General features: G+C 39.9%; 1 protein-coding gene across 2 annotated transcripts; it reads left to right on the top strand.

Moving 5' to 3' along the window:
- The first annotated feature begins 11,248 nt into the window (after positions 1-11,248).
- On the top strand, positions 11,249-50,481 carry ccdc186 (coiled-coil domain-containing protein 186). 2 transcript variants are annotated; one of them, XM_074662904.1, is made up of 16 exons: positions 11,249-11,386; positions 12,711-13,689; positions 14,051-14,177; positions 16,809-16,937; positions 20,728-20,940; positions 21,762-21,881; positions 23,860-23,964; positions 26,351-26,449; positions 28,537-28,623; positions 29,051-29,193; positions 32,645-32,900; positions 33,245-33,434; positions 35,832-35,912; positions 36,113-36,341; positions 44,611-44,830; positions 48,052-50,481. In XM_074662904.1, the coding sequence occupies exons 2-16, from the start codon at positions 12,764-12,766 to the stop codon at positions 48,130-48,132; spliced, it is 3,006 nt and encodes a 1,001-aa protein (XP_074519005.1). In that variant the 5' UTR covers positions 11,249-11,386; positions 12,711-12,763; the 3' UTR covers positions 48,133-50,481. The 2 variants fall into 2 exon arrangements, with proteins under 2 accessions (XP_074519005.1, XP_074519004.1); XM_074662903.1 differs by having other exon boundaries at positions 35,832-35,930.
- Positions 50,482-51,353: the final 872 nt, after the last annotated feature.

Genomic DNA, 51,353 nt, shown 5'->3' with positions numbered 1-51,353 from the left:
TCCACAATGCCAAGGTTTTCAGTGAGGTGTGGTAATGCAAGCATGCATTCTTTGTTCTCACCACTCATCCCATCTTCCATCATCCTTTTTTTTTTGAGTCTTTCCAGTCAATGTTCCATGCCATTAGATCCAGAATAGATGTGCTCATTAATCCAGATCCAGAAGCTCATAAAATGATCACCTTCCTCATGGATGCAGCCATGTCTGTTTTAAGTCAAAATGTTTTACTTTTTCAGCTGCTCCTGCTGTTTCCTCAAGTGCATTAATGACTGGCAATTAGTGAAGCCATTTCAGTCACAGCTTTAACTTTTGCAGACATTGTTGTTGAGTATTCCATTACCATGAAGCCTTAATACCTGTATCACAATCAGCTCAAGTAATACCCGTTGTGAAAAGATTGTAAAACTTCATCATCCCACCTGAAAGAAAACCCTGTTTCACTTAAGAACCTGATAAAAACATGTCTCAAGCTTTTTAGCACCTACCTTGTATTGTGATTTGTCTCCATAGAGATGCATCCACAGTCCCCAGGTATTAATGAGGTGTGTTAATGCAAACATGCATTGTCTGTGCTCACCGTCCATCTCATGTTCCATCATCCTTCTCTCAGTGTTTCCAGTCAGTACTGCATGCCATTAGATCCAGAGAAGATGTGCTCATTCATCCAGATCTAGAAGCTCTTGAATGGTCTTCTCCACCATAAATGCAGCCATGTCTGCTTCAAGTCAAACTCTTCTTTTCTTTATCATAGCTGCTCATCCTGTTTCTCAGGTGAGAAATCATGAGCAATCAGTGAAGCGATTTGAGCCACAGCTTTAAATTCTGTAGACAATGTTCCATTAGTACTTGGTTTTGATGAAGCCTTAATGAAGCCTCAATTGAACATCCTCCATGAGTCCTGCTGTGATTTGTCACCCAAGAAACGCATCCACAGTGCCCAGGTTTTTAGAGCGGTGTTAATGCAAGCAAGCATTGTCTGTGCTCAGCACTCATGTTCCATCATCCTTCTCTCAGAGTGCTTCCTTATGCCATCGGATCCAGAGAAGTTCTGCTCATTAATCCGGATCTTGAAGATCCATAATGGTCACCTTCCCATGAATGCAGCCATATCTGCTACAAGTCAAACTGTTCTTTCGTTGTTTTTATAGCTGCTCCTCTAGTTCCTGAAGGTCATAATTGATGAGCAAACTGTGGAGCAATTTTGGCCACAGCTTTTACTCATGCAGACAATATGAAGAAGTATCTGATTATGACAAAGCCTTAATGAAGCCTCCATTGAACATCCTCCATGAGTCCTATTTTGATTTGTCTTCCAAGAGACACGTCCACAGTCCCCAGGTTTTTAGGGAAGTGAATTTATGCAAACATGCATTATCTGATCTCATCACTCATATCATGTTCCTTCATCCTTCTCTCAGAGTCTTTCCAGTCAGTACACCATGTAATCAGATCAAAGAGAAGATGTGCTCATAAATCCAGAACCAGAAGCTCATAAAATGATCACCTTCCTCATGGATGCAGCCATGTCTGTTTTAAGTCAAAACGGTTCTTTACTTTTTCAGCTGCTCCTGCTGTTTCCTCAAGTGCATTAATGACTGGCTATCAGTGAAGCCATTTCAGCCACAGATTTAACTTGTGCAGACATTGTGTAAGTATTCCATTATGATGAAGCCCTGATACCTGTATCACAATCAGCTCCAGTAATATCCATTGTGAAGGGATTGTAAAACTTTATCATCCCACCTGAAAGAAAACCCTGTTTCACTTAAGAACCTGATAAAAACATGTCTCAAGCTTTTAAGCACCTACCTTGTATTGTGATTTGTCTCCATAGAGATGCATCCACAGTCCCCAGGTATTGATGAGGTGTGTTAATGCAAACATGCATTGTCTGTGCTCACCATCCATCTCATGTTCCATCATCCTTCTCTCAGTGTTTCCAGTCAGTACTGCATGCCATTAGATCCAGAGAAGATGTGCTCATTCATCCAGATCCAGAAGCTCTTGAATGGTCTTCTCCACCATAAATGCAGCCATGTCTGCTTCAAGTCAAACTCTTCTTTTCTTTATCATAGCTGCTCCTCCTGTTTCTCAGGTGCAAAATGACGAGCAATCAGTGAAGCCATTTCAGCAAAAGCTTTAAATTGTGTAGACAATGTTCCATTAGTACTTGGTTTTGATGAAGCCTTAATGAAGCCTCAATTGAACATCCTCCATGAGTCCTGCTGTGATTTGTCAGCCAAGAAACCCATCCTCAGTGCCCAGGTTTTAAGAGCCTTGTCAATGCAAGCAAGCATTGTCCTTGCTCAGCACTCATGTTCCATCATCCTTCTCTCAGAGTGCTTCCTATAGCCATCAGATCCAGAGAAGTTCTTCTCATTAATCCAGATCTTGAAGATCCTTAATGGTCACCTTTCCCATGAATGCAGCCATATCTGCTACAAGTCAAACTGTTCTTTCGTTGTTTTTATAGCTGCTCCTCTAGTTCCTGAAGTTCATAATTGATGAGCAAACAGTGAAGCAATTTCAGCCACAGCTTTAATTCATGCAGACAATATGAAGAAGTATTTGATTATGACAAAGCCTTAATGAAGCCTCCATTGAACATTCTCCATGAGTCCTATTCTGATTTGTCTTTCAAGAGACACGTCCACAGTCCCCAGGTTTTTAGGGAAGTGAATTTATGCAAACATGCATTGTCTGATCTCATCACTCATATCCTGTTCCATCCTCCTTCTCTCAGAGTCTTTCCAGTCAGTACTCAATGCCATCAGATCAAAGAGAAGATGTGCTCATTAATCCAGATCCAGAAGCTCCTAAGTGGTAACCTTTGCCATGAACACACACTTTTGAAAAAGTGTATTTAAAATCAGCTCCAGCACCCCCAGGTTATAACCATTGTGAGGAGATTGCAAAACTTCATCATCCCCCCCTGAAAGGAAACACCCTTTCACTTAAGAACCTTATGACAACAACAACAACATGTCTCCCGCACCTACCTTGTATTGTGATTTGTCTCCATAGAGATGCATCCACAGTCCCCAGGTATTGATGAGGTGTGTTAATGCAAACATGCATTGTCTGTGCTCACCATCCATCTCATGTTCCATCATCCTCCTTTCAGTGTTTCCAGTCAGCACTGCATGCCATTAGATCCAGAGAAGATGTGCTCATTAATCCAGATCCAGAAGCTCTTGAATGGTCTTCTCCACCATAAATGCAGCCATGTCTGCTTCAAGTCAAACTCTTCTTTTCTTTATCATAGCTGCTCATCCTGTTTCTCAGGTGCAAAATGACAAGAAATCAGTAAAGCCATTTCAGCCACAGCTTTAACTAATGCAGACAACATTGCTGAAATTAGATATTGATCCATTTTTATTGCTGCCTTGGTTTGACATGTTGTCACAGGGCAGTGTTGCATCCTGATCTTCTTGGTGTAGAGATCAGGTTCAGCTGATGCTTCTACAAGCTGTAAGCCATAATTAAACATCCTCCATGAATCTGCTTTGATTCCTCTCCCAAGAAACACATCCACAGTGCCAAGGTTTTCAGTGAGGTGTGGTAATGCAAGCATGCATTCTTTGTTCTCACCACTCATCCCATCTTCCATCATCCTTGTTTCTGAGTCTTTCCAGTCCATGTTCCATGCCATTAGATACAGAGAAGATTTGCTCATTAATCCAGATCCAGAAGCTCATAAAATGATCACCTTCCTCATGGATGCAGCCATGTCTGCTTTAAGTCAAAATGGTTCTTTACTTTTTCAGCTGCTCCTGCTGTTTCCTCAAGTGCACTAATGACTGGCAATCAGTGAAGCCATTTCAGCCACAGCTTTTACTTGTGCAGACATTGTTGTGTGAGTATTCCATTACGATGAGGCCTTTATACCTGTATCACAATCAGCTCCAGTTATACCCGTTGTGAAAAGATTGTTAAACTTCATCATCACACCTGAAAGAAAACCCTGTTTCACTTAAGAACCTGATAAAAACATGTCTCAAGCTTTTGAGCACCTACCTTGTATTGTGATTTGTCTCCATAGAGATGCATCCACAGTCCCCAGGTATTGATGAGATGTGTTAATGCAAACATGCATTGTCTGTGCACACCATCCATCTCATGTTCCATCATCCTTCTTTCAGTGTTTCCAGTCAGCACTGCATGCCATTAGATTCAGAGAAGATGTGCTCATTAATCCAGATCCAGAAGCTCTTGAATGGTCTTCTCCACCATAAATGCAGCCATGTCTGCTTCAAGTCAAACTCTTCTTTTCTTTATCATAGCTGCTCCTCCTGTTTCTCAGGTGCAAAATGACAAGCAATCAGTGAAGCCATTTCAGCAACAGCTTTAAATTGTGTAGACAATGTTACATTAGTACTTGGTTTTGATGAAGCCTTAATGAAGCCTCAATCGAACATCCTCCATGAGTCCTGCTGTCATTTGTCACCCAAGAAACGCATCCTCATTGCCCAGGTTTTTAGAACAGTGTATTAATGCAAACATGCATTGTCTGATTTCATCACTCATCTCATGTTTCATCATCCTTCTCTCAGTGGTTCAGTTAGTACTCCATGCCATCAAATCACAGAGAAATGTGCTCATTAATCCAGATCCAGAGGCTCCAAAGTGGTATCCTTTCCCATGAATGCAGACTTGTCTGCTTTAAGTGAAAATGGTTCTTTCCTTTTTCATAGCTGCTCCTCCAGTTCCTCAAGTGTATGAGTGACGAGCAATCAGTGAAGCAATTTCAGCTACAGCTTTAACTCATGCAGACAATGTTGCATAAGTATTTACGTTTTGATGAAGCCTTAGTGAGGCTTCTCTCATCCATCATCCTTCTCTCAGTCTTTCCAGTCAGTACTTCATGCCATCAAATCACAGAGAAGATGTGCTCATTAATCCAGATCCAGAAGCTCCTAAGTGGTAACCTTTCCCATTAACACACACTGTTGAAAAAGTTTATTTAACATCAGCTCCAGCATCCCCAGGTTATAACCATTGTGAGGAGATTGCAAAACTTCATCATCCCCCCCTGAAAGGAAACACCCTTTCACTTAAGAACCTTATGACAACAACAACATGTCTCTGGTACCTACCTTGTATTTTGATTTGTCTCCTAAGAGATGCATCCACATTGCCAAGGTTTCAGTGAGGTGTGTTAGTGACAGCATTCAATGTCTGTTCTCACCAGTCATCTCATGTTCCATCATCCTTTTTTCCATTCAGTACTGCATGCCATAAGATCACAGAGAAGATGTGCTCATCAATCCAGATCCAGAAGCTTTTTAAATGGTCTCCTTCTCCATCAATGCAGCCATGTCTGCTTCAAGTCAATCCGTTCTTTCCTTTTTCATAGTTGCTTCTCCTGTTCTTCAAGGACATGATTGACTAACAATCAGTGAAGCCATTTCAGCCACAGCTTTAACTTGTGCAGGTCCAGCTGATGCTTTTATAAGCTGTAAGCCATAATCAAACATCCTCCATGAATCTGCTTTGATTCCTCTCCCAAGAAACACATCCACAGTGCCAAGGTTTTCAGTGAGGTGTGTTAATGCAAGCATGCATTCTTTGTTCTCACCACTCATCCCATGTTCCATCATCATTTTTTCTGAGTCTTTCCAGTCCGTGTTCCATGCCATTAGATCCAGAGAAGATGTGCTCATTAATCCAGATCCAGAAGCTCATACAATGATCACCTTCCTCATGGATGCAGCCATGTCTGCTTTAAGTCAAAATGGTTCTTTACTTTTTCAGCTGCTCCTGCTGTTTCCTCAAGTGCATTAATGACTGGCAATCAGTGAAGCAATTTCAGCCATAGCTTTTACTTTTGCAGACATTGTTGTTGAGTATTCCTTTACGATGAAGCCTTAATACCTGTATCACAATCAGCTCCAGTAATACCCGTTGTGAAAAAGATTGTAAAACTTCATCATCCCACCTGAAAGAAAACCCTGTTTCACTTAAGAACCTGATAAAAACATGTCTCAAGCTTTTGAGCACCTACCTTGTATTGTGATTTGTCTCCATAGAGATGCATCCACAGTCCCCAGGTATTAATGAGGTGTGTTAATGCAAACATGCATTGTCTGTGCTCACCATCCATCTCATGTTCCATCATCCTTCTCTCAGTGTTTCCAGTCAGCACTGCATGCCATTAGATCCAGAGAAGATGTGTTCATTAATCCAGATCCAGAAGCTCTTGAATGGTCTTCTCCACCATAAATGCAGCCATGTCTGCTTCAAGTCAAACTCTTCTTTTCTTTATCATAGCTGCTCCTCCTGTTTCTCAGGTGCAGAATGACGAGTGATATCAGTGAAGCCATTTCAGCAACAGCTTTAACCTGTGCTGACAGTGTTGCTGAAATATAAGATTTTGATCCATTCTTATTACTGCTGTGGTTTTCTAAGCTGTCACAAGGCAGTAATAAATCCAAGTCTTCATGGTGTTGAGCTTAAGACTTGCTGGTGGCTTTATCAAGCTGTGTTAGCCATAAGTGAATGTCCTCCATGAATCCTATTTTGATTTGTCTCCACAGAGATGCATCCACAGTGCCCAGTTTGTCAGTTTAGTGTATTAATGCAGGCATGCATTGTCTGTATTCACCACTCATCTCATGTTTAATCATCCTTCTTTGAGTCTTTCCAGTCACAATATCCAGTAATAAATGTGTTGTTGCATGTAGAAAATATTTTCCAGGCAAAGTGAAACACTGATCCAGTCCAGTGGTAACATTTTTTCATTGTGAAGGTGCCTGTTCAGTGCCTCATTAGTAGAGGAACACGTCTTGCCAGCCTCTTTCATCCTCCAGGATGCTGGCTATATGACTTGCACCTGTCATATCCAGTGAGCTTGAAGGCTGCATATGCAGCTCTAAACAACGCAGCGCAGCAGCCAACAACAAGCATCAAGCAGGAAAACACATAAAATCCACATTCAAAGCAAAATCAAAAGCAATCCCAGCAAAGTCAGCATCCACAGCAATGAATGAATGAATGAAAACGTGCATTAAACACGCATTGTTTCTAATAAGCAGAGCGCGCATCAACCTACAAGGCCGCAAATGCAGCTCCAAACAACGCAGCGCAGCAGCCAGCAACAAGCAAGAAAACACACAAAATTCACATTCAGAACAAAATCAAAAGTAATCCCAGCAAAATCAACATCCACAGCAATGAATGAATGAAAACGTACATTAAACACGCATTATTTCAAATAAGCAGAAAGGGCGCATCAGCCTCCAAGTACGCAAATGCAGCTCTAAAAAACGCAGCGCAGCAGCCAGCAACAAGCAGGAAAACACACAAAATCCACATTCAAAGCAAAATCAAAAGCAATCCCAACAAAGTCAACATCCACAGCAACGAATGAATGAAAACGTACATAAAAAAACACGCATTGTTTCAAATAAGCAGAGCGCGCGTCAGCCTTAAGGCTGCAAATGCAGCTCCAAACAAGGCAGCGCAGCAGCCAGCAAAAAGCAGGAAAACACACAAAATCCACATTTAAAGCAAAATCAAAAGTAATACCAGCAAATTTAACATCCACAGCGATGAACAAATGAAAAGGTACATTAAACAGACATTGTTTCAAATAAGCAGAGCGCGCGTCAGCCTTAAGGCCGCAAATTCAGCTCCAAACAACGCAGCGCAGAAGCCAACAACAAGCAACAAGCAGGAAAACACATAAAATCCACATTTAAAGCAAAATCAAAAGCAATCCCAGCAAAGTCAACATCTACAGCAATGAATGAATGAAAACGTTCATAAAAAACACGTATTGTTTCAAATAAGCAGAGCGCGCGCATCAACCTACAAGGATGCATATGCAGCTCCAAACAAAGCAGCGCAGCAGCCAGCAACAACCAGGAAAACACACAAAATCCACATTCAAAGCAAAATCAAAAGTAATACCATCAAAATCAACATCCACAGCAACGAATGAATGAAAACGTACATAAAAAAAACACGCATTGTTTCAAATAAGCAGAGCGCGCCTCAGCCTTAAGGCCGCAAATTCAGCTCCAAACAACGCAGCGCAGCAGCCAGCAACAGGAAACAAGCAGGAAAACACACAAAATCCACATTCAAAGCAAAATCCAAAGCAATCCCAGGGAAGTCAACATCCACAGCAATGAATGAATGAAAACTTACATTAAACACGCAATGTTTCAAATAAGCAGAGCGCGCATCAACCTACAAGGCCGCAAATGCAACTCCAAACAACGCAGCGCAGCAGCCAGTAACAAGCAAGAAAACACACAAAATTCACATTCACAACAAAATCAAAAGTAATCCCAGCAAAATCAACATCCACAGCAATGAATGAATGAAAACGTACATTAAACACGCATTGTTTCAAATAAGCAGAAAGGGCGCATCAGCCTTAAGGCCGCAAATGTAGCTCCAAACAAGCAGCGCAGCAGCCAGCAACAGCCAGGAAAACACACAAAATCCACATTCAAACAAAATCCAAAGCAATCCCAGTAAAGTCAACATCCACAGCAATGAATGAATGAAAACGCACATTAAACCCACATTGCATCAAATAAGAAGGGCGCCCTTTGCGCCCTCTCAGGCGGCCACGGAGCAACCAGCAACACGCGGGAAAACACAGGGCTCAGCCGGCTTCACAAACACTGCGTTTCCAACAAACTTAAACAAAGTAAACATTACCTACCATTAGATGCGTTGGTTGCTCAGTCGCCGTCGTTGCGCTATCAGGTTTAGTCCGGATGGGTTCCCGCAGCTCCGCTCTTGATCTCCGTTTCTGCCGACAAATGCAAGGTGACACTCCAAACCAAAACAGTCACCAAGAGGAGTGAAGCTTTCCAGATGGAGAATGAGGAAGATCCACTTTACCTCTTGTTGCCACATGAATCCAAACGCTGCACGGTGTCAGAGGCCGACTTGAAGTGAATTGGACCTCCGCCTGTCAGATAATTCAAACCTTCTTTATCTGTTTTGAGCTTCATTTCTCGGTCAGCAACCAATTAAATGCCGCATTTCCGCCACCTACTGGTGAGGAGGGTGAACCACAATATCTGAAACTAAGAAAGCGTGACTAACACTGAAACTAAAAAATATTTTTCACATAAAATTATGTATTTGTCTTTGTTTGTTTGTTGTTCCGTTTGTTTGAGGTACCGAAAAAAATTCTTGTAACATTTCTTGTTCGACACTTTAAACTAGTTCCAGTAAATTACTTGGGAGACCGTTTACCACGTCACGTGAGACACTCACCGGAAGTGACGAAACGAACATAAACGCGTTCGTGAAATATTTGTCGCCTACCTTCAAAAAATATATAGTAAAGTTTTGCACAATTTTTACATATTCTTCTAGACCAAGGTACGTTTTATCAGTCTGTTTCCTGGGTATAAAAGACACGAACAGAAACAAGAAATCAAACTGTTTTTCTGTTATTCTGTTTTGTACAAAAAACAGGAAATGGCTTGTTTTTTCGTTTTTGTATTTTGCGCAAAAGACAAAAAACAAAAAACGGCCCGTTTTTGTTTTTACCGTTTTCACACAAAAAATGATGATTCCACTCAATATTTCATTTTGTTAGTGGGCGGGGCTTTGAAGCCCGACAGTGCTGTGCCCTTCACAATAAAACTCCTCTGGCAGGCTTGGAGAACCGGACTTTCAGTGAACTGCCTGCATTTATCCAAATCAACGCAAGTAGTGTACACAGTACAGGATTTACACAGATGTAATCTATCTATTGATTGAGAGAGAGAGGCCTTTTTGTCGGCGATAATACGCACAAGAAAAGATCGAGGAGGCATGAGGAAAGTAGGCATTTATCATTTAAATGATCCAGAGGTGTTTAGTGCCATAACGATGCCTTCAATCATCCCCAAATGTCCAAGTGATCCATACATGGATGATGATACTCAGATGATACTTCATTTTTTAAATCTTGAATCATGAAAAACACACAAACAGTTTCAAATTTATTATTTACATGTATATTTTTTCTCCATTTAAATGAATTATGATTAACCCCGGTTGGCCTATAAAGCTCATCTAAAACTAAAAATAAACTATAAATATTGTACTACACTGATTGGGGTAGAATTTTTGCTGAATTGATGTCACTATGCTGATGTAAGTATCTGGTGTACCACGGATGTTAATCTTGCTTATTTCACAAAGGTCATCTCTGAAAGAAGTATTAACGTTGAATCTGACACTGTAGTGTTAATGTCATGCTCATGAATCGCAGTAGTTTCGGATACATTTTTGTTACATAGTTTATTTTCCACGAATAGAAAATAAACATATAATGGCTATTATCTGTAAGTTACATACAGTAAGTGGGGGACTTTCGTTGACATGTGCAGTATCTATGCTCTTCCAGCAGAGGTCGTACTTCACCACTACCTTTCTCGGATGTTCAAATGGTGTCTCCGTGTTTAGGTTGAAGGACTAAGCTGTTTTCTGCGTTCACGTCAGTTGCGATCAAGCAATGCTGTACGTTTGTCGAATAGGAGCTGCAATGTTTATCTCTGTATTGTTTAATTGAAAATATGACGTTTGAGTTGGTTGTGTTATTGTAGTATTGTTAAAATAGGCTAGATTGTTAGCTATACATCCAATCACCTCGGTCAATTTATTAATGTAGCCTATATGTCTGTATGTTTGGTTTACAGTTTTTAACACACGCATTTCAGTTTAAATACACCATCAGATGAAAAGCCACTCTACCACTCAATAGTGGAACAAATCAGAGCAGGGGCGGGGCAAATGACCGGGCCCTACAAACACAATAAAGCTCATGATAACATAATTTTACAACATCCACATTTACAACATGCCCATGCTCATTTTCACTACTACGAGTTTTTTATCCTTATTTTTGACAAAATGTGATTTATTCGGTATGAAAGGGGGTATTTGATGATCGCAAAACTGATTAAAACATCATAAGAGACTTTAAGAACTTCATTTTACGGATATGAAACTTACCCATGAGAATCATTAGATTTACAGTGAAGCAAATTGATTTGTTATTGCATTCAAATTTTGAAATAATATATTTGGGTCTGATTGTTATGTATTGTTTAGTCTTATTATAAACAAATTTATCCAGGTCCCCCCCTCCCAAAACACAGATGATGATGGGCAAATACTAAACAAATGCACACTGTATGGCGACATGTACCCATGTACCTGTCTTGCTTTGACGTCAGACGTACGTCATTTCTCTCAGGCCTGTCATTGGTTCATATCGCTTCATCGCTTCTCCTGCAGTGGCCATATTTGTTGATGTGTCATATCAAAGTGACTTGTTGGGGCTATCAGCTGGAAAGGCAGAGAGCTCAAAGTTCAGTATTATCCGAATGACTCTGTATTGAGCTTCATCATGATGTTTTCGTGTTCGGTGAGTGAAAGCTAAACTACCTTTATCCGTATTTCGTATCAGATGCTAGCGTTAGCTTAGTTAGCTTAACGTGAGCGGCTTGTGCTTGCTTGTAACCTAGCGAGCTAACGTCTCTTATCAATGTTAGCCATGCTAGCCTCAGCCACCAGTGGCTCCATACAATATGTCAGTCTATACCAGAGCGTCAAATCCATTTGAAACACCCGTTGTTAGTTTTCTGCGTTTTAGCGTGGAGGCTTTAACATGTGTTGTCAGTACTCTGAGGCTAAATAACCAACGAATGAGCTAAGGTCTGTCTTAGCGGGGCTAACGTTCATCAAAGCCTCAAATTAGTGATAAATCACTCGTAAATACTAACGTCACATTGGCCTGCTACATGCTAACTACACAATAACCAACCAAGGGTGTGTTTCAAATGGACTGGCTACTCACTTTACGTCAACTGCTTTCACCAGTGATATGGCATGACACCTGTCACTAGCACATCAACATCATTGTGTGTGCTTTTGCTGCTGTGCTTTCACTACTTAACGTGTCAAGCTAGGGAGTGTGACTGATTGTTGCTTTGTTAAATGTACCACATGTGAATCCTGGTGAATACAAGGCTTTTGGGTTCTGTACTTCACATTTCAGATTGTCATTCGTCTTTAAGGGCTGAAGAGGGGCAGCTAAAATAAGTGAAGATATGTTATTTGCAGGAGGATGCTGAAAGGATCCAGGATGAAGAAGGATGTAACAGAGAAAAGGGCCTCCACAGTTGTGGAGAATTTTAATTACAGTAATTACTGAACCTCTGTTAAAATAATATGCATGAAGATCGTATAACCAAGCATCATAATGTAGCGTGTGATACCAAAATGCCACTGTGTAGTATGTTTTTATCCTTTGTTGACATATTGTGTAGTTAAAAGATAACTATAACTCATTGAGGCCATATAATTATCTTAACTGCATCTCAGTTGACTGATGTACTTTGCTGCATACCTTCTATGAGTCACTACGTCACAAGCGTTGGCAGGTACACATCTTAGGTGGGTTCTAAAATGAGTGATGTGCATATTTCAGGCATGTCGGGTATGCATTTCACCAGGTGACAAATAAACTTATAAACCATTCGAGAACAATCATGAGGAAATTTGAGGCTTATAGTCGGGATTATCTGGATTTTTCCTGTCTTGACTGAGAACCTCAAGCCACCTGGAATTTTTGGCTGTTCACAGGAAAACTTCTGCCACATGATTTCTGAAAACCAAAACAGTTTATTAGTCTTTCCTTTTTGGATTTTTTGACCCTTTGTGTCTGCCCTTTCCCTTGTCTCTGGCAGGTTTGAACCGGAGAGGGACCAAGGAAAAGCCTGGTCCTGCTTCAGAAACACACATGATGGAAGGATCAGAGGCTGAATCTGTGCCAGAGGGTTTGCAACCAGCAAATCAGAAGCACAGCAGCACGTCTAGCATAGAAGATGAGGAGAAAAACCCTCCTAGCAGTGCAGACAGAGCAGGAGACGACGCGCAGCTTGACAGTGAATTAATCAGGACTACGACAGATGTTGATGTGGACACAAAGAGAAAGGCGGAAGCTCAAATTTGCAGACAGGACAATGAAGACGGGAGCAGGCTGGGTGCTAATACCAGCTCTGACAGCGGTTCTGTTGAAGCTGGGGTACTTTCACTCTCTAATGAGGTTGGCGGAGCGTCGGCTGGCTCAGTTCCCATGATAAATAACGTGGTGGAAAGCTCTCCGTCTGTTCTTGAAGGCACCATAGAAACCTTATTGACTTTTAATGAAGAGCAGGATTCTCATGCCACCTCCCCAGACAGCATGGAGCAGCCATCAGTCTTACCCACAAATGGCTCCACAGAGCCGTCGCCTGCTCCAGCAGAGAGTCCATCATCTTCTTCCTTCCAGAGCACTTCCAAAAGCTCTCCCACCGACTCCACATCCACCTCTGGGATCTCCAATGGGCCGTCTACTCCTGGTTCAGACACTGTCAGCTCCTCACTTGCGTCCAGCCCGCAAACCGGCACCAACACCACAGTCCCCCATGCCCTGTCGAGTCCGTACGACACTGATTGCAGCCGAAAGCTTCTAGCACAGATCCAGCGCTCGCTGTCGCAGGAGTCCCTGTTGGATGAGCTGGAATCTGAGCTGTTGTCTTGTCAACTGCCTAAAGAGGAGAGTGCAGGGGAGAGGAAAGGAAGCCCGCCTGTCAATGGTCTCCCTTCAGATCAGGAGGGCTGCATGATGGTCTTTGAGAAGTGTGTGCAGTACAAGTATGCACAGCAGGAGAAGGCTATTCAGAGGTAAACTGTCTTTCCGCTTTGTACAATATCACCTCCAACTCATGAGTTTGCTGCTTTTGGTTTTTCCTTTTTTTCTGAACTCTAAGTGGAATGTATTAGCCTTGTTAAGGGGGTTTGCCAACATAAAAAGCATAGGGTTTAACTCACTGGCATTTCATCTGTCTTCATAAAACAAATGCAGAAGAATTTCTGTGTTTTGCTGACCTGAAACCAAACTTTGTGGCCAAATGATTCAAAATAACCTACATTTGCTTTGTCCTGCTCTGTCCTTTGGCATGAAAAAAATCTGCACATCAGCACTTGCACCAACTTGACCTCTGTTAATATTTCCCATTTGTGCCTGGCTCATGTATGTTTGCAGGTTGCTTGAGGAGAACAAAAGGCACCAGGAGCTGATCTTGGGGATCTGTTCAGAGAAGGACACGATGAGAGATGAGCTGAAAAAGAAGGCGGAGACAGAAAAGCTGCAGAATTCCACTATTAAAAAGGCAAGTGTCATTTTCTATAGCCCGTCTACAATCATGATAGGACACTGAGTGTTTAAAAGCACAAACATAGCTGATATGGGCTTCATCATTCCTTGCTTTGAACAACAGTATATCCTATGTTGGAGGTTACAAAGAGGGTCTTTCTGGGATATATTTGATCCTGTTTGAAAACAATGGCAACCTTTTTATCTTGGGTTTTTTTTAACAACAGGGAAACTCTCCACTGTGATGTATTGTCTGACTTCCTGGCTGTGGCCCAGAAACGACCCCTGTTTGTTATGATTGTATATCACCTGCATTTTTACATTTATATTAGTTTTAGCTGTAAAATATTAAAGAGGGGGTATTATCCTTTTTAAAAGGAGGTTATACAGTTTCTCTGATAGTAGCTCAATTACATCCATAATTTACTGGAAAAAAACTGATTGTCACCCTTAATTTCAGCCTCGGTCTGAAACACTTGATTGTTGCTGCTGTCTCTTTAAGGATCACTGCTCCTCAACCTCCTTCCATCAAGAGGCCTTTAAGGAGCAGAATTTTGAGCAGACCTTGGTGTTTGAGGCCCACCTGTCCGATGTATCATGAGCCAATTAGGAGATCCATACACTTTGACATCATCATCTCAGCAAGTCTGGGGAAAATCTCACAATTTGTATAAGAACGTCTCATTTTGAGCAGTTTACACGCGGCATCGGGATTTTTTTAAACACTTGTGCTTGAATTGTTACCAAGGTTGTAATAGTTAACTAAAACGAAACTAAAAACAAAAACTAAAATTTAAAATACATTGCAGTTAACTCATACTAATAAAAACTAGAAAAGAAAACAAAAACTATAAGTAAACTAAAACTGTATCTTGTGTTCACAAAACTAACTGAAACTAACCAAAATTAAAGACAAAATGTCCTTAGTTATAGTTTTTGACAATATTAATAGCCTTTAGGATTTAAATTAATCCGACACATTTTCTCAAACAATTTTACGACAGTTTTTGGCAGTTGTCATCACAGTGACGTACTGGGACGAGCTTGTTTACTGCACTGACTAGCTTTGCGCTGTGCTGCAACGAAACGTGGTGGAGCAATGAATTAGAGCATCTATAATAGTTTAATGTGAGTCTGACTTTCATGTTACAGAGTTCAAGTTTCTAATTATTAAAGCTCATATTATATTGTTTTATATAATTTATGTTTTTATTATTTTTGTTTAATTTATGTTAACATTAGTTTATATAATTTATGTTTATATTTTTTATACTAAGTTTATATTATTTTCTTGTGTTTAAGTCAGCAGCCAACAGTTCAGTATCAGCATTGACTGAGCAGTGAGCACTACGTTGGACTTGAAAATAAACTGTATGACAAAATATTTACTCTGACCTTTTTGAACCCTGCACCTGGTTAATAAGGTATGGAAAAACTAAAACTAAACTAAAACTAAACTTAAACTAAGCCTTGTTGCAAAAATTAAAACTAAATAAAAACTAGAATGCCCGCTCTAAAACTAATTAAAACTAAACTGTAATGGAAAAAAAAATGTCAAAACTAACTAAAACTAAACTATAATGACAAATCCCAAACTATTTTAACCTTGATTGTTTCTTAATATGTTTGAAAAATATGAAAGCCTTATACCCCTTCTTTAAGTTTTAGGGCTTGTAAAAACCTTAATTGAACAGCAGGCTTGAAATAAATACAAACATGACTCTTTGATTGTCTGGGGATATTTTCCTACAAGTTAGCTCAATATGATGTCATTCGAAAGCCAGAAACCATGCAACATTTTAATGTATTTTCATCGGATAGAGAGCTAGATATGTAAAATTTCTCTGTAGGTTTAAATAAAGATGACATTTCTATCCAAAAATACACCGTGAACAATATTATAAAGTTTCAGTGCTGCTGTACATCAGATTTGTTTGTTTTCTTAAAATAAACAACAAAATAAAGAGGTCTGCAGTATGTGGAAAGCTCAAGGACTGTTTCCCTCTTGTCTGCAGGCTTAGCTTCTTTTTGAGGGCGAAGCAGAGGACAAATGGTGTCACAATGATCCTCCAATTTAATCTGGATTCTAGCCCTGTGCAGCTGGTAATTAGGGAAGTCAAACAAAGCCGCCTCGAGGAGAGAGGAAAGAGGAACGAGGAGCTCTGATTACGAGCTTTCAATATGCATCATGCGCATGAAAGGATGCATTCATTTGTTTGAGTTCTGTGTGTTTTGGAGCATCTTCTTGTTTGTGTGACATAAACAAAGTTCTACAAAGCAGTTCAAAACGTGAACATCGGAGAATGGATCCTCTGTATGCAATTAGTACTTACATTGCTGTTGCTATGGAAACAGTCACGCTTTATAGGTAACGGCATTTGTTTAGGCGTGATGTAAGCTAAAGTAGGAAGGATTTATATGAGATGCCTCAGGTTATGTCAGTTTTTGGTGCATTTCAGTCACATTTCACTGTAGAGATATTCAATCTTGCAACAGAATGTGTCAAAGTGTATTCCACGCTTTTGACTCCCCAGATTTATTTCGCATTAGTTGCCTTCCTGTGTTGCAGGTTATCCCGGGTGTGTCCCCTGCTTACATATTGCCCAACAGCATGCTCACCCTGTCTGTGTACTCCCTGTCTCTGCAGTTGGAGGGTAGGGTGGAGGAGCTGCTGAGAGAGCTGAAGGAGTCGCGGGACAGACTGACCCATCAGGATCATGTCGCCAAGGCAGCCCTCCAACAGATGCAGAAGGAGATGACGCTCAGGCTTGAACAGGTAAAACTGGAACCCTCGTACTGTGCGAGTCTTTGATAAGCAGGTCACAGCAGCTTAGTTTCACCCTGGTCTGATCCTTATTTGCATGTCTGGGCCTGTTGTGTTTTTGGCTACTGCAACACCCTTGTGTTGCTGGGCTGGATACTTCCTTTATGATGTTTGTACTCTGTCTGTGTCCCCATTTTTCTTTCAACATTTGTTCACACTCTTAGAATACCCAGATCAAATTAAAAAACAATTGCAGTCTTTACCAAAGCTCCCTCATATGTCCTTGAAAAGTATTTTTTGGGGACTGCTGAGATCATAAAGAGCTATATATAGTTGATTAAAGCTGAAGCTAAGATTATGAAGAAAATGAAAGATGACTTAACAAAAACGTTGGTATTGACAGAACATAATATGGGATGCCCGCTACTGCCTTTCTGGTCACAGATAGGCACCTGTCCAAAAAGAGCAAGAGCTGACTCAGACACTCAGTGACGATATTTCAAACCCACGAAACAGCACTCTGCTGCACTGAGTTCCACAACACGCTCCGAAACATTGATACTGCATGTAAAGTGGGAAATAACGACGCAACAATTACATGTCTGACTAATAGAGCTGTGACAGTTTTATATGTACATTTTGATGAAGATTAATCACAAGTTTCCATCTTTCCATCATCTTAACTGCTGTTCTCTTTAAGAGGCTCTCACTGAGTGAGATGTGGGGTAAACTCCCAGAAAGGTCACCAGCCAATTACAGAGCTAACATGTTTAGACAGACAAGCTCACAACACACTCACAACAATGGGCAGCATAGTGATCAATCAATCTGATGAGGTGGTTTTCCAACTGTGGAAGGGAGCCTGAGCAGAGAACCCACGCATGCAGACTCCCCATGGAAAAGCATGCCCATTGATATTACAAATCTTCACTGTGCAAATTTGCATTTATCAAAATATTGAAACAAAATAAAAAACAGCAACCTTTTGAAAGAGAAAGACCTGTACCAAAACGTTGCTTATTCTATTTGTCTGCATTTTGGACAGTGTGCAGGATTTCAATTAACTATGAAAGAAAAAGACCAAACATATCTACAATTGTCAATGACAACCAAAAGTTAACACAAAGTTGCACTAGTTTAAGAAATGAAATTTCAAGTATCCCCCTCCACTGTTGGAATGCTTTCAATATAAACTGACATGCTGCAACATTTTTGGCGTGAACAAATACCAAATTCAGTATTAATCAGACAGAAAAAAACTGATATTTGGGGGAATTCCTTCTTTCTTTTTAGTCTGGTTAGCGAGAAACTTTAAACAAAGGCAGGAGAGAGTAGGAATGGCATTCTGGGAAAGGTCGAGGTCAGATCAAACCTGCTACCCCTGATAGTCGCCCTGTATGCTCTGTTAAACCAAAGCAAACATAACTGAAAGATTCTGGGTATTCTGACATTTTAAACCTTAAAGCTGACACTTTAAGAATTGTTTGCATGGGATTAGTGTCACCAGGGGACCTGCTTTTGGAACAATGGACGAAAGAACAAAATGTTCTCATTTTCCAACACTTCCAGATCAGGCAGAGGAAGCTTTTTGTCCTAAGAAATGACGTAAAAATGACTCATGTCCAGAGCTTAGGATACTTTGCCTTAGCTCTGTGCCTGCAGGCCTCTGTGTTCTGGTTAGGTCAGGGTTGAGAAGGTGCTCTGAATTAGTTAACACCTGACTCATTGAAAAAAAGAAGATGAAAACACCCCTTAAGCTGAAATAAACAAAGGTTAAAAACAACCAGTGGAGAGATGGTTTGTTTCCAAATCACTTTATCAATCAGTTAATGAATCTATCTTTGTCGAGTGGTACTATAATTAGGGGTACATTTCATGTCTGTGGGATATACTTATCAATTTTACTAAGTAGTAATTTCAAGCAATGACTAATGTCACTAATTTGGCGGATATTTCACTTTGATTTGCTACAGAAAGTTAACAGCCTAAAATACATGTTTTTGTTTATTATTTTCAGTATTTTTGTTTAAAATATTAATTAAAACATGACAAATGTGTTTTAAAAATTCTTTTAATAATTTACATGAAAAAAAAACATTTTTTTCTCTGTCTGAGAAATCAGTGTCAACTGTGTTACCCATTGAAAAAAACCCTATTAATCAGCAATGGTTTGCTCCAAAGTCACATGACTTAAATCAATTGAAGCCACATTATTTTTGGTGGGGACCATGAAGAAAGTGTGGCATATTTTAACTCCTCCTCATCAATATTTCATCAGAATGATTGTCTGTACACTGGGCGCATTAACTGCTCGTCAACTGTGTTGCCAACATTTTCTGGTGTTCTCACTATAAATGTTAAAAAGACCAAACTGTGAAGAAAGTACACAGAAATATGAGGTGGTGCCATGTTCAAGGTCTGCAGTTAGCATAAGGTCAAAAAATGTGAAAAACTGTTACCATGTGTTGTTAAGTGTGTTACATGTGGTTTTTTTATGCCATAATTCTTTTAGATTTTGTCTGAACTGTGATATAAATGATAAGGGACATTTCCAGGGAGCGTAGTCTGACATAGAAATGTTGAATAACTCTGAATTCAGTATTATATGGATTTATGTTGAAAAGTTGTAGTCACAACTTTTGTCCATAACACGTTTGACAAAATCATGCTTCAAATTATTTTTGTAACTTAAATATAAAAAAAAAATTGGAGCTTAAACTTGCCTACTAATGAATAAAATACATTCCAGGTGTATCATTTGCAATCAAATAGAATGTGAAACAAAAAAACACATATTTTCTCACTTTTTTGTATAACTGAAATGTTCCCCTAATTATAGAATCACTCCTTTACTCATATAGCACCGATTACCCCAACCTCTGAATGGCCGAGGTATCCAGACAGAACCCATGTTGTTGCAGGTGTAATCACTTGTTAAGGGAACAGTGCAGAAAAGCCCATTTTTCATCCACGAGCTGTGCACACCTGCCTGATGTCATGTGAGGCTCCTTTCTCTTGACAGTTTTGTCACACTCCACTATTTTTTAATTTCACCGTTGAGTGAACAATACAAGGTACATTTGGCACTCAGCTGCTCCTTTAAGCTCCTTTCCCAGTATCAGACCTGCCCTGTATTATGAAGGCAGCTCTGCCTGGATCTACCTTTGCCCCCAAGGTTTATCTTTCTTTTTTTAACCTATGTTTCCTGACACCCAGGGGAAAAAAACCCCAACTATTTTTAGTGTCATACTTTACAACACACAAATGCACAGCAGCTCTTACAACTCTATTCAGCTTCTGTGTCCTCCTGCGCTCCTCAATGTTCGATTGTTGACACTGCAGCAAGGATTTGCCACAGGAACATGAAACTTTTCCCCTCCAGCTAAGACATGGCACACAGGAGTGTTTCATTGGCATGAGGAATCAACACAGCAGTGTGAGACCTACACAGAAAGCTGTGAGGGAAATGCCTGTATAGTAAAGGAGTTACATCAGTCTTTGCCTCGACTGGTCAGTTACTGTAGATCAAGAGTTTTTTTTTTTTTTTTCTATATTATATTTTTTATGTATTGTCAAGATCATTTAGCATTTTTAATTGTCAAAAAACCCATGTAACATTTGTTTTGCAGAACTAGTTAAAACTTGTAAAATCCAAACAGCTTTGGGATTAAACCATAAGAGGATCAACCAAAAAATAACAGCAGCTATTTTGCCAACAGGTTAACTCTTTCTTCACTTTCATGCCGTTATCGTGTGAAATAAAGATACAATCCTAACATAATGTTTAAAACTTTGATTTAAGGTGAACAAGAAGTCAGATGAAGCTCGCCAAGAGAAGGAGGCCATGGTGATGAAGTACGTCCGGGGAGAGAAGGAGGCCCTGGACCTAAGGCGGGACAAGGAGAGCTTAGAGAAGAGGCTGAGAGAAGCAACAAAGGAGGTGGACCGTCAGGCACTGCGGGGGAATCAGCTGGCTCAGGAGAAAGGTCGACTGCAGCAGCTCTGTGATGGAAGGGTAACTACTCTGTCACTTTTTCTGTCTCTGGTGGAAGCACTTACTCTGAAAAAGTTTCATATAGAGACACAGAACGTCAACACATGGTGTGCTTGATTGAAAGTCGACTACAAATGGAAGTAAAACCCTCTTATTGTGATGCATGTGGCTAGAGAAACTCATCGCAGTCCTTGCACAGCAAAAATGAAATCTACACAAGTGTTTGTCTTTTTGATAGGGAAAATTGTCTTATCAGACTTCACATCAGCTGCATTCAGCTGACGAGTCCAAAAAAAAAAATCATATTTCAAGATACAACAAACAGAAATGACGTCTGATTTGCTTTAAAAGAAAAAAAGCCAATGGGGCAAAGAAGCTTTGTCAGGTTTTGTGAAACAAGAGTTATAAATTATTACAAGAAACTAAAAAAGAGTACTTTTTAACTTGTGCAGATTTTTTTTTCTTTTTACAAGTAATTCAGTAATTCTCTTTCATATCTTGAAATAAGAGATTTTTCTGGATATTTCAGGTAAATGTGGCTCATTAAGTCTAAGACCATAAACTTCAGTTTTTGCAGTGTAAAGTGACAGAGTTACTGAATTATGTGCTACAGTGTTGTATTTTACACCCCCACACATATTCAAATCTTGTTGCTATCCTTCTCAATCATGTGTTTCTAAGATGTCTATCTGTTTATATATTTTACTATGGCTCCTAAGGGTTGAAGGGATCACTGTTTGATGTAGCACTGGGTTAAGTCTCACAAAAGTATATCAGAGGGGAAAAAATGGAAAAAGTTTGCTCTCCTGTGATATTATCTTGTCTTGTTTTTGTGTTTTCAGGAGGGGGAGGTTAGCAGGCTGAACAGAGAGGTGGAGAAGCTAAAGGAAGAGGTCAACTCACACCTCATCAAGGTGAAATGGGCCCAGAACAAACTGAAGAGTGAGGCAGACGCACACAAGGTAAGACACCTGTGCTTATTTTTTATTCATTTGCTATCAAACGCTGTGGCAACACATCAGTGAACTCACTGCAGACACATGTAACCATTTACCTTTGACCAGTGTTACCACAATTACTTTGGAAAAGTAATGCAATTACTGATTACTCCTTTAAAAAGTAACTTAGTTACTTTACTGAGTACTTGGTTTTGAAAGTAATTGAGTTAGATTGCAAGTTACTTTATGAGTTACTTTCAGCAGCAGCATAATTTGGCAAAATTGTGCAATGCAATTAAAATGAATAATATGAGTCTTGTTTTAAAGTAACATGCAGACATTGGTAGTTGTAAAACATTTACTGTATTCATTTTATACAGTTTGAATTTCAAAATACAACCAAAGAAAGCTTTTACAGTAATATTTTGGCACATTACAGCACTGGTCAGTAAAATTTTAGATTTAAATTGTATTCTTTTTATTTGCTTTGCTTTAGTCTAGTTTCATTTTCTGTTATAATTATAATAATAATAATGATAATAATATCCTTTATTTAACCAGATAAAAATTGATTAAGATTTAAAACCTCTTTTTCAAGAGTGACCTGGCCAAGATGGCAGCACAAAACAGAAAATAAAACAAATTGCAGTTGCAGCAGTAGTCTGTTGATTCTGTATTTGTAATACAATAAGCAAAAATAAATGTTGCTGTAGTGTGGGCTCACATAATCCTCAGTACCCTGCTCGGGGCACCCCAGTCTAAAAAGTCTGGGCACGCCCCTGCTTGTCACCAGGTGCCTCGGATGGATTGATGGATTTATGCTAAACAGAGGGTTCAGCTCATGGAATAGAGGGAGTTACAGTGAAAGATAGGACTCACCTTCCCCCAGGTAGAAATCAAACAACTTCTCAAGCGTTTATGTCCGCAGAGCGCTGATCTCTCTCTGATTGATTCCTAAATGTTTCAGTCAAAGTTTTTAAGCAAACTGCCCGCACAGAGTGAACAACGAACCTTAATACTCTCATCTTTAGCTGACACAAACTCAAAACAGTGACTGTTTCCAGCTAGAAAACGTACATCTCTCCTCTCCTCCTCTGTTTACCTTTCTGTGCTGGCTGCTATTACACCTGAGTTGTTCACATACTGAAAACGTGATAGATACGTGACTCCTGTCACTTCCCGAGACGCAAGAAAAAAGCAGATCGATTTTTTTTACGGGAAATATGAAAAGAAAAGTAACGCACAGTGATTTGGATAAGTAACTTACTGATATTAGTAACGAGTAATCAAATCAGAGTAAAGCATTACCGGCATCACTGCCTTTGACACACTTGTCATAAAAGGCTCAATGTATGCACTACTGTGCTGGATATGCTAAGCAGCACCATGCCATGCACAGATTGCTGCAATCAGTCTGAATGAACAAGCTTCAATTTTCTGGTTGATTTTCTTCATTTAGTCCCAAAACCTTGGCTGTTGTTTGTCAAAGCTGTGCGACTTCCTCTGAGCACCTCCAGCTCCGGGATATAAATGACATCTCCTTCGGTCGTTTCATCTTCAGAGGTTCCACAAAAAAACATGATTAGTCGTGTTTCTTCAATTTCAGAGGCGAAATGAAATGGACTGAAAACGTCGCAGTAATGATCCTGCAAGGAAATCATCATTAAAGATGTTTCTATTTTGGAACATGTCTATTACAAAATATTCTCTTTATTCCCCTCTGCCTCCAAACAAACACACAGCTATAAACAAAACAGAGAAGTCAGTGAGTGGGAGAAGCCACAGGAGCTTCGTTTGCATGGTCTGCACGAGTGTGTGTAAATCACTTGGTGTGTTTGTATGAAAGCATCAGACAGAAAGAGTGGTCATAAATTGGGAAGCTTTTCACAAATCATTGTTATAGCTTCCTTCAGCACAGGGCTCTCTTTGAAGTGAAAGGTCTGTTTTTCATTTCAGAGTCATGTAACTATGTTTATATAATTATGTGTAATTCTGTTTGCAGGAAACAAAAGATAAACTGCGAGAGACGACATCCAAACTGGCCCAGGCGAAGGAGGAGACGGAGCAGATCCGCAAGAACTGCCAGGACATGATCCGAACATACCAGGTCTATGAGATTTATCACATAGATAAATAACATCCGTGCTCAGGCAAACATACTGTTCCATGTCTGAGACACTGAGTGTATTTGCATGGAACTGGTGCTTAAAGAGAGCATGTTATTTTTTAGTAAAATCTGCTCTCAACACTTCAAGGAGGAGATCAGATCTGAGGAGAAAAAGCTGTTACAAAAAACTTCACAGTGCAGGGTTGAGTGTTGCTCTTCAGGATGGCAGTTTTCATTTAAACCTTATGATGGTGGTAAAGAGCTGTGCTAGAAAGATTGATTTGGGCTCCTGTATTCATTCATCAGTAGTTTACTATCAGAGCAGACCCAGACAGCAGGAGAAAAAGCAGATACAAAGTTAAAACACTCTTTTTATTTTGTTTTTCTCATTGCTGTCATATTTAAAAGAAAGGAAAATTAAACTGTTTATTTCATCATCTAGCAACAAAGAAGTCATTTATTTAAAAAGCAATTTCCAGACAGAGAGGCGTGCAACCCAAAGTGTTTCACAACCAAAGGAGGGAAAAAAGCAACTTTGAAAAGCAACAGATAATGGGAAAAAAAATAAAAATATTTGCAATAAGAGAATAAAGATAAATTAATAAAATCCACTGCGCTAACCAGTTCAAAAGATGGAAGTTGTTTAAATTGATTCAAAAATTTAAATGAAACAAGTAAATACCTAATTTTTAATAAGGAATTGTATTAAAAGACTTAATATTCACCTGAATAGTCCGGAAAAGTGTATTATTCAAGATATTTAAAGGCAAAAAATGACACCCAAATTGCTTGTTAAATAGTAAAAAAACAAACCTGCCAATGGGGTAAGAATAATTTGCTTGTTTCGTTTCCTGTGTAAATAATTCTTATATTCTTATCTTAAGAAACTTTACAAGCTTTTTTCCCCCTTACCCCTGGCCTTCGGAGGGCTAGCCAATCCGAAAGAACGGAGTTTGTGAAGCAGGAAGCCTTAAAGAGACAGCGGCTGAAAAAAGGGTTTTCTGAAACGCTAGTGAGAAAAATAACACAAGTGTTTTTTTTCAGCTGTGAACCACATTAAGGGGCTGTTAACACGACAACGGTTTTAGGGTGAAACGCAAACGTTTTGTTGCGTTTTGGCTAAGGGTGCACCGATCACCATTTTCTGGCCAATCACCGATCTTTAAAAAGCCTGACCTGCCTATACAGATTTGGGCCGATACTGATTTTTATTTTTTATTTTTTATAACTGATAGCATATACTTTCAATTTTCCAATCTTGTTTTGTTAAAAATCATTGAACAATACCTGTGAAACAATAAAATCTTAATGTTATAACTTAAACAACCAATAAAGTGTCCTGAGTTTTAGGTCTCAGAGCAAAAAGCAACAAAGTCTGGCTGTCAGACTTTCCCAGAGGACTATAAGATCAGTTTCTTATGTAAGGATGGGCCGTTCACCGACCCCCCAAAATTAAGGAAATCAGCACCGATCGATTGGTGCATGTCTAGTTTCGGCCTCACGTTTACTCGGAAACAGCGTTTCAGCCAACCTAAAATGTAAACTTTTGAAAACGGCCTCTCAAGTGGAATTTTTCTGATATGCCACCAACACCGATGCTGTGTAAACATTAAGTCAGCGTTTTCAGTGGAAACACTGACGTCATGCTCCGCTTTGTGCGAGCGCATACAACAGTCCAACTGTAGGGTTGTTACAATCATTGCGAACTACCGTGTTGTGCTTGTGCTGCTCAATCTGCTGAATCTGCTGACTGTTGCTCAACTTCTGCTCTTAGCATTCACCAATACACCAGATGATCGGCTCAACTCTACTTTGGTAGAGAGCTACCGAAAGCGGCTTCTGGACAAGACAGTTATAGCATCACCCACAGGCCTGGCATGCTTACTACAGCTTTTTTAGTCCCTCAGTGTTTCTGTGTAAACGCAGATGTTTTTCTCTGCGCTATAGCGTTTTCAGATGAAACGCTGTCGTGTAAATGGGGTCAAAGTTTGTACCCAGCACCACAGTGACAGTTCAAAGCCAATACCTCTCTTTAAACTGTATCTGAGATGTCATTCACTTGATGGAGTCACACTGTGAGGACTACAGGGTGTTCAGAATCAGCTTGAAGTCAATTAGCTGAGAGTTTCTTGGTGAAAACAAGCAGCACTTTGCCAAAATTACCCAGATCTCTTTGTTGAAAACATATTAATCATGCTTTGTTTTCTCCTCAGCATTACAAGTCGCTTCATTTCCCCCGCTGTGTATAACACACGACTCCCTCTCTCTTCTGGGCTAGCCTCTTCTGAACGCCAGCCCATCTGTTACCGCCGTTTCAACCGTCTAATTCTCTCTTTCATCTCCACTCTTGTCTTGTTTTTCAATCTTGTTCTCCTCTTCCCCGCAGGAGTCGGAGGAACTCAAGTCCAACGAGCTGGATGCTAAACTGAGGGAGACGAAAGGAGAGCTGGAGAAACACAAGCAGGAGCAAACGGACCAATTAGAGGTGCAGACACAAACACTCTTTCAGGACTCTTTAAACATGAGCCCTCAAATGGGATTTCAAGTGAAAATGTGAAAATAAGCAGTGTTACTGTTTAATTTCTTTGTTTACACGCTTGCTGTGAATTTGTCCCTGTTTCCATCTATTTGACAATCCACCAGAGACAAAACAAAACACCAGTGCACCTTTACCACTTACTCAAATCTGCTTACATCCATCCAGCCAGGACATTAATCAGCTGTTATTGGTTGTATCCATGCCAGCCCCACTGGTAAAAATGTTTATTCTCAGCTGTTTTCATCGCTTGGAGAGGTGTAATTGCCTTAAGTAGGAGCGAGTAACACTCTCATTGGCTCTACAGGCAGACGAGCATGCACAGAGTGACAGACGTGGACTCAGTCCAAACACAGTGGCCTGTTTTTCTCCCTGCTTCATTCTGGAGGGAATTACACTTAAAATAAATGGCCTAGAAATGATCAATACAAAAGCTGTGGCTCTCAACAACACCCCAGAATAAATAACAGCCATTTCTTTTCATCATCGCACAGCTTGATTTGTTTATTTGGGGAGTTCGCGTAACCGGATGTGGGAAAACTGATGAAATATTTGACCCAAGAAATCATATTCAGTTCAATATTTGAGGCATTGTTTGCTATATGTGATAAATTTCATGAGGAAAACATTGAAAACTCTTCTGCATTATTTACTTAACACAAGCAAAAAATCATTCTATAGTATGACCAACATGACAAAAGCTACTGTAACATATAAACTATCCTTTCCTGTAGGCCAGGCCCACATGTTCTGACGAAATGAGATGAATTGATACATGAATTGATATGGATAATGTATCTTTATTTAACTGTTGCCGTCAAATTAGAATACTGACTGTTTGATTTAAAGGATAAGTTCGGTCAATACAGCTTTTACATTGTTTATAGAATGAAACAAAACAAAAACTAAAGCTCTGAAATATAAATAACAACAATGTTTTGGCTCAACTACTGAAATATGTAAACATGTGTTGATTTCACTTTTTAAATGCACTTTAGAACTTTTTTTTTTGTTTGCACCCTTTGTGATTTAAAAATTGCGATGTAGGTGTAAATTTTCTATTAATTGTTCAGCCCTACCTGGTACTCATTTAACAACAGTTTAAACACAAATGGTCTCCTTTCCTTACACATCTCTGTCCGACTGTCATAAAAACTGACCAAAAACTTTTGTCTGGTTTTGAAGTGTCACTCACAAAATGTGGCACAGCTCAGCCATGAATAGAGACGAGTACCAAATCAGGTACTTTTATAGGTACAGACCAAATTCTGTCAAAAGTACCAGGTACCGATTGACGTAAAACCAAAAGGTACCATGTTAAGGTACCTAAATGCATCTTTGTGACTGTGAGGGAGAAGAAGAGAAGGTGATTTTCCATGCTGGATATGAACAAACATTGCAAGGTTATATATTGAAGAAGAAATATGTTAAATTGAAAAAATGTAATATTTTATCATTAAAAAAATGAAATTTTTTAGCACATAAACACAAAAAGTACCTTAGATTGGTACCGTTGAGTACCGGTACCGATTGCCAGGTACCAGGCATCGGAACCGTATTGTTTCAAATGTGAAAGGTACCCATCCCTAGCCATGAATAATGCAAGTAAAACCACTGATTCTCTATCATTGAGTTGGTTGAATGGAAGGCATAGGAGGTTAAATTCTCGACATCTATTTATTGCTCGTACTTTGTCTTGAATACTAATAACTCCTCGAAACAATTGACTTGCAGTGGTGGTGTTAATGGCTTTGTTGAAAAGCTGAGACAAATCATTAAAACGTTTTGCTATCACATTTGTAATGAGGGCAAAGGCGAAATTACGATAATGAATCCCAAGAGTTACTAATGATCACGATGATGGATAAAACTGTGACACTGAAATGAAAGGAGTAGAGAAGCTTCAGTCAGAAATTGCGAGGAAACATCCTTTTTAAAAGTGCAGATTGCTTCATAACAATTTTTGTTTTCAAGTTTTGAAGTAAAGCAAAAATCAGTCCTGCTAATAATTAACATTTATCTGATGCATCTGACAGGTGCACAGAGTAAAGGCCAAGGAGCTGGATGACCTGAAAAGAAGCTACAAGGAAGGCATGGATGAGCTCATCACCCTACGCACAAAGGTTTGATATCTTAATTAAAATCTAGTGTTTGACAATATCAAAATCAGGATTCTTTGTCAGAAAATCTTTTTCTTTTTTTTTTAATTCTTCATTTCAGTTTTTTTTATAAACTGGATTGGAAAAAAGTTACCACTTTTCTCCAGCAGAGGGTGAAACGTTCTCTCTGACTCGCATGATGTGCATTTTATGGAAAAATATGGCTCCTGATACAGTCTGTAGACATTATCATCATCATTTAGCTTTTTCACATGGTCAATGGTAAATACCGAAGAATCGTAATTTGAACTGAATCTGCACCCCAAAAATCGTAATAGAGTTGAATCACAAGAGTAACATAACATCCCAGCCCTAATATTAATTCTGGAAGATCTGCATCGAGCATCAGGATGTCCTAAAATCTCAACAAGTGTTTGTTTTTCTCCTGTAGTTAAAGTGTCTGGAAGACGAGCGACCACGCTGGGAGGACGAGCTCAGCAAGTACAGAGAGATCATCAACCGACAGAAAGCTGAGATCGGCCGGCAGAGGGAGAAGCTGGAGGAGATTACTGCGCTGGAGGAGCAGCACGAACGGTACTAAAGAACACACAAACACTGATCAACCATGCACTGAAGAAAGTCAGCAACATACCGTCCTGAGTATCAACATTCACAAAGTCTGCTTAGATACATTTTTGCTGTGGGTAAACAAGCAATCGACAAAATGAAGATTCTGACAGAAACAAACCTCACTTCCTCTCCTCTGTCACTCTGTGTCACTCGCTAAGCCCCTCCCACCGAATGACGCACCAAACTGCCTGGCAACTGTTGCCTTGCAAACTGCCTGAGCCACCCAGTGAGTTATGTCAGATTCAGAGAGCAGGAGCACTGACAGCTTATCAAAAACCATCCACAAAGGTTTAAAAGTAGCAACTGGTGTGTGCCAGAGGAGAGATAGTGAGTGAAAGCCAACACAAGTCACAGAGGAGCCACATGATACAAGTTTGTTTGTTTGAGCCACACTGGATGAGGTTTTAATAAACATTTTGAAATGTCCACAGATGAAGATAAAATGCTCATTTTCAAAGGAACATACCAGTTCGATACTATCAGTGACGCATAACAAAAAGTGTTATTTTCTCCTGGGTGTTCGGCTTCGCCTTTAATAAGGATGGAGATGGAAACCTGGTTCCATTAGGAACTGTTTCATATCAAATCAATAATATTTGAGCTTCAGTAGTGCTAATGAAACAACATTATATCTTCAGTGGAGCTGTATCACCAAATGAATCACGGACCTCACTTTGTGCTAAAGGAAATCCAAGATGGATTTTTTTCTCTCCAGTAAAGCCAAGCATATTCAAATCAAACAATGTTGTCCAAAGCGCTTAACTGGGTAAAAGTACATAAAAAACAACAACAAATATATTGCATACTTATAATGAAATACTAACATCTGGTCAAATCTGTGGGGTTGATATCATTCTGCAAACAAGAAACCTAAAGAGAAGTGATTGATGTCTCCTCTTTGTTATTCCTTGCTAAAAAGCTGTAGTTTTAAAGCACAGCTCAAAGACACAGACCATTGAGCTGCAGTGACATTTTAATGAAGTGGTTTGAACTTGTGTTTTTTTGCATAGACTGTATAATTAATGAACATCGTCTCTATGTCGTCACCCGTCTGTTTCTGAAACAGATTTTTGAAGCATATCAGCTATTGCAGCCATATTAAAAGTGACAGGGGCTTAGAGTACAGTTATGGGGTGCTGGTCAGTCACATGAGCTGAGCTGGGCCTTTGATTGGGCAAGCTCCCAATCTTAATATCCTCTGAACTGCTGAGTTAGAAAAAAAACACCCCCTGTACAGTGTGTGCTGAAAGTGAAAGTAGCGATTCAGAAAGGAGAGGTTTTTTGAACCAGGCTATAGTAGGTTAATTTCTGCTGTGAGCCAGTCTCAAGTGGACACTCCAAAAACAGCAGATTTTAGCACTTCCGCATTGTCTTTTATTCCTCGACTGGAGGTTGCTGCTTGGTTTTTTGTTGTTTATGCTACCTCAACGCTTAAGCATGCACTATTATATTCTGTAAACCAGGGGTTCCCAAACTTTACCATACCCCCCAAACAGCATTTGCTTCTGGCCGGGGACCCTAACTAGAAACCAACAGATAATTAGGGATGGGTACCGGATTAGGTACTTTTACAGGTACCAACCAAATTCTGTCAAAAGTACCGGGTACAGATTCACATAAAACCAAGGTACCATGTTTAGGTACCTGAATGCATCCTTGCGACTGTGAGGGAGAAGAAGAGTAGGAGATTGTTCATGCTGGATATGAACACAGCATTGTAAGGTTATATACTGAAGAATAAATATGTTACATTGAAAAAAATGTGCTTAATTATTACAATTTTATATTTTTCACCACATAAACACAAAAAAGTATCGAAAATTGATGCTATTGAGTACTGGTACCAATTGCCAGGTACCGGGCATTGGTACCATATCGTTTCAAATGTGAAAGGTACCCATCTCTACAGACAATGTTTCAAAATATATATTTATAAAAAATATATAAATAAATAAATAAACTGTCAAATTTAAGAATATATTTTCTAACTTTTATTCACTTTTGAATGTTTTTTACATTTGTTTAGAGCATGAAATTATTAACAAACAAAAGTCAGACTCACACAAGTAGGTCATTGCAATTTTTCAGGGTATTTCAGGGTTCTGTGAGCCAAGGTGGGATACTCCTCTTTTACATGTAGTCAGTAGTTGGATAGGGTAAGAGCCTCAAAGTTCAATTTAGTTTTTTAATTAGCTTTATAACATGCGCAAACCACCCAGTCAACACAGGTCATGACACTGCTGAAGTTGCAGCTGTCACACAAAGCAGTTTGGTACAATTGGAAACTTAAGATTCCGATGATACGGCACTTTACGTGTTCTGGGTATAAAAATAATAAAATGAAATGAAATAAAATAAAAAAATGAAATAAAATAAAAATTAGATCTTATTTTTCCCTTCACTCCAATTTTCTGAGGACCCCCCTGGTGCCCCCACTCTGAAAAACCACTGCTGTAAAAACTGTACATTCATATGAGTCAACCAGTGAAGTCAGTTTATTCTGTGAAAGGCCATTTAAGTTCAAAGTACTCCTATCATAGCCTGTCTTAAATGACCTCTTGAGTGAGCAGAAAATGAGGGATTGCTTTCCCAAATGCGGAAAAACATCCAGCAGTTGTTTTTGGGATGTTTTTCACAACGGTAGGATCTTGTGACGGAAATGTAAGTGAAACCTCTAAAAGAACGGACAGTGATACTTCTGAAGGTGCTTTAGACTCTGCTGAGGAATCCAGAATAAAAAGAACAGCCGTCTGTGGGTTACTAGATTAGTATCATTACATAAAATAAGCTCTTTTTGAAGCTTAAAGGTTTCAACAGCCTCTCATCTCAGCAGAAAGTGTGTCATTTGCATGGGTCCTCTTAAAGCCTGCTCTTTACCATTCAAACATAAACGGCTCTGATAAAACTGAACAGGCTGTAATAAAGTTCTTGTCCTTTCACATTTAATTCCTCAAGCACCTTTCTCACAGGATTCAAAGCTAGGCCACGGACAGATATAGCACACAGGGCAGAGAGTGACTCAGGTCCTTCAGTGGGTGTGTGGCTCTGCCAGCCATGTGCACACAACTTGATGGAAAGGAGAGGGAAACTTTTCCAATTATTCAAATGTTGCTTTCTGTGCCTGCCAGAGCTCCATAAGTAGGTGGCGCCAAACCAAATTGATTGGTACAAAAGTTTTTTTTGGCTGTCAGTTAAGCAGCAGGAAGTTTTTTGAAGAAACGTTTTTAGTTATTGGCAGAAGTGAAAAGATTTGATGCTTGTTCTCATTTAGTTCACAAGCAACTTCAGTAACAGAGAGGTTGGGATTATGAGGTGTAGCTGCACATCATCAGTAATTTAGTAAATAAAAGCATGTTTTTTTAAGTTTCAGCTTCAAACGTGATTTAATTCGTCTTTTTTTCCTTGTGTCTCGCAGTGATCAGCAAGAGGTCACGTCTCTACGGGACGAAGTGGAGGGCCTGACAAACCAGATGGCTGACCTGCAGCGAGACGTTCAGGGCAGCAGGGAGCGGGAGGCCGAGTTACTGGGCTTCACCGAGAAGCTGAGCAGCAAGAACGCTCAGCTGCAGTCAGAGAGCAACGCCCTCCAGAATCAGCTGGATGTCCTGACTGGCACCTTCACAGAGCTGCAGGCGAGGCTGGAGGAGACAAACAGGCTGCTGGATGACAAGGTTTGGCAACTTGGTTGAACATCTCTCTGAAATCCTTCCCCAAACTTAGAAGGGACTCATTACTGATGGCGTTTAATCTTTTTTATGTTGTCAGTATTCATTTCTAGGGTATCTTTGTTCTTTTAAATATTCAAAAAGTAGAACAAATGTGATGTCGACCATTTTTTGCCCTTGACACATTTGTTACAGCTCTGTCTGAATAATCAGTATCCTTGAGCTGCCATATTTTTCTGCATCACACATTTTTTTCTGTGCCAGCAGCCACTGTCACAATATCCTCTTACTCTATTATGGCTGTAAACACGTATCAATCAATTTACCCCTCGTCTACATGAATCCTGCAGTCGCGGCAGCTGAAACAGGAGGAGGTGCTGAGGCAGCAGGAGGTGGAGAGCCTGCAGGAGGAGCGGACAGCGCTGCAGACCGAGGTGTCCCAGCTGAAAACCCGAGTGGAAGAGCTGAGGGATGAACTGGTGACCCAGAAGAGGAAACAAGCAGCCAACATCAAGGATCTGACGAAGCAGCTGACACAAGGTCAGGAAAACATCCAACTTTAAAGAAATTCAAGCAAACGCAGAAAAAATCAGTGACAAATTTAGTGGATCGTGCCATCAAACTGATGTAACTGCTCATGAGCATGGCAGCAAACGTAAAGAGAAATTGTACCCAGAGCCTAATGAAGAATTATAAAAGAAGATCAATATTCTCTTGTTTCTTAGTTGCTGAACAACAGAACACACACCAAAGTGGCTAAGCTGTCTCTGTGTGTGTGTGTTCCCCCACAGTTTTAAAACAAGGACAGATCTAGAAGTCATCTAGGCCTGTATTCACAAAGCACCCTTAGGCTAAAAGTAGCTCTCAGTGCCGTCATTCTTAAGAAAATCTTAGAATTCCTTCTATTCTAAGATTTTTCTTTGAATTTTCCCTTGGTAAGATAAAAGTTATTCACAAAGCGTTTTAAGCCTTAAGAGAGCTCCTAAGGTGAAAAACTGTTAGGAAGTAGAAGGAGGACTTTTAAAAAAGTCTAAGAGTAAACACTAGCCACGGTGACATGAGGAGTATTTTTGTCTTTCCGAATGGAATCTTTTTGAATTACTTTTCCAAAAACAACAGTATACATGGAAAGGAATATTCCAATCTCCGATCTACATGCACCGCTATAATCAAACAGAATAGTCAATGGAGCAAAACAAACAGAAACAAATTGAGGAACATCTCTAGTTGCGTCTTACGTCATATCTGAGCGTGCGCTGAAAGAACCCACCCTGACAACTTTCCATTTGAATGGGTACATGATACCTCAATCGGTTCGGGGAAAGGAATATTCCACCCCTGTGAAACCGATTAAATGTCCATTCGAATTGGCACTTTTCTTTCAAAATGAGGTGTATACAAAGGTTAAATTCTTTCCGTTTGAACAAATAAATTGAATGCAAGCGGATATTTGGGTCCATGTAAACGTGGCTACTGATACTGATGTTGGACTTTCCCAACATGCTAAACGCAGTTTCTGCTGACCTGCTGATTCACCCCCTAAACAGTCTGGTTAGTGAGTAGATGAAATTGAAACCAATGTTATACCCTAAGTAGTAGCCCACAAAACTGTTTAGGCACAACTTCACTTCGGGCTGTTATCTTCGCTCTAGCTTGGGATTGCAGCACTTACCAGCGCTTCTCACACTCAGGTGCAATGTGCACGCGAGGAGTGGGAGCAATGCATTGATGTGTTGGGCAATGTGCTTCCAAGTCTGCCTCTTCCCTTGTGCCATGATCTCGAGACCCAAAATCCCTCTTAACTCTTTTATTCTTCTCCATGTGCTGAGCCAACAGCAGGCTCCTCTGTCTAGGTCTTTTTTTACCCATGTCGTTTGTTTTTTTTGGTCGTTCTGAAAAACCAAACCACTTTTTATATGGACGCCAGTAATCACAGGAAGAGCTGACAGATGAGTCTGCTTCCACCATTAAAATCAAACACATTGAGTTGTAACATAAGCAGCATGGACAGTAAATGGATTGATAAGCAAATCAAAATAATCAGTGAGTTATGCGATTCATTGGTTTTACTGTCCATTCAGCATTAGGAGCATGGAGCATTTTTCCACCTCATCTTTTCCTTTTTTGTATCAACTGCATCATACCCAGCAACGGGGTCAACCACACCTCCTCACTAAGATTAAAGTTTCTGTCTCCTGCTTGCTCGGAGTTGCTCTCAGAAGCTTCCTGAATCACTTACATTAAGCTAAGACTCCTTGCGAGAAATTTTTAGGCTGAGTTAGGAGCTCTCTGAGAGGACTCTGGGAAGCTTTGTGAATACTGGCCCTGGTGTGTAGATTGTCTAAAACACTCAACCCTCTCAGGATTCACCCTCAGCTGAAACAGAAGTGTAACACACACTGATCAGTAACAAAAGAGATGAGAGTGTGTGCACAGGTAGCGACCCAGCCTCTTCTTGCTTTGCTTTCCAGACACACACATGCAGCAACCTAAAGGCACAAAGTTCAGCTTTTCACTCTGAGTTTTCCCTTTGAGAACATTTATATCTGAAGAGAGCTCCTGATTATTCGTCATCAGTGTTGCGGTACAGTGAAATTAATCTATGTGGATGCATGGAAGGTTTGCTGGGCTTGCACTCTTCTTCAAAGGCAAACCTGTGTTACATTAATCCAGGTGAACTCCTTCACAGAAGAAGAGTAATGAAAACAGAGTTCAGTCATGCGATAATGCTTAGGTTTGACTTTCTTCTATCAATCTATTTCAAGTTGTTAATGAAGAGAAATATGGAATATTTTCTTATTATGGACATCAGTTGCTGTTTCTTTGATGGACAGCCTTCTTTTTACTCAGAAAACAGAACATTGATTCAGAAAATGCCGCTCACACTGTCTTGTGATAATCTCAGCTGACGTTTTCTTCTTTACGCTTCTCCATCAGCTCGAAAAAGACTGGAGCAGGTGGAGAATGGAGGCTGTGACCGGGATGCCAGCAGTATGGGCAGCCGCTCAAGCTCCTCAGGTACTACTCCAGGATTTGGTTAGTATTTAACCCACAAAGAAGTTACAAATGCAGAACTTTTTCTTCCTTTCTTCCTTTTGGTGGGGTATCCTTCATAAAGTTGGTGTTCATTTTTAAAACTCAAATTGATACAAAAAAAAAGATGATTTATATATAATAAATTAATATAAATTTGAATCTTCTTTGTCTGTTTTCAAAAGGCTCTTTGAATGCTCGCCACGGTGGGAGCAGTGGCGTAGAAGAACGCTCGCTAGATAACCAGTCGGCTCCTTCAGTGGTGGTTGTTGACAGCTTTCCAGAGGTGGACAAGGCCGTGCTCGTGGATCGCATCGTCCGTCTGCAGAAGGCGCTGGCTCGCAAGCAGGAAAAGATCGAGTTCATGGAGGATCACATCAAGCAGCTGGTGGAGGAGATCAGGAAAAAGACAAAGTGAGTGGGATGGTGTGAAGTGCAGTGGGAGAGAAAGAAAGGTGGTGGGGACACTTTCATACTTCCATTCCTGAACTGCTGTGTGCACTGTGTGGTCCCCCTGCTTTGAAGATGGGAATTTGACAGGGGCTGGCTCAGTGGATGTTTTTTTTTTTTTTTTTTTTTTTACTAAACTGAAGAAATGGAACTAAAAAAACAGAAAATCTTACTTTTGCTCGTCATACACTACCTTTCAAAAAAACATGCAGCCAAAAGTGAAAACAAAGGAGAAATTGAAACAAAAAGTAAAAAAGGAAAAGTTTTGCTTGAGTAAAAATTCCAAACAACATGTGAAAATATTGTTACGTTGAACCAGTTAAATATGCAAATAAACCAAAAACAATGAGTAAAAATCAAGTAAAATAAGAAGGGAGTGAAAAAGTGAAAACGTTACAGAGAATTTTCTATATCTCCAAATTAGGAGCCCCCGCATTAAAGAGGGGTATGGTGCTTTTTTAGCGGGACTTCAAACTGCACCCCTGGTATCTCCAAAGCACCTTTAAGTGATTAACAGCCAAATTTTTTTTTTGTCACACTGGTGTTTTAGAAAACCTTTATTCCAGGCTCTGTCTCCTTAAGGCACCACACTCCACAAACCCCCTTCTCTCTGATTGGCCAGCCAACTGGAGGCCTATCTGGGGCAGAGCTATGAGCAGACCTTCGTGTTATGAAACAGTTAGGAGATCCTTGCGTGATGATCTCATCATTTGACCAAAACTTTTGAAGATCTCGTGAAGATCTCGTTGAGATCTCGTGAAGATCTCGTTGAGATCTCGCGCTATACTTTAAGGATGAACCATTTTGAACAGTTTAAAGAGAGATTCAGGGATTTCTACTAGTTAAGAATTCAAATTTTGCACACATTTTATATGAACATACACTTCATATCCATGTTTAAAATGTGGGAAAATAAAGCAGAATACCCCCTCTTTAAGTTCCCCTGACAATGTCTGAGCAGTTTTTCAGACCTGTCAGCATTCCTTATTAATGAACCAGTTGTGCAGTAGTGTTGCTACTGCTCCTTTTCTAAAGGATCCTGTAACTTTCTGTGAATACTTGCGGAAATACAATTTGCCTTTCAGCAATGAAGCATCATAAAATATGTAGCATCAAAGGCAGAGCAGTGTCTCGCAGCTAGTTGAAGTTTCAAAGGAATAAAAACACATTTTAATTCAGAAGGGTTTTCTTCTAAGATACATTTCTTTAATAATTTATCACACTGTACCTCTCACCCATGTACTTCAGTGCTTCGTCTGACCTTGAAGGGCTCACAGATGCAGTTTATAGCCCCCACATCCTTTCGTGTCCCTGCTTAAGTTTGTACTTCATGCAAACTCCACATCTCTGATTCATGACAAACTTCAACCCATGCTATTTATAGTCCAGCCGATCCTGATCCATCGGTGTGGCTCGTCCATAATGCTGCATTTATATTCATGGAAAGATCCTAAACTAAAGAGACCGTGTGAAGGAGGCCAAAGCTATCTTAATCCCATCATATCTTCCTGTAACAGCTGAAGTGAATTGCAGGCCAATGTCTCAATGAAATTGAGTTTGCGTATTAGATTCTTTCATAAAATAATCTCCTAAAACATTTCCATAGCGGTTAAAAACGTGTGAAATCTTTATTGATCTGCATGAATCACTCCATTTAAGCTCTACATCACCTCTGCTCTGGGTTCCAGATATGTCAGACCACTTAATTCTTCTCCACTCATCCCACTTCTCATTTGTTTCTGAAGCCGTATGCTCAGATTGAATCCATTAGCCTCAACCTACATTCAAGAGTTGAGGACGAATCCCACGGTTGCTGGGCTAAAATTAGCTTCTGTAAAAGATCTCTGCTAAGCTAAGGGGGTTACTTTAACTAGAATGTGGATGTGAAATTGTCCTTTCTTCCTTTGTGTCTCTTTCTCTCCAGGACAGGCTGGTGATGAGCTCACTGTAAGCCTGAAGCAGGAGATAAATGACAGAGACACAGATATGAGACAGAAGCTGAGAGGGTCACTGACATGAGGGGCAGTTATAGGAAGAAGATTAGGATCAAATTTCTTTTTCTCACTAGAAGAGCTTTTACTTTTCTCTCAAAGACCATTCCACTAGACATGCACCCATCGATCGTTGCCGATTTTCTTAATTTTGGGGGATTGGTGATCGGCCCATCCTTACATATAAAACTGGTCTTGTATACCTCCAGGAAGGTCTGACAGCCAGCCATTGTTGCTTTTTGCTCTGAGACCTAAAACTTAGGACACTTTATTTGTTGTTTAAGTTGAAACATAACGATTTTTATTGTTTCACAGGTGTTGTTCAATGATTTTCAATTAAATAAGATTGAAACATTAAAGGTATATGCCATGGGTGGCCAACCGGTCAGAGACCAAGAGCCACAAAAATAACCCTGATACTATGAAGAGCCACATCACACACGTGGTCTTACAAACACACTTCCTCTCACACATAAACGAAATGACATAAAATAAAAATCAATACATTTTCAATTTTCAAAGCGAGATTTACTGTGTTTGTGTGTTTCAATTCGTACTAGAGAAGAGAAACTGAAACTTCAGTATCAATCCCAACTGATTCCAACGTTGGCATCCAAATATATCTATATATAGTTTAGATTGATCGACACACCACTACTCATAACTATATATTTTTTTTATGAATGGATTGAAGAGCCACACATGGAAAGGCAAAGAGCCACATGTGGCTCGCGAGCCACAGGTTGGCCACCCCTGGTATATGCTGTCAGATACAAGAAATAACGAATAGAAATTGGTATCGGCCCAAATCGGTACTGGCAGAAAATTGTCATCCGTGTACCCCTACATTCCACTGCTTATATTAGCTGTTTTTTTTAATCAAAGAGATAGACTTTAAAAGTAGGTGGCATTACTTCAGGCAAGGGATGGGTACCGAATTAGGTACTTCTACAGGTACCAACCGAATTCTGTCAAAAGTACCAGGTACTGGGTACCGTTTCATGTAAAATCAAAATGTTTAGGTACCTAAATGCATCCCTGTGACTGTGAGGGAGTGGAAGAGTAGAAGATTTTCCATGCTGGATATGAACACAGCATTACAAGGTTATATAGTGAAGAATAAATATGTTACATTTAAAAAAATATATCTTTTATTGTTAAAAAAAATGATATTTTTTACCACATTAACACAAAAAAGGTACAGAAAATTGGTACCGTTGAGAACCGGGACCGTATCATTTCAAATGTGAAAGGTACCCATCCCTACTTCAGCCACACTGGTTTTGTAGGCAAATCCTCCAAAATACAATCTACATCCAGTGCAAACTGCACATAAAAACTATGCTTTACTCATTGAGGAAGCCTGGTCATAGAGTCTACAGTTCAATCAATCTACACTTTGAATTATGGGTCATTAATTCATAAAACTGTGCGTTCACATGCTGCTAAAAAAGACATCACTAGGTCACTGACTTTAACATCCATACATTACATGCTACTTGAAGTAAATGAGCTGAAACTTGCAGAAACAGAATCACCACCCTTCAAGGGCAATGACGTCTCCTTCAGTCCCCACACCTGGTTATTATGACCATTAAGCCCTTATGGTCCCTTTGTGTGACTTGAATTAAAATATTAATGCAGATGAGGATAAAGCTGCAGGAGGATTAGGTGTGGATTGTTTATCTGCAGTGCATCTTTGTTTTTACCCTGTTAGCTTTATAATCAATAGAAGCCGTGAATGGGAGCAGTATAGGCTCTAATGTGGCTTATCATGGACCCACATCTGCTAAATGCAGTTAAGATATATTGTAATGGATCCTTTCAAGGGTAATTGGCCTATCTGGCCTCACTGGCAGATGGTTTTTAGAAATACTTGCAATTGCAGTAGGGCCTGCGATGCTCCCAGTAGAGAGGGTATGTTGCAAAACATTACATCCAAGAGCTATGATGTATCCAGAAATTCCACTTTCATTTCATGCATGCTTAAAACACAACATCCACCACTTTGCAGTCTCTTGGCTGAGAAAAACTGTATTATTATGCAAAAATTCAAAAGTAATATGCAGAAAAAATTTAATTTATTTAAAGCTAATAAAAGCACACCACCTATCATAGGCTATAAATAAATATGGACTTTGTGTCCTTATCTGCTCCTGCTTTATGCAGCAAAATAAAGCAGAAATACCACCGCAGTGGGTTGTGACATAATGTGCTCCCAGATTTTAGAGTCAGGACATACTCTTAAGTAATGTGATCCATGTATCTGCAGAATAGGCACTGCTCCCCTTCTGTTAACTAACACAAATATTAACTGACTAATAAACCCTGCAAATCTCCCTCAGGTTGGAAGATAAACAAACACAAAGAGCCATTGAAGTCATAAGCTGACTATCCAGGCGTGTTCTGTCAAGAAGCAACAGAGAACAAGTAAAAGAATTTAGTCAGAGGAAGTTGAGTCAGGAATTTTAAATATTTAATATGTTGAAGATTTAGGATTACAGAGCAGGGAGGCTCTGACACACACATTTGAGGATTATTGGGATGAATAAATGCTGATCAGGCCCAACATCTAGCTTAAAATTGTCTACGAGGGGCACATGCCAATCATGACTTGACATTAAAAAAAAAAAAAACTAAAAATTGAATCTGAACTTTTCAAGAAAATTAAATCTAAAAATCATCCATCTATTGACGTGTAATTGAGTCCAGTTACGCAGGAGCTCTAACTGATTTAGCTTCACTTTTGGGTAGCTGGTCTCCTATAATCAATAGATCTCCTCATAGGAAAATAACAAAAACAATAAAAGCAGAAAATAGCATTAAAAAAAACATAATACCAAATACTTCCACTCGATGTTGTGCTGACCCTGATGTAACGTCAGTCATCGTCCTGCTTGATCCCCACATGTTGCACACACCCTCCCCCTTCCTCCCTCCTGACACTCGCCGGCCCATGCATGCCACTCAGCCCCTCATGTGGCCACATCTTTAATTTCTGTCACTGTTTTGTTTTTACTAAACACTTTCGTGATGGGACTGGGGTCCAAATATGGACCCTTGCAAGTCTAGTCAGAGGTAAGTCTCATTTTTTTGTCCGTGCAAGCCCAGGTGTTGTGTCCGTATGTGTGTGTGTGTGTGTGTGTGTGGGTGAAGGGGGACTTAGTTTGCTTACATAGCTGCTGTGTCATTTCATTTCTTTTTTGCTCCATAGCTTTTTTCCCCTCTTTGATTAATGGTGCTTACATTGCAACATACAGTTTTAGTTTTATGTAGTGCTTAGATATTCTGTGAACTTTGTGAAAGGTTTGCTGTACTAGCACAATAACCACAACCACAATCAAACCACAGCAAAAGTTAAAAGTGAGGAGTTAAATTGCATGCATTACTTGTGGTTTTATCCCCACTTCTTTTCTTCTCCTATAGTTGGCCTGTTTTATATCTGCACAGGTAGAATTGCTTATAGAAAAGCTTTCAGTTGCACTTAATGAAGGTTTAAAATTCAACAGTTCTAGGTGGCTGCATGTCCAGTAGCATGTTTCAAAAACCTCATTCACAATCCACCACAAATGCATGGTAGATATTCTGTCTTTTAGAGAAACACTTGCATGTTTCAGCTCTCACAAGACTTCTTTTCACCAATAATCAAAAGCCTTCTGATGCAGGAATAGTTGGTCAGAAGACCCTGCTCAGTGGATAGAGCCCTTTTCACACATGGACTTTGGATGTTGTCTTGATATTTTGACACTCAGGCCCTGATATTTACAGGAACCGTTCACACATGCCCCTCACAGCAGGAGATTGTCACATCTTGATGTACGCCATTTGGTCCGAGCAAGGAAAGTGATTGGGAGAACATGTAGGTGGATAAGCAGGAGTGGTGGTCCACAATGGTGGCTGCTCAATGGGCATAAATTGTACTGTAGAGGCTTTCAGGAAAAAATCTAGAAGAATTTCAGGGATAACAAATTCAGCTGTTTTGATCTGCACACTAAGCTCAGCTGGAAGATGTTGGGAAAGTTTTTGGGTTGCTAAGCAAGTCCATTCCCTTTTGTTATATTGAGCATTAACACCCGTCCTGTACAGACTTAAAACACAATATCAAGTATGTGTGAAAAGGAGCTTTAGTCTGTTATAAATATCCCATTCCCATAAAAAAATAAATAACTAGGATTTTGATATTGACTGTCAGCCATGAGAATTTTTTTCCAGCACACATTAAAAAAAGGTCAGTGACATCAAAGATTTAACCTGGAAAAATAATCATTGAGATTAAAAATCTCTTTTCCAAGAGTGTCCTGACCAAGACAGCAGCAGCACAGTTACATTTTTACCACAAACACATATACAGACCAATCCATCGATATTGTTAGCCTTTGTGCTTAACGATTCTCTTATCAATTCTTTACACTATGCCAGAGCTGCGGGCCTTATGTGACTAGTCTGCCGCAGCTTTCTTAGCTTGGCAGTGAGTTAACATTGACCAAGAAAACCCTGTTTAGGGATTTCTAGCTTGAAATTTTACTGACGAACTGAACTCTCAAAGAAATCGACATTACTCTCTCACAGAAGATTCCTATTCATTACATTTAAAATAAACAAAATAGCGCTAGTTTCATACTAATGTATACGGGGCATTGCATCGATGCGCTAGGGGTTAGCATACATCGGTATAACTTTGGCTTCAGAGTAGAATTTCAACTTTCATCACAGAGGCATATCACAGTTGCTCTTATTAAACAATACTGAGAACCCCAAATGTCAAAATACTTTCAAGCAAATGAAAGAAAAGTTAGGCTCATGGTTGGCTTCATAACTACGACAAGGTTCCAAACAACTTAGAATAATGCTATAACCACTTCAAGACACTAGATGGCTTACTTGAGTCAATAACATATTACAAAACTGTACATCAATGTCACATCACGTGCAACTTTTACGTACGTCTTTTTATTTTCGCTGGGAAATATCCAGATCCAGTGACCAATTACATATTTATTCACTTTAAAAAAGGAGGAATTGATAAGGGAATGGATAAAAAATTGAATCATTAAGCTGAATCGATAAGGGCATTGATATCGATAAAATCCTATCAATGTCCATCCCTATATTCGAGTTCTGACTTCTGTCTCAGTTTTCACAATTCAGTCTAAGAATTTAAAATTTGGTCTTTGGAGTCACAATTCTTACTTTTTTTCTGAAAATTCTCCAACGTTCGTTAGATTTAGTCAATCTGAATTTCTATTTTTTTGTTTTGTTGTGTTTAGCTTTCTTACGTTCCTGGTCTTACTATCAAAGAGACATTAAGTGGTCTTTGTTTTTTATTAGTACAGTTCAGTGGTAGTAGTGGTTGTAGTAGTAGTTGTAGTTATAGCAGCAGTTGTAGACTTTGTCGTCGCTGTTGTGTTTGCAGATTTTGGGTATCCACCTCTCAAAGCCCAGCAGTTGCCCGACTGTGAAGAAAACAGTCGATCCCTCCCTGTGGAAATCTTCCCACAGAATCTCACTCGCGGTCAGGAGCATCCCTTTGCACAGAGCTCATCTGGCAGATACCCACCTTCTTCTTTGCAAACCCCCCCAGACACACGCTGAATGAGAACTAAACAATGGCAGTGTGGGCCTGCATATCCTTAGTGCTTCAGGTTAGATCTTCAGGTGTTCAGCTGGAAAAAGAACAGGTTAGAAATATTGATTACTGACCATGTCTCTGGGGACGTTCAGGGAGTCTGACCTTCACTGTAGGACTGTGGACCCCTGTAGACCCTCTTAAATGAAAAGGTAGTAACAGAGGGGGTGTTTTAATGAATTTGGCTCAGTCAGACTTAAAAATACAAGGGTTTTCTTTTGACTTTTTGTTGAGATGAAAGTGTTTGAAAAGGGGTGGTTGATTTTCAGAGCCCCCAAAAGTGATCAGCTATTCTGATCATTCTGATTTCCATTTACTTTCCCCTCTAACTGGTTTAAAAACATCTTTTTAATGACTAAAAGTACTCTGTGCACCAAGAATTCAGTAAGCCACCCAGTCTGATTTGTTATTCCGGAAACGTCCGCCTCTTTTTCCACTGGAATCATTCTCCTGTTCTGTTGGAGCCTCCCTTGCTCCCACGTATAAATCCTACTTTCTCAATTTTCTTCGCTCAGCACTTCCCTGATTGTGCCGTGAATTCACTCGATTTCCTCCTCCTCATTCCGCGCACGCTTTTTGACTCGTCTCCCCCTCTCTCCGTCCTCCCTCCCTGCAGAATTATCCAGAGCTATGTGCTGAGAGAGGAGTCAGGGGCCCTCTCGTCGGAGGCGTCGGACATCAACAAAGCCCACCTGAGCAGGCGGGGGGGCATCATGGCATCGCTTTACACCTCGCATCCGGCGGACAGCGGACTGACCCTGGATCTGTCGCTGGAGATCAACAGGAAGCTGCAGGCGGTGTTGGAGGACACACTGCTGAAGAACATCACACTGAAGGCAAGTTCCCCCTCTGGAGGCTTCAAACTCCCAAAGTTTCAAGCTAACAAAGCCAAAACCTGATTAGCATGCTTTGTTAATATTGATGATGAGAGCAGTTTCCTCCAGAATGTCTTATTTTGCAGTTTGTGTAATTGTTTTAGACCACCTGAATGGATAATTATTTTGCTGTGTCAGTGTCATGCCGCACTGTTGGAGTCTTGCAGCCTTGATTAGACCTGACTAACAAAATTTACAGACACCATCATCAGCATAAAAGCAACTACAGCCAAAGACAGAAGAGTTCAGGAAATAGATTCAGTTCAATCTGAACTCAATTAAATCACAGAGAGCCTCAGGTGAGGAAGCTGCACCACATCCTCCATGAAAGAATGGATGCTGAAAAAGTAGGTTTCATTCACTTTTTAGGTCATGAGCTCGTATGATGGAAAAACATGTGTCAGTGGGCCACGAGTTTCCTGTTTTTTTAGCAGTAACATCAATAATGCAGAGTCTGTAGAGGAGCACCGTTTCCACAACGTCATCTCTTCAAAATTAAGTCACAGCCTGACAATCACTCTGTCCTCATCTGATCGAGAGGCTTTAAAATGAAACGAGATGTCCACTCCAGGCTGTGTGGTCCCAACCTTTAAATGACTTTAAAGGTTGGGGAGACACAACCCAAATGTCAGACAAGTCACCGGTCATAAAATAACAGCTGTCTTGATATTTCCTGTGACATTTTATCCACAACAACACCCTCATATTGTCAGGAGGGCACTTTATAACAGCACTGTGCTATTTTTGTCACAGCGAAGCTGTTGAGACAACAATATAAGATGGGTTCTGTGTTTTCACAGCCTCCACTCTGAGACCTGAAAGACCTCTGCTTTCAGTTTTTGTAAATATGTTCGTTGTATGGCGATTACATGTAATAGACAAGATAAGGCACCAGATCATGCTCACCCTGTCCGGTTTCAAATTCGCATAACAAGCAGTTCACTATACATCATGAATACTTCTTAATAAAGCTGTGCATTATATTAAATAGGGTACCAGCTCTCCTCTTGTATGTAGTTTGAGTCAACTATGAAGAATTTAAAGTAAAGCTTTTGAATTGGGTTGCATTACATACCCAGGTGGTCATACTGGTCTGGCTTATCAGTGAAGCTTATCACTGTTCTGAATAACCCCTTTATTCTCCAGGAAGTAAGGCTTTTGAAGAGACAGTTTGTGAGTGTGGAATCTCAAGGGCAGGTGTTTGAATTAAGTTTTCAGAGTAGGGAAAACATTTTTAAAGAGGGGGTATTATGTCAGCCCCATATTTAAACATAGAGGAAAAAGTAACAATGCTGGACATCCACACTAAATTACTACAGATTTCAAACCACTACATTTTTATATTTTGTAGAAACCTCAGAAATTGATATATCGGGTTTTTTTGTTTGACAATATCAAAATCTGGGTCAAAAAACATTTTTGTTTTTTCAAATTCAAATTCTTCATGTCAGTCTTTGTTTATGAACTGGATTGGAAAAAATTGCCGCTTTTCTCCAGCAGAGGGTGAAATGTTTCTCTCTGACTCAGGTAATGTGAATTGTATGGGAAAATATGGCTCCTGATATAGTCTCTATTCATTATCATCACCATTTAACTTTTTCACATAATCTTGTGTTAAAAAAGCAAAATAAAAATCACAAAAATCTTAAATATCAAAGAATCACGATTTAAATCGAATCGGCACCCCAATCGCGAGAATAGCATATCATCCTAACCCTCCACTAAAAAAAAGCATGAAACCCGCTTTCTAAAATGATGAGGTCATAAGGACCCCTTAACTGTTTTACATGTTTAAGAGTGTGGCCACAAACACCAAGGTCTGCTTATAGCTGTACCCCCAACAGTCCTGCAATGTAAAGGGCTGGCCAATCAGAGAAAAGGGGGGTTTGTGGAGCAAGAGCCTTAAAGAGACAGTAGCTAGATTCAAGCTTTTCAGACAGAGGCTGAAATAAAAGTTTCACCAGAATTAGAAAAATAGGCATTTTTTTAACCTTTAAGTCATGTGAAGCTACTAGAATGGTACCAAAGGGACAGTATACAGCCTTTAAAAAAAAGCACCTTACCCTTCTTTAAACCAGCCAGATATAGATTTTTATTTCAAACCAACAATGTCCAGTTTTTACATCCTGCTCGTTCTTGTTGGGAAGTATAAATATGTTGTTCAGGTATCAGTCAGGATAAAATGGGTCAGGAAGGCAGAAAGTCCGCTCAGATGGCTCTGATGTAACTGGTATGCAGACATACTGGCGTGCCAACTCTGCCAATTTTGCCAACTTTTGGAAACTTCTCTGCTTTGACTTTCTACCAGACTGTTGGCTTTAAATCTGTTAGAGTATGAATGAACACAACTTTAAACTCACTACACCACCATTCCAGATCAGGGAGGAGCCGACGAGGTCAGAAGAGGCAAAATAGTCTCCTCACACTTGAAGATTATTCAAACAAATAAGCATCAATAATGTTACAATGAGTTAAAAATCAGATCTCAAACACCCCAGATCAATAAAATCATCTCATCAATGGCCAGCGCTTGAGGACAGAATCTTAGTTTGATGGTTGAGGCCTCCTCACAGATCCAGACATAAACATTAAAGCATCTGAAACTTCAGCGAGGATCAAAAAACTTCTTGTGAGTCTGAGAAATGTGTATAATTGCTCATAATTCATGTGAGTATGTGAACAAATGAGCTCCCAGCATGCATCTTGTGCTTTGTTGGAGTTTGTTTTCAATCTGTGCTCTCGTTGATGCGGGCACATCAGTCGCTCTAATAATCATGTTTCTATTTTTGCAAACAAGCAGCTTCCAATTGTCTTAGTGTCAAACTTGTCTTTAAGACACAGGGCATAAAAAACCCTAATGACACAATAAATTATGATGTGGGAGTATTTGTGGTGCTGACGTTTTGTTTGTGGATGAGAAATGATTGGCGTTAAGCAGAAAGAAATGATCTAAAAAAACTGACATGGGCACAATAAAACGACAATAAAACAAAAGGCGCTGACAGAAGCGAATTAAGGCCTCACATTCACTCTGATGGATGAATTCTTCATCGCCATTTTCCAATAACACTCGCTGCCACAGTCTTCGCAGAGCCTCACATAAATATTATGGCTGACATACGGACATCACACACAGAGCTCACGTTGTATTTGAGTCTAACAGCCTTTCCTCGCCCTCACAGGAGAATCTGCAGACTCTGGGCGCTGAGATCGAGAGGCTCATAAAACAGCAGAGGGATCCCGAGGACGGCAGGAGAAAGTGAGACGCAGAGCCAGGAAGTGACTCAGAATCGTTTTCCCAACATATGAAGGAGCAAAGTGAATGTTGTAAGTGCCAGTAGCGCCTCAGGCTTCGTCCATGGAGGACTTTGTGGATATTGTCCGTTTGATGGACGTGTCTCAACTTACTTGAACTTTCCTTATTCCATCCACATTGAAGCGACTCTCCCTGCTCCTCATGCACAACAAATCTTCCTCTGGCTAACATAAGTCTTCTGAGCCTTGCCAAGATGAAAAAATATTTAAAAAAAACCCTCTCCAAGTGAGTCGCTGGAGCTTAAAACTCTGCCTTGTAAAATTGACTTGAAGATAATCACGAATGTAGAGCAAATTATCAAAACATGACTCCTTACGATCATCTCCCAGCATGCTCTTTGTTCCTGTCTCTTCAAGTCCATCTACCAACCAGCTCTCCGTGTGTGAATTCAAAGGTTAAAAAATGCCATCTGCACATTTATCGTCGACTCCTTGCGAGCAAGCTGCTGAAGAAAAAAGGTGCCTCGCTTTTGAAGTCGCTCGTGCTGCATTTACTTTAACGGACTTTGTTTTTGCAGTGCAGCTGAGCAGCACTTTGCCATCTGTGTGGAAGCCTCCTTTGGTTTACTGGAAGAAAATGTGTCAAATGTAAGAAGACGGAATGTAGAAAATTGATTCTTTTCTTTTTGTTGCATAAATGTAGATTTTTATTTAATTTTGTCAAATTTCCCATCAAAAATTCATCCTAGCTTTCAATTTCTGTTTCCTTCCTGTTGTGTCTTTTGTTTCCACTTCCTTTAAAGGATCCTCATTTGCTAACATGTAGCATGTAGAAATTTTGAATTATGATTCATCAGAGGTTAAAAGTTTCTGTTTCTGGATCCATATCACACTCCTATTTTTCTCTGTAGTGCCATGAAATCTGTAGAAGAAGAAAGAAAGATTCGTAGCTCAGGAAAGCCGATGGAACCTACAGAAATATATTCAGGGACAAAGTGCAATCCTGTTCCTTTAATGTTTCTATAATTTGTCTTTTTTTGTGTTCTGAATGTTTGTGCGCCAGTCTGTTTTATATCTCCGTATTTATGTGCAACATGCGTCTCAACTGGTGTGTCTCTTTGAAAGTGTGTGTATGAGCTGCATGTGTGCCTTTAATTTTGAACCTCTGGAGCATGGTTGACGCCGTCAGAGCTCCCAGGCTTTCACCGCTCTGACCGTGACGTTTGTTACATCCTGGAGGGGTAAACAGGATTTGCATTTAGACCGGAGTTTGCAGCGACATGAACACACCCGCACACCTGCAGCTCGGTACGCGACACAGCTGTTTTTGTCAGTCACTTAGGGAAGGACGGAAAGGAAAACACGAAAGAGGCGGAGACGAGTTTGGTTCAACTTTCCTCGCTCTTTGTTTGATCTTGACCTCAAAATCTGTCACAAAAGATAATCCTCCGAATCTTTTTTAAATATTTTTATTCCCCCCAATCAGAAGGAAGCTTTTTATGGGTCATGAATGGTTTCAGGCCAATCCCCTTCTCGTACACCCTGAGGCAATGTTAAAATGGTCTTCTATGTGAATAGAGATGAAAGTTTCCTGGATTGAGGTCATGGAGTCCTTAAAGCTTCCCTGCTGCTGCAGTGGGCGCTCGCTGTTTGATGTACCTCCACTTCCTCTCTACCAACAGAGACAGAAAACCTGGTCACATCATTTAACTACTTGATATCAAAACTTTATAACCTTTCAAACTCAGAAAGTCCTTAAGGCTGCAGCTCTGCGTTTATCACACCACACACACATCACATCTGAAGTTGTGTTACAAGCCAGCAGGACAGTCACGTTAAATTGATCCGGATGCTTCTTGCATCTTAAAAACGGTACAAAATGTTCCAGTATTTGATGTTTCGCCGTCTCTTTCAGGTGGAGAAGCGAATTCAAACTTATGCAAAAACACCTGCATGAGATTTCCTGATTTCTTACAGTCCGACTCTAGATTCCTCTGATTTGGTCACCTTGAAGAACAATGCTGATTCCTGTGTTTTCTCACAGCCTTGAAATGAAGCCATGCTGCAGCACTCTTGCGAATGACTGATAAGTTTCTCGTTTTCCTCCATATGCATATGAAGACATGGATTTCAGAATGTGTGAGAGTCTGAATGTGACATTTTTCTGTCTCCCTCCCCCTCTGCGTGATGATCCCCCTCTGCTCTGTTTTGTGGAATATACAAACTGTGATTATAATATACATTTGTAAATACGTCAATCTGAAAAATTACAATGAGATGTTTTTAAAGGAGAAAATATGTGATTCTGGATTGTGTTTGTATATACGGTGTTTCCAGGGAATAAAAGGAGATGAGTCTTAACCTTCTCTTGAATGTCCTACTCTGGTCTTGACTCATGTTTTTGTAATTTTTTGTTTTGATTCAAGGCTGCTGGGAACATCTGCTGGCCGGTTTATATGCTTGGCGGTGGAATGCGGTATATTTAAGGTGAAGAGGATATTTTACACAGAGACGACCTCTCACACAGTGACTCTTTTTATGGGCTGCAGCCTGCAGCTGTAGGTCCTCTCCGTTAAAGCAGCAGCGTCAGCAGCAGTGGAGGTCATGCACATCGCTGCACCACTGTCAGTCATTCCAGATGATTTAAAATCTAATGCTGTGGGAATGCCAGAGATTGAACTTTCCTCCACAACCTGCCATTTCAGTTCAAGTTTAAGCATCAATCAAGTTTAAGTGACCTGGTCTTTCAAGGACACTGGAGTTTAGTACACGGAAGCAAACACTGAGAAGTAAGAAGAGACTCATGTTATTGCTGCTTGCTTTAGTACTGTTAGAATTAATTCACGTTATAGATTTTTTTTGTTGATGATTAAAATTTGGTCTGCATAGAACAACTTTAGGACATTTAGAGTTAAATTTTCCTTCCTTACACAAAAAACCAAAACATAAGTAAAAGCCAAATAAAAGACCAAAAAGATGTACATTTAGGAGCTATAATTAAAAAAAAGGAACAAACATTTAAATAAATAAACAAAAAAAAATTTGGATGGAAATCTAGGGAGAAACAGGAAACATGAGGAGTAAGAAGTGAGAGAAGACATGCTACAAATGTTTGAGGCTTGAAGTCAGACCAGAGACCACTGCAGTCAGGGCTACAGTCTTACGCTGAAACTGCTCTGTCTTTGATTCTATTTCCATCTTTAGGCTGACAGCCTGTCAGAGGAAAACC

This window comes from Halichoeres trimaculatus, unplaced genomic scaffold (genome assembly GCF_033239565.1).
Source record: "Halichoeres trimaculatus isolate MK-OKI-2021-1 unplaced genomic scaffold, fHalTri1.1 fHalTri1_scaffold_23, whole genome shotgun sequence".
Classification (NCBI taxonomy): Eukaryota; Metazoa; Chordata; class Actinopteri; order Labriformes; family Labridae; genus Halichoeres; species Halichoeres trimaculatus.
The sequence above is the reverse complement of the archived record's forward strand: the minus strand, read 5'-3'. Positions and strand labels throughout refer to the sequence as shown.

Coding starts and splice junctions, on each gene's coding strand:
- ccdc186 (XM_074662903.1), top strand. CDS start 12,764: ATGATGGAAGGATCAGAGGCTGAATCTGTGCCAGAGGGTTTGCAACCA. Junction 32,901..33,244: donor ACAGGCTGCTGGATGACAAG/GTTTGGCAACTT, acceptor TGAATCCTGCAG/TCGCGGCAGCTGAAACAGGA. Junction 36,342..44,610: donor GAGATCAGGAAAAAGACAAA/GTGAGTGGGATG, acceptor CCCTCCCTGCAG/AATTATCCAGAGCTATGTGC.